Source organism: Astatotilapia calliptera, chromosome 18 (assembly GCF_900246225.1).
Source record: "Astatotilapia calliptera chromosome 18, fAstCal1.2, whole genome shotgun sequence".
NCBI lineage: Eukaryota > Metazoa > Chordata > Actinopteri > Cichliformes > Cichlidae > Astatotilapia > Astatotilapia calliptera.
Genome location: NC_039319.1, coordinates 35475394 through 35547482, shown reverse-complemented (window position 1 = coordinate 35547482; position 72089 = coordinate 35475394). Strand labels below are relative to the sequence as shown.

General features: G+C 42.1%; 2 protein-coding genes across 3 annotated transcripts; one reads left to right on the top strand and one right to left on the bottom strand.

Annotated features, from left to right (window-relative positions):
* The first annotated feature begins 19587 nt into the window (after positions 1–19587).
* On the top strand, positions 19588–23954 carry LOC113010539 (homeobox protein engrailed-1-B-like). The gene is made up of 2 exons (XM_026149641.1): positions 19588–20417; positions 22270–23954. Exons 1-2 carry the CDS (start codon positions 19952–19954, stop codon positions 22584–22586), a joined length of 783 nt encoding a protein of 260 aa, XP_026005426.1. The 5' UTR covers positions 19588–19951; the 3' UTR covers positions 22587–23954.
* Positions 23955–58228: 34274 nt separating this feature from the next.
* Positions 58229–71268, bottom strand: cnpy1 (canopy FGF signaling regulator 1). 2 transcript variants are annotated; one of them, XM_026150543.1, is made up of 6 exons: positions 71155–71268; positions 70104–70206; positions 69117–69232; positions 60395–60607; positions 58670–58769; positions 58229–58402 (listed from the first exon to the last, which is right to left on the bottom strand). In XM_026150543.1, the coding sequence occupies exons 1-6, from the start codon at positions 71251–71253 to the stop codon at positions 58362–58364; spliced, it is 672 nt and encodes a 223-aa protein (XP_026006328.1). In that variant the 5' UTR covers positions 71254–71268; the 3' UTR covers positions 58229–58361. The 2 variants fall into 2 exon arrangements, with proteins under 2 accessions (XP_026006328.1, XP_026006329.1); XM_026150544.1 differs by lacking the exon at positions 71155–71268 and adding an exon at positions 70773–71141.
* Between the last annotated feature and the right edge of the window lie 821 nt (positions 71269–72089).

The following is a 72089-nucleotide window of genomic DNA, read 5'->3' as shown; positions in this document are numbered from 1 at the left end:
TATGTGCAGGCGGGGCCGTGCGCGTGTCATCACACGTCATCTGCCTTAAAGGCGTGAATAAAGGTTTTGTGGAGCAGGGAAATTATTTTACTGCTATTGTTAAATAATTGTCATTATTACCATTGCATTAATAATATAATCTGGAGTTTATATTGCATTCAGATGTTGAAACAGTGTGTGTCTTTCAGAAAGACTAAGTTGCAGGCTGACAGGAAGTTGCAGGTTTGCAGAGTGTGCCTTTTGCAGAACTGAAACCGAAAGCAGAGTCTAAGTGTAGGTTATTTTGAGGAGCATTTGAGGACGAGACACAGACAGTAGGTGAAGAGGTGACACAAAGAGCATGTGAGGTCAACACATACACACACATTAGTTAGATTGATTTAGAGGAGAGAACGGAAAGTACCAAGCCATGAAAATAGAAGATGATTTTCTAGGTGAAAAGTCATTCTGGTGTTGATCTGATCTATGTATAAAATGTACCGGTGACGCATGAAGGGGCGTCAGTAAACAAACCCTGATGCTATAAAATATCTGTTCATGCTCTGATTAAGTTGAAGACTACTTCCTGTCTGCGTACAGAGTTGTCTTCCCACACGTGTGTAGTCATTAAAATCATTGTTTGACCAAAGACCTACTGGACCAAGAGTGGTTTGTACTCTCCCTCCTCAATTTTGAATCTTAACAGTTTCTTCAGCCAGGACACGCGAGGGCGTGATATCCCGTACTTATGTATGCACCTCGTTCCTCTCCTTCAGGGAACAGAAGTTATAGACATAACTATTCGTTCTAACAATATACTTTTCATGTTAGTACAAAATACATAATTATCACGTTCTTACAATATTAATATTATATTGTACAAACGTGATATTATATTTTTCAAACGTGAAAGGTATATTGCACGAACACTTTTCACGTTCTGTGTTTGTGCGTGTGCAGTGTGAGAGGCTGCGTTGAGGGGCGACAGGATTTCAAACAGGTTTGATTATCATGTGACCATACGATTGATGATTGGGAGCTGGTCGTGAGGTGGTAACTGCTTTTCGTTACCCCATGTATACTACATGATGCACACACGATTAAGGCAAAGCTCGGGCCGATCCCCAAAACGGTTGCGCGACTGAAAAATCGTCTCAAAATGGGCCAAAAATCACACAGTGTATGGCCAGTTTTTGGAGGCTAGCTCCAAACAAACATCTGCAGCTTAGTAGTGTATACAGCACTAGTTCAATCAATAGATCAAGTTTTGTAGTGACTATGAAATATATTGTAATTATCTGTTTCCTGTTTATCCTAGACAGGGCAAAAAAGGACTCCAAATTAAAAAAAAGATAAAAATGAAAGACTGGTGCATTGTGCAGTTTAGCACTGGTGGTACAGAAATAGTCCCTAGATCATGGATAAATGGGGAGAAATTGTCATGGCCTCCATATCCTCCGTGAGACACATTCAGGATCCACGACGCAGTAAAGAGGAGAGTTCATCCTGGTGCAACATGGCTCACCTATGCACCAGTCCGACTTCTAATAAGCCATGGTGGGTATCATCTGGATTGGTGTTGTATAAATGTAACAATAACAAGTTTTTCGTGTCCTAATTTATGTCTGGCCATACATTGTGTTTGTACTTCCAGACACATTTCACGAAGCAGAACGCAGTCTTCAGAAATATCTAAGTGAACACTGTGATATGTCTGACCTTCAGTCCGAAGCTGAAACTCAGACCAGTCATAAGAGAAAGCACAAGTAAAACTGTTTTTATTTCACAAACACATCTTTGATTGCTAAGAATTTATGATCTTGTCTTTTATACATATCTGTGGTGCTTGCATACTGCAATATCACCACATAATATAGTCCAAAAAGTGGAAGCTTGTAAACTTTTTATAAATGCAAAGCCGTGTACACTTGTGCACTTCAAAAAATTCCGTGTATACTGTACCTTCTTGCACATCTGTTTCCTGTGTGTGTTGTTATAAATCAAACTGTAACTTTAGGAAAAAATATTCCAAAAGCACATTTGTAATTACTTATGACCGTTTTCAACTTTTTTTCTTTAGACCAAATCCCCTGTACACATAGTGACTCAGAGGATGAGCAGCCCACAAAAAAATGGTTTCCCCAGGCCCCTCGAGTGAAAGTACCAGGTAATAAAATACTGTCTAGTGTCTTTGTACATATCTGTGTGTGACACAAGGAAACGTTTGACAAGTTGTCTGTATTCTTAAATACTTAAAAAAATATTATCTTTTTCTGTCAGACCTGACGAGAGCTGTTAACGAACTCCGTGAGGAGGTCAGAGCCATCCGCAATACCGGCTGCAATGAATCGGTAGATGCTGGGGTACTGCCTCTGGATTTGCCTTTGCACAACATTGAGGAGCTAAACAATGCAGAGCCAGCTCTTCAATCACAAGAGGCAAATAAGGCAATGGTAAGTATATAAAGGTTATGTACACTTTGTAACTATAAAGTGTAATAGCTGTCAGATGTGATTTAAATACATAACAACGGCCTGTTGATTAAACACACAAGCACTTGCATACACATTTAAGACATGAGACACGCTAATTCCATCTCTTAAAATGTGTCTATAGGTGAGACGCTTTGCCTTGATTGGAGCCTGACGCAGCAGTTAGGGGCAAACTCTATGTCCGAGTTTGTCTTTGCACAAGCAGTGCAGAAATGGCTCCGATACGCCCCAGATCGTTTGGGTGGTGCAGGACGCACATCATGCAAAAAATTACAAACTTCTGTGAATCATATAAACGTAAATAGGAAACTGTCTTTTAATAAAGTATTTAGCAAACGAAACATGCCTATTGACCTTTTTTTGTTTAGTTTTTTCTCTGTTACATCACATGCAATGCTTTCTTATTTTAGGATAATAATATTGACATGATACATTGTGAGACATTTGGTTTTTTTTTATAAAGGGTGTCCAATTTAAGGAATAAGTACAATTATGTGTTTAGGTGGTTTAAGTATTGATGGAAACATGCAGTAGTTTAGTATTGGTTAAAATACCTATAAAGAGAGGTAGATTTCCAGTCATGATTTAACTGTTGTTTTAATAAAAAGCAACTGTGCGAAAGAGGTGGAAAATCAACACCATAGCTCAACAGTGTTTCAATATCAGAATCTGACATTGTTTCAATGTCAGCAGTATTAGAAAATATAACGTTGAATCAACGTCAGGTTTCAACATTGATTCCACATCAAAACCTGACGTTGTTTCAACGTTAAAAAAGGGTGCAAGAGTGACGTTAGGTCAACGTCGCACTTCAACGTTGATTCAATGACACAGCCTGATATTGACTCAACATTGTTTCAATGTTTCCTTGCTATCTGGGTATTGACCAGACCTAATTCTTTTGAAAACCTTACATCTTTCCACAGGTCTCCACTTCATCAGACATCACCTAGACTCAGAGCTGGATGAGGCCAGCACAGACAGCGGCCTAACCGACGAAGATGATGGATCCATGGTGTCAGGAAAGCCAGAAGCAGGGGAGCTGGAGAGGTACCTTTCATGTCCATTCACTGGAGGTGTGGATCTATTGCATGGCGTTCCTCACATCAAGAAGCTGTTGATCAAAGTCAATACAGCTCTTCATGCATCTGGAGCTTGTGAAGGACTTCTCAGTCATGCTGGACTCCTGTTCACTGTTGCTGAAGCTTAACCATCACCTCACTGAGTGAAGAAAGGGCACATTTTTGCTAAATATGCAGAAATAGATGCACACTTATACAATTTATGGTAAACTGAGCTGCCTTGTATGTACATATGATGAAGATGCCTCGTTCTGTTTTCTCTGAGGCTGCTGTGCCATTTGGAGCAAAGACGAATATAAAGTTTACAGCATATCTTGTCACTGGAAATTGTTTGCACTGTTTATATATTTATATTATTTACTGCAGGTATTGGTGAAAAAAGCTTTATGTTGTGAAAAACTGAAATCTGGAAATTAGAATCATTGTGCCTTATTTTGTTGATGTTTTTACATATATTCCTGTTGAAAATAGTAAAATTTGTATATTTATTTATTTTTGTTTGTCTGGTAACATTTATTGAAAAAATAAATCGGACATTTCAAACAGTTACTCGCTACTTGAGTAGTCTTTTCACCAAGTACTTTTTTACTCTTACTTGAGTAACTTTGTTGACGACTACTTTTCACTTTTACTTGAGTAATAATATTTTAAAGTAATGCTACTCTTACTTGAGTACAATTTTTGGATACTCGACCCACCTCTGACACTAGTGTGTAAGGTAATGCCATCCAGGCTAAGTACAAATAACCTGTTTTATCTGAATTGAGAAGCAGGAAAGTAGAGGTCATATCTAGGTCTTTAAGACATTCTTCCGATTTAACAACTTGGTGTGTATTATCTGGGTTCATGGATAGAAAAAGCCAGGGATCATCTGCATAGCAGTGAAAATATATGCTATGCTTTCAAATGATACTGACTAGAGCAGAAGTTCCCAAAGTGTGGGGCCCGCCACCTAGGGGGGCGCAGAGCCATTGCAGGGGGGGCGCGGTATGAAAAGAAAAGACAAAAAGAATGCTTGGACACTGCTAGCATAACGGACAGGTTTTTGGGGCGCCCACACAAACGCAAAGCAGGAGATGAAGCGTCGCTGAATATGTTTCCAAACCAACTTCATTCTAAGCCAAAGACTAGAAAATATAATGAAGCAAATCTTCCCTTTGGCTTCACCTGCACAGGTGCCGAGGTCGGTCTCCCTGCAGGGTTGGTTTTCCCTTCGTCGGGAGCAGCGCTGGGCTGTTCAAATCACGGACAAACAGGATCCCACATTCGTGATTTTTATTTCACAAACACTTGTTGTAATGACTAACTACTCCTGACATTTTGGAGATGTTTGCTCTTTATACAGTAAAGTTACAGCGGGATACAAATAACATCAGGCTGATCCTGCCACGATTTGTTCCCTCGGTTCAAATCCCGGACAAACAGGATCCTACAGCTGTTTATGTTTTTGAACCTATTTTGCAGAGGGAGTGAAAAATGTATTGACAGCAATGTTGAATATTATTACACAGGAAAAAACAACTACAGTAAAATAATGACACCGTGACGCCTCTGCCTTTGTAAATGGAGGGACAGTAACTGCGTGTAAAACCTGCAGACAGTCAGATTAACAGTATTTTGTCTCTATCTGCCATTCTGCAATTCATCTCATGTAAACAATAATGTGGCCACAGCGTGACGTGATAAAAGGCGCATACCTTTGATGTTGTGTTACAAACTCCACACGTAAAGGCAAAAAATAAGTTTTAAAAAATCTCAGTTTTCTGTGATTTGAAACACGTTTACGTGGACGAAAGGTCCAAACACACAGAAACAGCTGCGTTTTTAAAAAAACCTGTGTGGGTGTTAACGCAGTGTAAAAGAGTTAGTAGTTTATTTTCTTACTACCTGTAATTTATTGCTGTTTACTTGTATTTGCTTAATTGTTTACTAAATGTTTGAGGTGTGAAATAAACCGCAGTGGAGCAAAATATGGGCGTGTGCGGTTGGAGGATGTGTTGTTTTCGTCAAACAAAGGGGGCCCTAGCAAAAAACGTTTGGGAACCACTGGACTACAGGAAGAGTGTATAATGTAAACAGAATTGGTCCTTACGTGGAATTCTGTGGAACTCCATAATTAACCTTAGTGTGTGTATAGGACTCATTTACATGGACAATTTGGAGTCAATTACACGTTTTCCTCCAGCGAAAACATGAAAACCACTGCTGTCAAAAAAAACAAAAAAAACAAGGCTCGTCTCGCATCTGTGATGATTCCTGAGACTTTTAGGAAAATATTCTGTGGACTTGTGAACTGTGGATAAAAGTTTAACTTTTTGGAAGGTTTAACTCAATTCAGTTCAATTCTAACATAGTGCCAAATCCCAACAACAGTTGCCTCAAGGCGCTTTACATTCCAAGGTAAAGACTATAAAATAATACAAAGAAGATCCAGCCATGACATGACCTCCTATAAACAAGTGTTTTAGTGACAGTGGGATGGAAAAACTCTCTTTTAACAGGAAGAAACATCCAGCTAGGACAATGTTCCGAAACACACCAGCAAGTCCACCTCTGAATGACTCCAAAATCCAAAATGAAGGTTCTGAAATGGCCTAGTCAAAGACTGACATGCTCTTGCATAACCTTTAACAGGCAGTCATGCTTGAGAACAATTACTTTTTCAAATAGGGCCAACTAGCTTATTTGCTTTTGTGTAATATAATATGAAAGAAAAATTTAAAAAAGAAATCAGCGAGGGGGCAAATAAATGATCATCATACTGTAATACCTTTAGTCCAACAGCTGCAGCTCTGGCTAGATTTTAACCAGACCCTGGCTGTTTTCCTAAATGTGCTTTAAACCCAGAAGTTTGTGTCATTTGTGTCTAAGAGTGCAGTTTAGGCAGAGAAGGTTTTGTAGCATCTAATTCTGTAGTATCGAATTTAATCTGATATGTTCCCAGTTTAAATCTAGTTGTAAAATTATTTAAAGAGTGTAGAGGTTGTTGATGACGATATGGGAACCTAAGCGCCAGATTTATTTATTTTCTAATTTTAATAATAAAATCACAAATTCTTGGCCAAATCTTAGAAAGAAGTGTGATTTGTAAGTCCTTCATCATGAGGACAATATTTCAGGCTCTTTATCATAATAAAAAGCCATAACGATTGCTGTGAAGTTAATGACCTAAAACTGAATATGAGATATATATGTTTCATTCCTCTTTGCAAATGTTCTCACTCAAGCATTCGTAACAACGTATGCATGTTTTGTTGTATGCCATTCTGGTGATCATATGATTTAAAAGTGGGTACACAGAGGACCATGTCAGTCAGCAGCTGACATGTTGAGAAGTGGGCCTGTACTCTGTCACAACCACCATTCGAAACCTTGTGCTTTCCTACTGAAGGATGTGTAATTCTGATTTTCCACGATGTCATTCCGTCTTCAGTTTGCTCCTCTGGTGATCAGTTACTTCATTCATTAGTAGGTGCCTGAGCAGCTGTCAAGTACAAACGCTCAAGTAGTTCAATTGGTTTGCAGACACACATGCTGCATGGTGGATCATGGATGCATCAGTGCTAAGAGACCTTGACAAACTGAGTCGCAACCAATTCAGGGCAATAATTAGAGGCAGCTACATTAATGATGTAGAATGTTGCCTTTTGACCTTGCTGCTACAAAATGTAGACATTACTTCAGACACACCGCCTGTCATTACACGATGCTGGTTTCAGGTTTTACTCCCACATGTCACCTTCAGTTCTGATCAAATTGAAACACAGCAGCAGGAACAGTGACCGGATGAGCCATTTGACAGCTGCATTATTGCTTATCACCTGATGATCATATACAGTCAAGCTCAGAGTTACTCTGGCAAATTTTATCTTGAAGTTACTTTTATTCAACCAGCAAGTTTTGTTTGTTTTTTTATACAGGAAATGACACAGGCATCTTCCAAAAGATAATAAGACAAGAAGCAACATTGTGTGAATTTCTTTTAGCTTTTATTTACATTTGAGCAAAAAGTGTCATGTCCAAAATTATTCATATTCTCAGTAATCGATAGAAATGCAAAAGTTCTCTGGAACATATTCAGGTTCTTCAGGATGTTGCAGCAAGGCTTTGGACTAAATCTTCTCAGTGCTCTCATGTCACACTGCTGCTGGTCCAGTTGTACTGTCTCCCCATTGAATTCATGAATAGTACAGCGCAATTCACTGTCATTTTAAAACAATACATAGAAGAGTATGGCCATTGTGATGGCTGGAGGTTGCATCAGATGATCAAGAACACTTCTCTCAACTCCATCATTCCTCACTGAGAATTTCTTTTCCTAACCAACAACTGTCTTCATCTAGAATAAATCAGAAACACAAATCCACTCAAGAGCGGTTAATGACCACGCTCCTGTCTCTTTTACGCTTAATGACAAACTTAAACAAAAATAATCCACCAGATGGCGTTTTAACACATCTCTGCGAAAGGACTTCAATCATTTTCAAGAGGGAGTAGACATAGATATAAGCTGTTTTCCAAATGCCTCCCCAATCTTATTCTGGGAAAGCTGTTTTAATGGGCAGGATCATTTTATGCTCATCCTACCAAAGAAGAAAGACACAGAATTTAAAAATATTTTGCAAGAGAAAATAAAATCACTAGAAATAATCTATGCAACCTGAACTTATTCTAAGTGATTTAGGAAAATGAGCTAATGGCACAATTTCTTCTACAGCACCTGAGACATGACAAATGTGAATACAATAGTACATCTTGTAAATATCTGGCAAACATGCAAAACGAAGAAAAAACTACATCCCAATAATCAAGGACTCAGCAGGGAAGCCTTGGCCTAATTCTACATGTATATACATATATATAGTATTGTATTTTGTATATGTAGAAGTGATATGTAGTTTTATATGAACTTAAACACCTCTTAAAAGATAAGAGGTATTCAAAGATATTGATCAGTACTACATTTCTTCCTACAATAACACAAGCTAGGATGTTAGATAAACCAATCTTTCTAGAACAACTATTTTGCACTCTTAATCAAACGTCAAATAACCGTGTAATTTTACGTCAAATATCATGGTTAAATAAATTGGCCTATCTCCCCCCACCACTCCCCTGCCAGTGGCGGACTCCCTCAGACATCGGTGCGTTGGTGGTTCTTTGTGTCCGGGGATGGGTGTCCAGGTACACACCGGCTCACTCCTTGGTGGTTGCTTATCGGGGCCTGGAGCCTGGGGCTCGCTCGGGCCACTTCGGAGGTGGGGTGCCCCCGGCCTCTCGGCCTGGGGCTCGGTCACTCAGGCACAGCTGGCTGAGCTCACGGGCGCGTCACTGCAACTCCCCCTGGCTTCTGCTCCGCGGCTGCTGAGTGAGCCCTCATCTGGGACTCTCCTCAGTTCTTTCTGGGACAGTGGCGCGGCTGCCCCTCTGTTGGTCTTCCTTGGTCTCTTGTGTTCTGGGGGCCTCTGGATGTCTGGAGTTTTGATCTCCTCCATACCTGCTTCATGCCCTGGAGGACGGGGCTGTGGCCCCCCCACACCCTTTAGCAGATCATTACATGAAGGAACCTTTTAAAAACAAGCGCGTCCATGCTCACAGGTGTACACACGGGTGATCACACCCACAAACTACACCCTTTTTGGCTCCTACCTCAAAGCACACTGTGTTCTGTTGATCTTATGTGCTGCACAATAATGTTTAATATTTAGTATTTACTGTCATATTCCCATATATCATTGTGATGTTGTTTATTCTATTACTCTTGTTCTCTTCTGCTTGTTTTCTTTTTTCTTTCTCAACAGGTGATCCAGGTGATTGATATATGCATTTTTTGTCTGCTTATTTAGTTGGTTTTTTGTTTTTGACCTTTATCCCCGTCCCTCTTCCCCACTGTTTTTCTTTCCCTCTTTCTTTCTCCCCTTCTTTTCCCCAGTCAAATCTGTCCCGTATTTAGCAGGTGAAAATAAAATGAAATAATTAAAAAAAAAAAAATTAAAAAAATAAAAGCACTGTTTTCCTGTGCTTTCTTTCCTGACCCTAACATTGAAGGTTATAGATTTGTTTTCAGAAGTCTTCACCTATTCAATAAACTGGTCAAAATTGACCAGTTTACCAGTTTGTATGAATGAGGGGGGTGTGGCAGCCATTTCAACAACCTACCACCTCCACACAGGAAACCTGAAATATTTAAGATTCCCCAATATTCACCTAGCTCAGCATGTGCATTTTCAAAAGGAAAGCTCTGCTGCTTAAACCAACTGAAAATTATTAAAACCTTTGGGTCAAACTCTCCATATCACTCTGTAGAAGGCCAGGCAATTATCTTGTATCCTTTCTCAGTATTTCCTAGCACTTCCTGGTTTCAAACCATTAATTTACCATTTGGAAAATTTTATTGAAAAAATAAAATTCTCCTCATAAAACTTCAAATTTCCAAAAACCCAAATCTCAAGGAAGTCTAGAAACACCAAAGATCATCTAGCTAATCAACTAACTGACTAACTTAACAGCCTTATTAAATGGTTGAGTAACACTCAGTCTGACTCATTCCGGTTGCAAACTGAATAAGTACTATGCCAAGACATACTTTTTTCAGACCTCCCATTTATCAGTCAGATGATTAAGAAACACTGCCCTTTTCACAGCATATCCGTAACGTCAGCTCTTGTCAGCATGTTGGAAAACATGACAGATTACCAACTCGACAGCTTCCCTGTCTTCACTCCCAAATTTGGAACGACTCAGACTTCACAATCATTAATAAAACATAAGACTTCACATATTGGAAAATCAAAGGAGTTGCACATCTTCTACGTGTTATTCAAAATAAAAAAATGTATTAATTTTCATAATATAATCCAGATTTTCGGCATGGATGCTTCACAATTTTGTCCTGTTTCCGGATAACAGTTCATTGTAATTTTGTGAGTGTTTTGGTGTTATTATAATTTAAGTTTAACCAGTTCAGTACTAACTGGTTAAACTTAAATTATAATAATAGTTCATTCTTACTATGTCTCTGAGCTTGCTTACAATGAGTTTAGTTTGTTGTCTATTAGGTTCCCCTTGTGTCTTTGTCCTCTGTGTCCCTCTCTGGCAGCAGACGGACACAGGCGGGAATCAAACTTGTGACTCTCCGCTCCAAAGGCATGTAGTCTTACCACTACCCCATCCAGCTGCTTTACCTATGGAATCTTCGATACCCAACATCCACATTGACGGCAAAACCACTAGTAGTTCCAACATTTGAAAGAAGGGACTGCTCTCACAGCTAGAGATTGACGAGGTACAACACGAATGCTACTGGCAAGGGGGAGCAAGGACACCAGGTCAGGGGGGAGATATCATCACCCCCACCCGAGATTGGGTACATAGCCCCAAGTGCGATAGGAGAAGGATCGTTGAGTGCGAGAGGAACTGACCTGAAAAATAGGATCATGGCCAAGCTTGAAACCTGGATCCCCCGTAGCCGGTTACCAAGATTACGTGAAGTACCCTCAGAAGGTCTGCTAGATGATGTTAATGCAGCACTACGGACAATACCTACAACCACGATTACCGACACTAACAAACTGATCTACAATACGGCAGCAGTGATCAGTGAGATGCTTGGCTACAAGTTGAACAGCCACAAGGAGCAGTACCCTCCATGGAGAAGGAGGCTAGAGGCTAAGATCAAGGTAGCACGGCGGGAGGTCAGACAACTTTTGGAGCTGCAGAAAGGTGCAACAAAGAAGGTGCCTAAGAAGTATAGCAAGCTGTCCATACCTGAGGCCTTGGAAACTGCCAAGCAACGACTCACAGCCTTGGCCAGCCGCTTGAAGAGGTACACCAGAGAGACCAAAGGCAGGAGAATAAACCAGCTGTTCTCCACAGAACCAGCAAAGGTGTACTCTCAGTGGCAAGGGAACAATAATAATAAGAGAACAGCACCACCAAGGCTGGAGACGGAGCAATACTGGAAGAGCATATGGGAGAAGGACGCAACCCATGACGACAATGCTCAGTGGCTAGATCTGAGGGCTGACCACAGCGACCTCCCTGAACAGGGTCCAGTACCATCACAGTGGCAGATATCCAAGAAAGGGTCTCCAGTATGAAGAGTTGGACAGCACCAGGGCCGACATGGTTCACGCCTACTGGCTAAAGAAGCTGACTGCACTCCACGAGCGTCTGGGAGCACGAATGAACCAGCTGCTAGTTAACGAGAGACACCGAGGTGGGGGAACCTAAAACTGGTTATAATGGCTCAGCATGGAGAAAAGAATAATAGCTCACATTCACTTCCATGGAGAGTTCCAGTAGATTTTCTTAATGTACAGGCTGTGATCAGCTGATCAGACGTACACAACTGGTTGAATGCAGTTGTTTTATGAGTTGCCCTGGAGATTTCCATCCTCTGTACTGACAGTACATTATTTATACTGTCTTTTTTCTAGATGGTATAAACTTGGTGGAATTCAGTCAGTGGATCTAAGTATCATCAAGTAAAATTCTGAGGGGGTTAGGCTAACCCTTATTGCAGCAAACTTTGATAAAAATGTGTACAAACCTAACAATTTTTTCACAATAATAAACAGATTGATTAATCCGCCTCAGTGTGCCCTAGGAAAAGCTGAAGGAGGTGGATCTGTACGGGCATCTATGCATAGAGTGCTGCTCCCACAATATATAGAATAAATGTAAATTGTTTTAAACATTGTTTTAAACACTGAACACTGGTGCTCCACAGGGGTGTGTACTGAGCCCTCTCCTGTACTCACTCTACACCTACGACTGCACAGCCACTAACAGCTCCAACATCATTGTGAAGTTTGCGGACGACACTACAGTGGTGGGTCTTATCACCAACGGTGATGAGACGGCTTACAGGGAGGAGGTCAGCGCCCTGACCCACTGGTGTCAAGACAACCATCTCACCCTCAACGTCGCAAAGACAAAGGAGTTGATAGTGGACTTCCGGAGGTGCAGAGAAGTACACACCCCCATCACCATCAACGGCGCTGCTGTGGAGAGAGTGAGCAGCTTCCGGTTCCTTGGAGTACATCTGGCTGAGGATCTTACATGGTCAGTACACACAAACAAAACAGTGAAGAAGGCGCAGCAGCGCCTCTTCTTTCTCAGGAGACTGAAAAGATTCGGCATGAGCCCCCGCATCCTCAGGACCTTCTATCACTGTGCCATTGAGAGCATCCTCACTGGATGCATCACCACCTGGTATGGCAACAGCACCGCCTACAACTGCAAAGCTCTCCAGCGAGTAGTGCGGTGCTCTGAACGGATAATTGGAGGTGAGCTTCCCTCCCTCCAAGACATCTACAGGAAGCGGTGCCTGAGGAAAGCGGGGAGGATCATCAAGGACTCCAGTCACCCCAGCCATAAACTGTTCAGACTGCTTCCATCAGGAAGGAGGTTCTGCAGCATCCGGTCCCGTACCAGCAGACTGAGAGACAGCTTCTTCCATCAGGCCATCAGACTGCTGAACACGTCATAGACACCTCAGCTTCACTACTGGAACTTCAACATTATGCACTCCACACTGTATATAAATGCCACTTGTTTTGCACATATTCAACTCTGTATATTTTATATATTTTATTATTATTATTATTATTATTATTTTATTTTATTTTTTTACTATTTAATTTGTAAAAATGTGTATATATACACACACACACACACACACACACACACACACACACACACGTAGGAAAATATTTAGTATACACATCCAGAAATGCATACACTATTATATATTGTACATATATTTATTAGTTTCAGGTTGGCCATTCTTGTATTTTGCTCGTTTGTGTTGTTGTGTTTGCACATCTCTGTTGCTTGTGGGGCTCGCACACAAGAATTTCACTCGCATGTGCTGTGCCAGTGTGCCTGCACATGTGATGTGACAATAAAAAGTGATTTGATTTGATTTGATTTGATTTGATTTGAAATGTTATTACTCTGTTTTCTTGCAGCGAGCTCAATGAGAACACTGATAGCAGTGTTACAAGTGAAGCTGTATCAGTTAAAGTGAAACTGGTGGCGTGTTACTGTGTAGCTGTATGGAAAGTCTTTCTGTGTGGAGTGAATCACTCTGTCACACACTGCCAGGGAGGTTTGTTTTTTCTTTCCCTTAATCATAAACAGCCTCATTTAGAAACTGCATTTTGTGTTTACTTGTGTTATCTTTGTCTAATATTTAAATTTGTTTGATGATCTGAAACATGCAAGTGTGACAAACATTCAAAAGAAGAAGAAATCAGGAAGGGGGCAAACACTTCTTCCCACCGCTGTACCTGTGTGAAGGAAATGTAGACCTGTCACATATCCATCCAGACCTCCTCTATCCACTTTGTATTCTCTGTAGATTAAATGTTGTCAGACCATAATGGAGAAACAGTACATTTTAATATAATGATGTTAATTGAAAAAGAGAAAATGACCTCTAAGATCCAAAGAGGAGAGAAAGAAGCAAGAGATTGTCTAATAGAAAACTTCCCCAGGGTTTTACAGAAAGTGGTACTTACTGCCACCTAGATTCAATCAGCAGAATCAGATTAAAGATATGGAGCAACACAGTTTTAATTAGGGCATTTTCAAGTATGATATTTTGTTGGAATAATAATTGCCTTTGAGTGATGTTTGGTAGAAAGCTGACAGAATGTGGACAGAAATGGTTGTTCGTCGGTCAAGGTCATATCACAAATGTGCAGCGGTTCTCTTTTTGTTCTTTCATTGTGAGGTAAATGTCTTGCATTAAAGCCTTCTGCTCCACTGTCATTAATAATTCAATTCCACTTTCAATTCAATTTTATTTATTTAAGTGGTCATGGCAGAGGACTGCCCCTCCCTGAGCCTGGCTCTGCTGGGGTTTCTTCCTGTTAAAAGCAAGTCTTTGCCCTCCCACTCTGCTGTTTTTGGGGTGGCTGTAGCTCAGAGTAAGTCGCCTACTAATCAGAAGGTTGGTGGTTCAATCCTGCCTGCTCCAGTCTCCATGGGCAAGATACTACCCCATGTTGCTCTCTGATGCATTCATTGGAGTGTGAATGCATGTGAATGTTGGATAGAAAAACATGCTTGTGTGAATGAGACAAGTTCTGTCTTGTCTTGAGTGGTCAGAAAGTGATCTAAGAACTACTCCATTTACCACTATCCCCAGCTGCGTGCTCTAGGGGAGTTTACTCTGTTATTGTAGGTCTTCAGCTTACAATATAAAACACCTTGAGGCAACTGTTTTTGTGATGTGGTGCTATGTAAATAAATTAGAATTGAACTGAAGAGTGACTAATGTCACTACACGTTAGTAAGTTTAATGAGGTTCCCTCTGCACTTCTGTGGTCATTTGCTAAAGTCTGAAGTCTTTTCTGTTCTACTCTGCTGCATAAGATAAGGAATATATGCGTGAGGAACTCTGGGTTCACACAGGCAAAACTTTCCCTTGTCCTTTAGAACACATTAACAATAGGTAGATGTTTCAGCTCATGCTTTTGTCCCTGGTTTGTGTCCTTCCGCAGAACTCAGTGTGTGCTGCATGCTTTTTCTTCTGCAGAGGAGCCCTTAAAATTAAAAGAGCAACAGAGCAAAACCATCCTTTGTCAGTCAGTACTGCTGTGAACTCATGCAGGACCAAGCAACTGTCTAAGATGCCAAGCTCCCTAGAGCTCAGGAGGCCCATCAGTCTGGCCTGTGGGCTTCTTTCACACTGGTTTTATCCATGGCACAATGATCAGGAGGATTAAAGTGGTAACTGATAGCAAAAAGCCTGCTCACAGCTTTTGAGGATGCTGTCAGAGGCCAAAGGGGAAGACAGAGCTAAGTAGAGCTGGACGAGCTGAGCAGAAGATGATGTCCAGGTATGGCTCTTATTCTTCCTTTAATAGGAAAATGATTATTACACTACGTGTTGTTCTGATGACTGCTGAGTCATTTGTATCAAACGCATTCTTGCCTCGCCTAAGTGCCTTTTAAATTGTGTTAGTATTTTATTCCACAATAAAAAGTGTGGTTTACAGGGAAACAGGGGCTTGAATTTCAACTAAAACTGTGTAAGTATGGTTGTCTGCATCCAGGACGCAGATAAATACAAACTGACTGAGCCATCAGAGGAAGATGCAGGCTTTTATTGAAAGCAGACCTCGTTGGGTAAATGCATTTAAAAAACAGATTTGACTTTTGAATGATTTTATTTCTGTGTTCTAAAAATACATAAATCCAGAATTATTTATGCTACCTTTGAGCTACATATACACTGTACTGAGGCCATAAGCAGTAGTTTGGGCATGTAGTTCAGATCTGCAGTGACAAAGAAACACTTGTGAATTGTATTTTCTTTTTTTGCCAAAGATCATCAGAATTCTACAACTTCCCACTCTAAGTGCAGTTTGCTACATTTAACAGCTCTGTGACCTGTCATCTGACACATGAACGGTTTGTCTGCTCTGTGGGGCTAACAAAAGTAAATCTCACAACATGGACTGTGCTTAAATCTCAGCAGCATCCTGGAAAGATTGAAGTTTTCACAGTGAGGAGTGCTTTTCAAAGCCCAGTGTGGCCAATTTAGCTTCACATCAGTTGGAGCAGTTGCTGAATTTGTTGATATGTTGTCCTTTCTTTTTTTAGTTGTGATGCATTTACTAATGTTAATATTCACGTCTCAGCTTTGCCTTTGTAAGTCTCATCTTCAGCGTTCAGTAAGGAGGAAGAATGGCCAGAGAGCTTCTGACGATGACTTGATGCTTTAATGGTTTATTTCATATTTGTTTAAAAATGGTTTTTGTCCAAAAATCAAAAAATCCACAATTCTGTGTGATCTGTGACAGATATCAGTGACATCATAATGCCCTGTATGTGCTAGACTGAAACAAAAGCTTTGAGCTTTTCTGCCTCGTGATGATGGAGGTCACAGTTCAGCCAGCTTTTTCATTCCCTACTAGCGATAAGTTAGAGTCAAAGTGTGAGTGATTATTGTAGCTCACCACCACCACCCTCCACCACCTACTTAAAAAAAAAGCGGCTAGGGAGGAATCGGAAGTGTCCTCTAACCTTAGAGCTCCCCTCGCTCCTTCCCCCCCTCCAGGAGGCTTTTGAAAAGGCAGACAAGAAGCTGATGGTCCTGGCTGACCTCTGCTTTGTCTTCTGGCTCATCTGGGCACAAATGCAGTTTCATAAAGCCTGCTGCTCAACCTTAAGAAATCCAAAAGCTGGGACAGATAATTATTGTAGAAATGTTGCTGCTCATCACTGAGATGGACCAGTTTAGCTGTTTTTTTATTTTTGATATCAGAGCTCTGATTCCCATACACTTATCAAAGTCCTTTAGCTGTTGCCTGGCATTAGCTTGTATCTTTTATTTAAAAAATCTGGGGCTGGGATATGTATCAAGGAGTCCTTGTACTCACCAACGGCAGATAAAGAATGAAGGGGAAAAAATAACACCACAAACTTTCTGCTCTAACACATGGCCACGGCATATTTTACAAGCATTCAATTTCCACCTGTGATCTAATATCACTCCAGGGAAAATTCCAAATAGTACATCATGACTTGGAGTTTGCAGGATTGTTATCCAATATTTTGTACATATACAAAACAGAGAGATATTCCAAATATTCCAGTTCAAATAACACCACCTATTATGAACTCAAAGCAAAAACAACTGATCAGTGTAAGATTGTGAAACGCATATGATTTTTACCTCTTTGCATGTTTATGTGTGAGGTCATCAGGGTGACGTCTTTAACTGATTCATTTCTGTATTCAAAAACATCTGTTTATGTTAACAAGACGCCGAATTTGTTCCAGGCGGCAACGAAAATATGATAACTCATAACTATCTACAGAAAACGGGTTGGTGCATTTTTAAAGGGAGCAGAAATGACATCAAAGGCACAGCCAAAGCCCTGCTACACTGTAACTCAGCCTGTTAACGTGTTTCAAACATGAAAACACAAAGTTAAAGAACAGAAACACAGCGACCTGCAGGTGTGTGTGTCTGTGTGTAAGACTAACCTCGTGTGACCAAAGCTAAAAGCCCAGCATGCTCTCCTCTCCGCCCAGCTAACCGAGGCCTCTGAATTCACTGACTGCTGCGTCACATCCCGCACTGAGTTTGTTTTTATTTCAACCGAAGGCAGAAAATTATTACTTGACTACTCAAGACCACTGCTTCACAAGACCTTTGAAGAAACCAGTACATAATTAAAAAATAATTCCTCACGTGTTGTAAAACTCCCACGGTGCACTTTTTGTTGTGTCAGTCCTGCTAAATATTCGAGCTGCGCGTGACTACAGCGCGTGTGCGTGTGTCCGCGCTCACATTTCTCGCTTTCATGATTTTCTTCTTCTATTGAAACTTTTCCTCATTGGATCACTTTCTCACTTCCACCTTATTTGCTCCTTTATTTTATTCAGCTACAATTTGTCTTTCATTCTGAACCAACTTTCGCACACTAGAAAATTCCTGTAGCAGTTGCTTTGTAATATGCTTACATTTATATCAGTGAAAACACAGACTCATCGGACTGTCAGAGATTATTGATGAATGATCGCAGCTGTAGTGCTGGCTTTACATCAGAACTCCGTGTGTTTGGTCATGTTTATGAAACTGGGAGCTCTTCTGCTGAATAGCACGTGGATATTAAAGTTAGTGACAATATGCATTGATGTATTTATATCAGTGTAAATTTTACAGGCTATATTCCACTACATTGTTGAAAATTTCAACAAAATGAGCCCCACAGGGCACAGAGACATGCGTCCCTGCACGACTTTGCGCGCATATTTACGCAGGATGGCAAAACAGAAAAGACTAATGGATGGGAACAGTAAAAAAAACAAAAAAACGCTTGGGAATATTTTTCCAAAGATTTGAAAAAACAAACAAACCCCAAACAACCTTTTTGGTTCCAGTTCAGTGAAAAACATCCCAACGATGAAAATACATCCCTATATTCTGTTTACTGTATCTTCACCCAGACGGGAGGAAGATCGGCCCTCAGGCCCCTTTAAACAATTTTATGCGGGGGTAAAGTACGCACCATGAACAAGAAACTATTATAAACACACACACACACACACACACACACACTTGAGGTATTAAAGCTTGCTGTAAAGGCCCATTTTATCATTAGTTAATTAATAATAATAATAATAATAATAATAATAATAATATCATTCAGGCAGTCAGAATGCGGACTGTCTCTCCGACCTCCAACACCGCCACAGCCCCACAGGCCTACCCAACCCCGACCCACGCTTTGGTCCCGGTAATCGGTGTTAAGCTGTTTGTGTTTAGGTGTTGATGCTAAACTTGTGCTGCATTCAGGCTCTGTGAGAGGAGCTGGAATGAGCCCGCGAGTCACCAAAACTTTGCGCGGCATTTCCATTACAGGTCATGGCAGTGAGCAGGCGGCCTTCAGCCGGTTAGGATTCTGTAGGATATTGCAAATGAATTATTTTTTCCAAGATGACAGCCAAAGAGGTGTGCTCATAACCTTATGAGAGCAAACAGCCAGCCCTGCTCATCACTATGTGTGAGCAGGAAACTAACCCAGTCAGTGGAAGCCTAGCCTCTCAATCCTTCGTGGAAATGGAGCTGCTGAGCTGCGTGTTTTCCATTGGGATGTTGGATGTGAATTGGTAGCGCCTGGAAGATCAAAGCTTTCGTTCTTCGTGTCTGTCCACGTTATCTGTTTGTCTTGTAGTTGTAATGAGATAATAAGGAGTTGTGTGGAACTGAAATAATGTCATCACCAATTTCTGAGTATTGTTTCTGCTAGTGTGACTCCAGAGGTCAAACGGAACCTTCAAACATTCAGAGAAGTGGAATTTTCCGCTGGAACCTGAATGCACCGTAAAGTGACTGAGTGGATTGGATTAATTTGCGCCTCCCGGGAATTCCGGAACCTCACATGACACCAACTCTCTGCCTCTATTGGTCGGAGGCACGTGTCTGAACGACCCGTAGTACGACGTCATCGCAGTGTCTCGCAGCCAATCAGAAATGAAAACCAAAAATCAGTAGTGAAAGTATTTGAGCGGCGTCTTGATGAGCGCACTTGGAGCTGCTGGAGCGTCAGTAATTGTGTGCAGGGAGCAAGAAAATCAAAAGAGTGATTTAACAAAGCAAACAAACGAAATGGAGTTTTATGAGATTCAAAGTGACGCAGGTGAGCTGCAGGTCGAGGAGTGAGGAGCACAAACTGAAGCATGTTTTTTTTTCCTTTGTCAAATTCCCCACAGGCGCGTTTGCACAGAAAACAATACAAACTACTGCGCCACGCTCCAACTCGCTCTTCTCACTGCAGCGACAAATATAGATATTAGCTGATAATAAAGTGATATTGGAGACACTACGCTGCGGAAGGGAGCAGGTGCTGAAGCTGCTCAGGCTTCATCAGAATGGAAGGAAATGCTCGCCGAGACCCAGAGCGCCCACGGGACTCCGGGGAGCAGTCCAACCGGGCCATCCTGCCCCTCTTGCAGCCACCTGGCAACCAACAGTCTCACAGGATCACTAACTTTTACATCGACAACATTTTGAGGCCGGACTTCGGCCTGAAGAGGAAGGATGGGGCTCCGGATCGGCAGGGAGACGCTCTTGGAGTGCTCATACAAAGAGAGGAGCTGACAGGGAGAAAGCCTCCCAAAAGTGCTAACCCTCGGCAGGGTGGAGCAGGAGGCAAAGAAGAGGAGAACCCAGGAGAGCATGAAGACCAGCATCCGGACATTGACGCCAGGAGGCCCGGCGATGTGGCGGCTAATGACTGCTGCCGCAGCCCTCAGGCCAGCACTGCCACAGCGGCCAAATCGATGCTGTGGCCAGCTTGGGTGTATTGTACTCGCTACTCGGACCGTCCGTCATCAGGTTAGTAAAAACATTCCTCATCCAGGTCTAATTCATGAAAAGCAAAAGAAGGAAAAGGCAGCTCCTCTTTGCAATTCAGAGTCACTTTAAAGGCTGAATTTCAGGAAGGAGCCAAAAAGCTGCTATTGCATCATTTTCTGAGCAGTGCCGAAGTAATGGCCTCTACCCCCACCTTCATATAATATACTCATCACTTGTAACAACTCATCATTAAATCGACACAACTGATGTTTGAGTAATAATTTCATACTTTAAACCTGAAATGACAGGAGCAGTCTGAGCAGATTTCACATGAATTTAGACGCATATTGGAAACTCGTTTCTATTCTGTACAGAATTCAATCTGAATGTAGCTTTAAAATAAAAACAAAATCCACGAAGCGGCTGGAAAGTGGTCTGAAAAAACGACGAAATTAAACATGAGTCGAAAGTAAAGTTAAATGATATTGAAGTGAAGTAAAACCAAGTTAACGCCATTGTTCCCCAGTCCTCTTTGTTAATATTCTATTAGCATATTTTTGACAATGGGGTAGTCTAAAAAGTGAAGGCTGTGTATCCAAAGTCCGTCGGTTCAATCTAAAAATGCTTAAGAACACAGTTCCAAAGTTAATTTTATTTTATTTTATTTCATCTCACTTGTAAAAAAAATAATAATAATAATAATAATAATGATGATGATAAGAAGAAGAAGAAGAAGAAACCCCACATCTGCGTAGTAAATGTTTGCAAATGGAGCATTTCCCTCACGTTATGGTGCATCGCGGTGAAGCCTGTTTCCAGCCTGTCCCTCTCTCTGGGAGTTTTTAGGGCTAAAGTGGAAGTTTGCAACGGGCTCGGCTCATTCAGCCAGCGGATGCGTGGAAACTTGGACTTTTCCTTTGTCACCATGTCAGCTGCTAAAACGATGCTACAGCACAGCAGCCGAGCACAGGAAGAGACCGTAGTCATGTATCGAAGACGCGTTTGGAAGAGTTTTTTTTTATTTTTATTTTTTATTCCTAACATTAATATTTATTTGTTTATTTATTTATTTATTTAAATCGATGAATCGAAAGAAAAAAGCGTTCATCGAGTTCATGAAAGGCTCCTGGCCGGAGAGCCCGCAGCCTCCCTCGCATGATTCCGTCCGCGCACCGGTCCGGTTACCTGAGCCCCGGCGCACGTTACAGCGTCCCGATGCGCGTGACCAGGTCAGAGTGCATGCAGGCCTTCAGCGCAGCTGCTTCATGTGCACCTGTACTGATGGGGAGTTCTGTACTGAGCAGGTACGCCTACTGTCTTTTACACTGAGTTCAATCATTTCTCATGGATGGTCCACCTGATCCCACCACGGCAGAAACACCTCAATGTCAGTGCAGAGACAAAAGAAAAGTACTTTTAAAAAATAGAGTTCCTATGCTACAGAGAGGGAAAGAGGCGCCCAACGCCCCCATCCCTCCTCATCTCCAAACCCCACCCCCATCTGCACCCTCTCCTCCTCAGCATTAAGCTGTGCTTAATGCCCAGTGTGGTCCATTGCATCCAGTTGGATGGAATTAAAGGTTGTGACCAATATGTCCTTTAAAATAAGATTAGACTTGCTAAAAACTAATCAACTAGATTAGCCCCAAGTCGCTGACTTTCTTCTTCAGTCCGAATCTAAACAGCTTTGTCAGGAGGTCACGTGAGTCCTGGCCGCGAGGATAAATTTGCCTAATTTGGCGCAAATGTGAACAGAGACGTTTTCCACTCATAACTGAGCCCGTTTCATTTTTGTAAATACAGCTGAGGTGTAAAAATGTGACGTGTGAAAAGTCCACGGTACTGACTCTAACCACTGGCTGTCATTTGTTTCACTCCCGCTGCACTTCAGGGCCCAGATCTCGCAAACCAAAGAAAGCGCCGACCCCGAGTAAAGAAGACAAACGGCCCCGGACGGCCTTCACCGCGGAGCAGCTCCAGCGGTTAAAAACAGAGTTCCAGAACAACCGCTACCTGACCGAACAACGGAGGCAGAGCCTGGCCCGGGACCTCGGTCTCAACGAGTCTCAGATCAAAATCTGGTTCCAGAACAAGCGTGCCAAAATCAAGAAGGCATCCGGGAATAAAAACTCTCTGGCGCTGCATCTCATGGCGCAGGGACTGTACAACCACTCGACAGCCAAGGACGCCAAGTCGGACAGCGACTAGAGGATGACAGTTGACTCTGAACATGCAATAAAATCACCAGCGTTCATATTTCTATTTCAATTACACACACACACACACACACACACACACACACACACACACACACACACACACACACACACACACACACACACCCCTCTCTGTTTGTGACAGAGATATTATGGCTGTATACTGTGTACTCAGGGCTGTAGATATGACGAGGCCCAGCTCAAGTCAAGATGGAGCCGCATTCATGTCACAGCCGGAATCTCCACCGTTTTCACTCGCTGCAGCCTGAAACCGCGACCAATGTGGCATTCAGGGTCCAACGGAAATATCTGCGGACATGGCGAACAATTAATACTAATGCTGCTCTGTTAAAATTGACCGAGAAGACATATAATAAATTCCAGTCTCATCGAAGTATGGGATAACATATCTTTAGGTAGAATAAAAATAAATAAACGACTTTAAGAACTACTTTTAAAACAGTTAAGTGTACTCCGCAGCTTGAATTAGTTTAAAGTCGCTGGTTCCTGGCAGACCTCTGTTACTGTGACCTGACTGCAGGCCGGGGATTCCACTCGATGGAAACCCGGAACAAACAGGGTCAAAGGTGTTCGGACAACAGCTGAGGAGCCATGTTCCTGGTTTAGTAGGTGTCAGCGTCATGTGACACATCCTACCTGCGTGCCTGCTACATCGTGCCCACAAGAGATTTCGAATCGTGGAATTAAAAATAAATAAAAACTAACAAACCATGTGTGACAGTGATCGCGCTGCAGTGTGGCCTAACTGCCCGCACAGAAAAAGCAGAGTGGATAGAACTTAGATATTGTGGGCCTGCAGAGGAGGAAAATGGCTCCAGCTGCAGCCGAAACCACGACGGGCTCGAGAGCAGGTGATCACGCGATCAAGCATCACGCGCACTGCAGCCCTGTCTGAAAACTCTGAGCTAATATCCAAAGATTTCTTTCTGTTGCATTCCGGGAACTGTGGCGTGGACAAACGGTCCGCTGTGTTCTCCCTGTCTTACTGTACTTTCTGACCACGGGGCTCATTTCTGCAGCGCCTCTTGCTTCCTCTTTGTTCTTGCTGTGTCATGCCGCTGGACTGTATTGAATGTTGACCTGCGGGTCTGCTTGTTGTAGTGGAAGCAGCCCTGTGCGGCCTTCAGGTGCCGCACTGCGCCCGGATGCGGAATGTGAGACCTCACGGTATGTCTGGAGTTAAAGGTGTGCTTTAAATCTGGTGACCAGTGTTTAGCAGCAAAATTGCTCTCAGATATCTGCCAGTAGATGCGCACACAACTTAACACAACCGGCTTTGAATTTTCTGATTTTAGCTATTATTATTATTATTATTATTATTATTATTATTATTATTATTATTATTATTATTATTATTATTATTATTATTATTATTATTCTTTTAACTTTCTCCCGAAAGCCAACGACATTTCGAAAAATAAACTATCGCCTTAAAAAGCCAGTAGACCATAGCTAAAATTTCCATTCATATCAAACCGCATCATCCTGAGGCCTCCAGGCAACCCGAGAATGTTCAAGAACACTTCCTGTTGTTGTTAACGAAGATACTTTGTACTCTTATTTTAAATGCAATAAACATCCACCCGCGCGCAGGTGTTTACATAACTTATTTTTCCTGCAATCATTTTTCTGTTTGAACACGTTTGCCGGCTCCGAACCAAATCGTATTGTTACGATGCAGTGAATGTTTGGACTTCTTTATTTTATGTTAAAGCCTCAGTCATGTTTTCTGGGATTGAGTTAGGCACCTGGAAACGTTTCTGCCTTAAAGTATTACGGTGTTAAGAGAGCGGCTGTTTTCTATATGGCAAATGGGACTTTTTGAAATCGATATTTTTAAAGATGAAATATTAGTGTTTTCCCCTCTCATCCGAGGTTCTCTTTTATATACAACGTGTAAATAATTTATATTATAATGGTGTCATTGTAAATAAACGACAACAATGCAGACTTGACTTTTAAGATATTTTTATTTCACAACACGAAATTCATCAAAAAGACAAAAGAAGAAAAAAAAGGAAAAAAGTAACTTTAAAAAAATGAAATGTGTTGATACTGATTAGGATGACATCATGAGAGCGCAACAGGGAGGACACCTGCGGTCTGCACACAAAGTTACGCGCTCAACACGTCTGCACCTCTACTCAAAACCCAGGTGTTCATTTCGTAAAATGTTTGCATTTTACCGTAATCTGCTCCACTTACTGCACAGGTCCTGTTCAGGCTGTGAAGTTCAGCCACAGCATGTCAGATACAATCATCGCCAAAAGCTCTTTATCACAATTTCGATTTTAGCTGATAGTTGTGGTCCACTTTTATTACAAAGAGCATTAAAAAAGAAAGCTAATCTGAAGAAGTTACTTTTCTGTTCCTTTAAAATGTATCTACAGGTGTTTTCCATACATTTCCAAAGGGCATCTTTAAAAAAAAACCTTCTAAACCTCCTAAAAGTGTATTATTTTAATTTTGAGTTTGTTGACCCGATGATTGCAAGCTTTTCACACAGCAGCCCTCAGTAGAATGACATTTAAGGCCATGGGCTAGGGTCCGGATAAAAATTAAGAGGGCAGAGGGGTATCTTCATCATGGAGAGATTTAATATTTGTAAATTTATTTGAGACTTTTATTTTAAAATAAAAAACAGTTCCATATTTGACATAACCCATATGGAGCACGTCAATGTAGTTGGAAAGAAACTATCCATGATTATTAACCTAGGCATTTTTGGGATACAAAATTGGCCCATGTGACAGAACAGTTTCAAAAACTCTCATCTCCAATCACATCATTGGTGTAGTAGTCCTTATGGCTTTAAACTGATGGAAATCATGAACACACCCAAGAAACTATTCATCGCACACATATAATTTTATTTACAGACACACACACACATAAAGAAATCATTTACACTCAGTTTCCGTATTTCAGTTGTGACCACGTGTGACAGAATGCAACACAGTGTGTTCACCATGAGCACAATTTCAAATTCCCTCAGCTGCAGTTTGGGCAGGAACCGAGACATGCAGTCACTTCCAAAAGCCTCACCCTATATGGTGCCTGACAACACTAACAGCGACATATCTGCCAGGCTTGCACCCAAAACTCCTTAATGTGGGAAAATCTGAACCAGATTAGTTGACCGTCTTTATTCTTTGATCTTCAGGACCGCTGCATAGCTGCATCTACATGGTTTCCCTCACATTTTCATTATAATGTTTAATTCAGGATCATTTGCAATTTGCACACCAACACTACTTGAAATTCAATTTGAAACAAGAGCAGAAGAGACTGACAAGAGACAGACGAATGATATGAGAATAAAAAGGTCATTATTTCAGCTAAAACTAGAAACCATCTATAGAGTGCAATATCCAGCAAATCATTCAGTTATAGATTGTCCTTTTGCAAGACACACGTTGAAAAATAAGCCAGTCTCAAATAAGGAGCGTAATTCTGAATAATAACTGTTGTTAATTTGACTTTTCATTCACAAGAAAATGCTTCCAGAGATTATTCATTTCAATCCACATCTAAGTATTATGTATCAGTACAAACCAAGCGTTCCTGTGTTGTACAAATTAGGGTAAACCAGTAGAAAAGCAACAGCCAAAATTATCTGCAAATTCAGAGCCCAAAGAGTACCCTGAGCATCACTGAAATCTTACAAACACGTTTATGTCTGAGGGCAGTTTACCTGAACATCGGTGCATGGTAAGAAAAATCAAACAGAAGCAAAATGAAATGTGGAGAGCAGAGGGAGATCCATTAACCAAAAGCCAGAGATTTGTCTGAGGCGCGTTCACTGGCAGCAGCAGCAACAGCGACCTGGGGTTTCTGAATGGCTGCAGAAGCCTTCATCTGCATTTCCTTTCTTAGCTGGCTTGTATGTGGAAGTAACGCCCAACGGTCTCTGACTTGATGAGCAGAGCTAGTCTTGACTTGGGGGTGGGGGGTGGGGGGGGGGATGGGGTGGGGGGGGGGGCTTGTTGTGAGTTGGGTTTTGATGCAAAGTCTGGGGATGTCAGTCAAAAGGAGCTGGGGGTGCAGGAGGTTGAGGGTTGGGAGCATATTGGCCATAGAACCAAAATGCTTCTGGTGTCCATGCAAAAAGCAGCAGGTGGCAAAGGTGTAGCCAGGACATCTTTGCAGGGACACTAACATGTTTTTATCATATCTTTGATCATGTATTCTTATTTATATGTGATTAAACACAATGAGTTTAACTTTCCATTTTAAATTGTAGCTTGGTTATGTTAAGGCACCAAAAGCACTTGGCTGGGTTTAGGGACAGATGACTTTTTTCACACCTCGGCAGGTAACACTGGACCCTCTATTGGACCATGCTGGGAGATTTTAGAGCTTAAGGGTTTTTTATCCTGAGCTTAGATTGTGTTTCTATATTAACAGGGTGATGAGATGCATGAATACAAAAACATTTGAATACAAAAACTCGTAAAAACATCAATTCTACAAACTATAAATTGCAGCTATTCTCATGCTGTCATCCTGTGGGTGTTAGACTGTGTCAGAGGTGGCAACAATCCTTCACTCCAGCTTGTTAATCAACCAACAACCCAGACAGAGTTTTAATTCGTCACCCTCCAACCACTCGCAGCAGATGGCTGCCACTTCCTGAGGTTTCTTCCTGTTAAAAGGGAGTTTTTCTTTCTCACTGTGGCCTAGAGCTTGCTCAAAGGGGGTTGTTTGATTGTTGGGATTTTCTCTGTATTATTGCAGAGGGTATCCTACAATATAAAGCTCCTTGAGGTGACTAATGTTGTAACACTGTATAAATACAACTAAAACAAAGCCGCGTCATATAACGTGCGGAGGGCGGTGAAAGAGGCGAAGCAGTGCTACGGGAGGAAACTAGAGTCACAACTCCAACAGAGTGACTCTAGGAGCCTGCTTCTCTCAATGACTATCGCCCTGTAGCCCTCACCTCAGTAGTGATGAAGTGCTTTGAACGCCTGGTCAGAGACTTCATCATTTCACTACCAGACACACTGGACCCACTACAGTTCGCTTACCGTCCAAATCGTTCCACAGACGATGCCATCTCTCATCTCCTCCACACATCACTCACTCACTTGGACACTAGAAGGGGGAATTATGTTAAAATGCTCTTCATAGACTACAGCTCTGCATTTAACACCATAATTCCCTCCACACTCACCACCAAGCTGGAGCATCTGGGACTCAGCTCATCTATGTGTCAGTGGATCTCCAACTTCCTAACTGGCAGACCACAGGCAGTAAGGATGGGCGGACATGTCTCAGCCTCCACCACTCTCAGCACTGGAGCCCCCCAGGGGTGTGTTCTGAGCCCCCTGCTGTACTCTTTGTACACATATGACTGTGTGGCCACTACCAGCTCCACCACCATCATCAAGTTTGCTGACGACACCGTCGTGGTGGGCCTGATCTCTGATAACAACGAGACGGCCTACCTGAAGGAGATTAGGAATCTGGAGAACTGGTGCCAGAGGAACAACCTCCTTCTAAACGTCAGTAAGACAAAGGAGCTGATAGTGGACTTCAGCACTAAGCAGGAGAGGAACTACCAGACCCCCGTCATCAACGAGTGCCCAGTGGAGAGAGTGGACAGCTTCAAATACCTCGGAGTTCACATCACGCAGGACCTGTCATGGTCCTGTCACATCAACACCGTGGTGAAAAAGGCCCGACAGCGTCTCTACCACCTCAGACGCTTGAGAGACTTCCAACTGCCCTCCAAGGTGCTCAGGAACTTTTACTCGTGCACCATAGAGAGCATCCTGACGGGAAACATCTCAACCTGGTTCGGGAACAGCACCATGCAGGACAGACGAGCTCTACAGAGGGTTGTGCGGTCAGCTGAGCGCACCATCCGCTCCGAGCTCCCTGACCTGCACTCAATCTACAGCAGGCGGTGCTGGACCAAGGCCAGGAAGATCGTGAAGGACCTCAGCCATCCCAACAACAGACTGTTCTCTCTGCTGAGGTCAGGAAAGCGATTCCGCTCCCTGAAGACCAACACAGAGAGACTGAGGAGGAGCTTCTTCCCGCAGGCGATACGGTCTCTCAATCACACCACCACACAGTACTGACCCACACATACAGTTCTTACACACACACTGGACTTTCTGGACTTTGGTTTTGCACAACACTGGTCACTATATTCTATATTCTTGCTGTTATTGTGTATATATTTATTTATATTTATATTTCTTCATACATTCTTATATAGTTCTATATTGTGTATTTTGTTGTACAGTTATTTTATTTTCAACTTTAATTTATATATTTATCTTTATCTTATTCTTCCCAGTTAAATTTACCCTTCATTCTAATTTGTGTTGTACAGTTATTTCATTTTTAACCTTAATTTATATTTTATTCCTTCCTAGTTAAATTTACCCTTTTTAATTTTTCATATTTATTTCCTATCTTATTCATAGCCTTTTCCTTTTTTGTTTTCTTTAGGTCACGAGCAGTTGTCCAAGCATTTCACTACATATCGTACTGTGTATGACTGTGTACGTGACAAATAAAATTTGAATTTGAATTTGAAAACTGAACTGAATTCATTTGAAAACCTGACTTTTCACCTTTCCATGCTTTGATTTGTTGTTTTTTAATCTTTCTGGCCTTTAAGCACAGTTTCTATGTGAATTCTCAAACTTTTTATCTGATTTTCTGCTCAGTTCAGATAAAATTATTATAACGAGTGCTTAAATTGACAGCATCAAACATGCATTTAATCTGTTATTAGACTCGCGTGCTTTCTCTCAAAATATAAATGAGCCCACCCACCATTCGATTTACACTCTGGTGCTCGACATACGGCAAAGAAACTGAACATTTAAGCATTTAGAACCTTAAGGTCACTACTGAATTGAATTGAATTGAGAAAATGAAAAATACATTTCATTCCAGTAGTTGTCTTTCCCAAAGTGTTGTAACTAAGTTTAAGGATATAGTTCCTTCACTGTTATCTTCTTCAATGCCATATCCCAACACTGTGCAGAGAAGCCACCTAAACTCAATTCCCACAAAGGTTATCTTGTTAATAGTTCATAGTCAGTGCATTTCTCACATCGCTTGACCTTGGACACTTGGACTCCGCTGAAAAAGACAACGTCAAATCAGAAGTACTTAACTCCCTAGTATAACTTACAATTGTGCAAATTAAAGCCGGCCACTGAAATAGATCTTCACTTAGCCTTGAAAAAGAGTTTGTTGCTCTACAAAAAAGCCCTCTGTAAAGGTAGGACACCTTATTATTTGTTATTAACTGGAAAAAAAAGATCGACCCCAGATTTCATGTCAGCGCTGTAGCCAGACCGACAAAGTTAGAGCTCTGACAAAAAAACTGTAACCATTATTTGAGAAATTATTCATAACCATCTCACAGACGAACAGCTGCTTTAGTTCTTCTGACATTTATTTCGACTCTATTCCTACAAGGCTGCTCAAAGTTCTGCTATAAATGAATGCCTAAATCTTAAATATGATCGATCCCTATTAATGTACCACAAGCCTTCCAGCTGGCAGTGATTAAACCATTACTTAAAAAGCCATCACTTGACCCAAGTGTCTACATGACACTCACTAATTACTTAAAATGCAGAAATTTCTGTAGTAATTTCTTAATGACATAAAGGCCCGGGGCTTTCATTAAAAACAAACAAACAAAGTAAACAAGAGTACTATACTGTAGTCATAGAGAACACAGGCCAGTATTTCACTTCAGTATATTAAACCATATTAAAATATTTTGTTATGTTCTTTATGTTTTTAAAAAAATAGAAAACAGTGTTATGAATGCCACTGAATGGTTGTTCTCCTTTTAGATCATTTTTGTTGCTCTTTCAGTTTACATAAAAATTGCAGTGTGTAACACTGAAATGCCATTATGTTACCATGCTACTCATTTGTGAACAATTAGTTCAGCTTTATAAAACAAGTGGTTTTAAAGTATTGTTTGACTGTCATTTTGGGCAAATATTTCATTTTGGTAATTGCTTTGATTTACTGGTCTATGTATTATTTTAGAGTCTATATTATTGTATGGTCTACAACATAAAGCAACTGTTGTTGTGATTTGATGCTATATAAATAAAACTGAATTAGACTGAATTGAATTTGCATTGTTTGTCATTTTTGATCTTCATTATGTAAATTTCTGTTGGAATTTAAGATGTTATGCTCCATTGATTCATCCTGATTTGTTAATATATTTTGTTGTTGTAAAGTGTTGTTACATGCCGTAAACTGGTGTGTACTGGGCCACCATGTGGTGCTGAAATAAGCAAGCTATTCTGAGAGACAAAAACCACATTTTTGCTTCTGAATCAACTTTCAAGTTCAACTCTCTTCTTTGGTAGCCTGGCACAAAAGTTTTTGCTGATGATTGCGATCCCCCTACAGTTGGAGCACACACCCCTTCTTGAGCATTTGTTTAACTGCATCAGTGACCTAACCCCCAGTGATAGGCAAGGGTCCCCCTCATCCCCAGGATCCGCTTCCATTATGGAAGGCGTGACAGTAGGATTAAGGAGGTCTTCAGTGTATTCCTTCCACCTCCTGGCTATATCCAAAGTTGAGGTCAGCAGCATTCCATCCCCACTGAATATAGTCTCCCTGCTCCTGAGTCGTCCGAGGCTTTCCAGAATCGCTTTGTCTAATAAGGGGATGAGCAGACCATACTTTCTGCAGAAGTATGGTCATGAAACAATGGTTCTCCGTCATGGACAGCCCATCATACACACTCCACTGAGGCAGCAGAGCTAGTTCTCCCTCAGACTAATGTGTACCTGCTGCCGTAAAGAATGCTTCAGGAATTCATTCAAACCATTCTTGGTGAAACTTTACAATAACACTTCCTGTGAACACACCTTAGTCAGGCATAATATTCTACACATATATTTCTATATTATACCGTGTTGCAACTGTTTTTCTTAAATTTATAGTATACATATTATTAATTAATTCAATTTGCATTATTCTCTTGCACAAGGTCAGTCTTAATTTAAGTATCTCAGGGAGATGGGAGCGGGAATTTAACAGACGGATTGGTGCTGCGGCTGCAACAATGTGGACGCTGTACATGGTGAAGAGATAGCAGAGCTTAAAGGGAAACTCTCGATTTACATCTATATCCGGGGTAGATGTAAGTCGGGTGGGGATCTGAACCCCACCCTGTATGCTAAATGAAAAGGGAAAGTTTTAAGCCCTATCCTAAAAGCAGAGAGGGTGTCTGTCTTTTGAATCCAAGCTGGAAGCTGGTTCCACAGAAGAGGAACCCGAAAGCTGAAGGCTCACCTGCTATTCTACTTTTGAATATCCAAGGAACCACGAGTGAACCAACAGTCTAAGAGCGAAGTGCTCTACTCGGGTGATATGGTACTACGAGGATTTTAAGATGAGATGAAACCAGGTTGGGTTGAGCCAGGACTCTGCAGTCTATTTACACCTACAGGCCAGTGGACACTCTTTCAGTGATGAGGATGTAACATCCTGGACAGGGAGGAACGCTGGTCTGAGCGCGGAGTCAAGGAGGCCATTTACGTGAAAAGGGAAAGACCATCTCTGAATCGAGGAGGGGGCCTAAGGGTACATCTTTCACCATCTTACAATGCTGTGATTGCAGCCATTCCCCAACTCTCTGTAAATGCTACTCATAGCCATTGATCAGTGATCGTGATGCTTTTCATAATGATCATGTGTCAGGGCTCTGTGTGCGGGCAGGTGGAGATGTGGATCCAAGTGCAGGACTCAGAGACGTAAATGTAACTGAAAACTTCAGCTTTATTGCTGGCACCAAACATGAAACCACTAACTGGAACACACAGGCAGGATCTGAGGGGACAACGCGACACTGAGCAAAGGCAACACAGGGCTAATATACACAGGGAGGTAATCAGGGAATGGAAGACAGGAGGGAGACACAGCTGGGAGAGATCAGGGCTGACGAGACAGGGAGAGCGAAGCTGGACACACTAACATAAGACACAGACCTTCACAATAAAACAGGAAACCACACTTTACCAAGACCTGGGCTAGACAGAAAGGCGGACTTGACACTGAACAAAACCTACTAATACAATAATAAACACAGTATCACAAAGTAAACAGCATTTGACTCATAATCCAGAGAAATACCATGAACAGAAGAACTAATCCCTCACCAAGAATAAGACATAATCATAATCAAAGCACCAGAGAATAAGAAATAATCATATAATCATGAAACTGGCCTCACGGCTCATTGTTAGTGAGTGGTGCTTGTTTCAGTCATCATTCAAATTTCTCCCACTGAAAATGCTACGTCCAGATAAATGGAATCAACTTTTTGGGATTTCCTTACCTCGCAGCAAAACCTTTCTGGCACAACTTCACCTGCTTCCAAGGTGCATGGAGAGGATGAAAGAATTCACAAAGCAGGAACTCCAGCAACACTTGAGGGAAGATGAACAACTTTAATAATTGACCAACGCGTTTCAGCTTGTGGCCTTCATCAGGGTCATGATTTCCCTACCTGGAAGATTGAGCATGCATAAACACACTTATCTGTGGTATTGCTGAACTGAGGTCTAGCAGGACACATATGGAGATGAGTTCACTGAACAAAATTAACTCCATTCAATAGATATGATTGAAACCACTGCAGCACAGTACCTGTAACAGTAACTGCACGCTCTAATCACTAAAATAAAATTTTATGGTCAACAGAATCTGCAGTAGGAGGTCTAGGAGGACCAGCACGGAGATGAGTTTGTGCTGGTCTTAATCTTTTTATGTCAGAGTCATAAGAAGATCATTTGTAATCGTCACTAAAGCTGTTTTTGTACTGTGCTTAGTTCTGAAACTTCACTGAAACTCTTCAAATAAACCTGCACATGATTAGTTAGCTACTTTTGCAAGAAATGTTTAGAAAAAACTAAGGTTGGAGATCGGTCATTAATTAGCTAAGCCAGCTGGGTCATGTGATTTTTTTTAAAGTAGTGGTTTAACTCCTGCCAGCTTGAAGGCCTGTGGTACAAGGTCCATTAATAGGGATGGGTCGATCATATTTAGGACTTCTCTCAGAAGCAACAACTGGAGAAAAAGAGTCTTAAATAATTTATTTGTGAAGAAAGTTATTACAAAGTTATTACTGGGCTACTCACCAGCTTGGCTCTGGAGGCAGTCACACTTTCCCCCTATCCCTTATCTTTCCTGCTTGGCTTCTCATGTCTATTGTATAGTCTCGCTTATTCTCTAACCCTAAGAGAGTCTCCCAGACTTGTTCTCTAAAAACCTAAAGAAGAATTATGGATTTGATCAACTAGTCCCTTAACGAAACTGACAACTCCTGGGCTTGGGAGAGCCCGACTGTCCTGCGGAGATGTTTGCTGCTGGATACTCGATGGTCGGTTGCGTCGTGTGTCTGGCGACACTCTCGATGGAGGACATTGAATGAGATCTACCAATTAGGTAGATAACAGAGTTCTGGCTGATTGAAGCTGGCTTGGACCTGGCTTATCGAAGAACAAGAAGCAGCTACAGCTGTTCAAAATCCCACAAGGCTGGCCAACATGATAGACGATGGGCAGGGCTGTGAGTACTCAGACTGTGTTTTTTGGAACACCATATGGATACGGTCTTGGAGAAGCTCCTGGCTCTGTAATATGGATAAGACCTTGAAGAAGAACAACGGGAATTGAGAGACCTGTGACCAGTGACGGACATTAGACCAACTGTAAAATTGGAAGCAGTTTGTTCGCACTAACCAAAACAACTATCATTTTTATCTCATGCGGCCCCCCTGGCGCCAGCTGGATGCTCAAGGCAAAAGTTGACGGGAATAACAATTCTCCTTTAGATAACAAGACTGTGACTCTCTTCCCCCTCCTTCAAGGCCACCCGAGTCGACCGAAGATTGTTGACTTTTGCTTAACCGGGTGAAGTGACACTTTATCTCGGTTGAACACGGAACACACACACATACGCATGTACACTGACACAGACCTACACTCACTTTTCTGTTCTCAAACTGATCTTCCTGTTGGAGCTCAGTCTGGGGGGAGTTCTTTTTTCTCCTCGTCTTTCCTCCTGTTGTGCATATACCTCTCTGACCTGTCTACCCCATGTGATGTTGTGTAATGTATGTATGGTCGGAAGGGTAAGATGGCGCTGGCAAAGGTAGGCAGCCTTAACCCAATTTCCTTCGGGGTCAACCTTCAGGATCAATAAAGTTTTATTGAATTGAACTGAATAGTTAACGTTAGCTCAACAGAATTCTGACTTTTTGTCAGCCTGGCAAAAAGAGAGTTAAATTAGTGAGATGCCACTGAAAATGTCATAGACCAGGGCCTCTGCCAGATGTCCCCAGCACATTCTCACTATATGTTTGGGTCTATGTGTTAACAGACCTCTCTGCATTGAATCATATCTGTTATTAATCTCTGTCTCTCTTCCACAGCATGTCTTTTATCCTGTCTTCCTTCTCTCATCCCAACCAGTCGCAGCAGATGGCCCCGCCCCTCCCTGAGCCTGGTTCTGTCGGAGGTTTCTTCCTGTTAAAAGTTAAAAGGGAGTTTTTCCTTCCCACTGTTGCCAAAGTGCTTGTTCATAGAGGGTCATATGATTGTTGGTTTTTCCTCTGCATGTATTATTGTAGGGTCAACCTTACAATATAAAGCACCTTGAGGCGACTGTTGTTGTGATTTGGTGCTTTATAAATAAACAAAATTGGACTGAATTGAATTGGTACACAAGGCCTGTCTAGCATTTTCATCTGCCACCTGATCCAAATCACCACCAGGTGGTGATCAGCTGACAGCTCTGCTCCTCGCCTTTCACAGGCTCAGATCTGATGATACAGGTACAAAATCAGTTGGTTGAATACCAAACATGGTGTTTTATGGACAAACTGGTGTTTTATGGTTAGCACAAAAGTCCAAAAACAAAACACCAGTTGGGCTCAGATTGGGCACATCGTTTTTCAAAATCACACCCCCCTCTAATAATAACAACAAGTGCTTGTTGAGTTATATTTGACTAAATCTGGCTAAAAGAAACATAGATATATCAAGAGAAAAATAATGTGTAAAAAATATGAATCTTATTTATCCCCTTATCATAAACCTAACCCCTCCAACAGGCAGAGCCAAAGGGCAGACTGAAAGGAAAAGTACATGTCACAAAGTCTTGATGTCCCCTGTGTCTTTGTCACACAAAGGAGCACTCATCCAGTGCCCCTTCCCCCACTGAGTAATTTAGCCATAGTTCTCTAAACGTTTCCTACTCAAACTTGGAATATGGAATGACGGGGATGGGGGCTTTGGGCGGAAATATAATTACGGCTGCTTAAAGATAGTAAAGGCTGAGAATGGGGGATGACATCAGACTAATTTCACACTCAGGCCTCGGATGGTCAGGCCAAGCCTGGGCCTCGCCGTGCTACACTGATCAAAGCCTGCTGCAGCTGCCCCAGAAGCCAAAGAGAGAGAGAGAGCGAGAGAAGGTCTTAAATATGCTAATCTCCAGGACAAATATATTTTAATCTTGTTAGAATACAAGTTAATGCTGCAGCTCAGTGACCAAACCTTATGCTATAAGAGTAAGGATGTAGAAATCACACTTTGTCTTAAAGGCGTTTTCTTTTCAACAAGTTGTATTCATACAAGTACCCCCCCATGCTTTTAACATTCACACACTCTGATGGATGCACAGAGAATAACTTGGGGTTAGTATCTCGCCTTAGGATATTCAGCATAGCAGACTAGAGTAGCCAGGATTCGAACCACCAAACTTCTGATTAGTGATGTCCTGCTCTACCTCCTAAGCATCAGCCACCGCAGAGAGAGGTGCAGGTCAGTACGGAGAAACTCCACAATCCAGCCTAACCAGGGGTTACTTATGACTGGAGATGGTAGATGAAACTGGGGAGTAGGAGGCGTAAGCAGAGTTAGTACTCCCAGCCAAATACACATGCACATGTTGAAAGGAGAAAGGAGTGAAAGGAGAGGAGGACAGAAAGAAGGCAGAGAGGAGCATGGCAGATGTCATCATAACAAAAGTAAAAGATGGGCAATAAATATGTCAAGTAATCAATCAGGCTATGAACCATCAACATGTGATTGTGAAAAATATGTTACAAAACTCCCTGTGAACCAGGGAGAGGGTATATACACAGATCACTTAACCCTTTTGTAATCAGAACGTTGAGCTACTCTGATCACTTGCATGTCTTCACCCATCCACTGCCTTTTCATTTTGGTAACTATACTCTAAAAGCACTGAAAAATACTATTCATCCTGGAACTGCATTTGACTTTACCTGACGTGAAACAAACACACAACTGCTATTTTCCTTTAAAGATACCGACTTTGGTAGACTTGCTTTAGCTAGTAGCAAACTTTAAAACAGACTGAGATGGCAAGGAGAGGTGTGGAGGATTTGGGGCATCTGAGGTTAGACTACAGCCACACTAATAAGTTCTACAACACTTATTAGAAATGAAAACGATCTTCATCATTATAGCATCAACAAGTTCAGAAATAATCACTGCACCCATAAACTCATATCACACGGTCAGTTACATACGCTGCTGTGTCTCCTCTGCAGTAGTGAGGTTATAAGACTTTGCAAAGACTGAGATCTTGTAGGAACTGCAAGTAGATCATTTTACTTTTGAGATGACTTCCTTATCAGAGGAAAAAACATTGTTGAACATAGGAACAGAAAAGGAAATAGAAGGAGCATGTGTTCTCAGCCTTCCTGGTGCGTGTTTGTTCTACAAGAACAAAGTAATGGAAGTAGGGAAAACATCACAAGCATTTCTTGAGGGAATAAGAAACAAACCCAGTGGTTGGTGACCGTGTTCACTTGATTGAACTTGACTGAACAGTGGGCTGTGAGGCCCCCCTCACAGCCCACTGTTCACCAGTGCTAGTTTCAATCATTATGCAAATGTGCTGTTTATAAGGTTGGAAACCTGCAGTCAGCTGAGACTGAAGAAGTCACCTGGATGCATGAGGAAACATTTGTCCCACTGAAAACATTAGTTCAGATGAACAGAATCAACTTTTTGGGATTTCCTTACCTGGATGATTGATCATGCGTCAAGACAAGGTGGAGCAAGTGTGGAAACAAACTGTACATAAAAGACGGAAGTAGCAGCTTGTACACTTGCCTGTTGTAGACTACAGTTTTGCATCCTTGAGTATGAAGTATTTTTTTTCCCGTTGTTGTCTTACATCAGGGGTGCCCAATCCCGGTCCTCGAGAGCTACTATCCTGCAGCTTTTAGATGCATCCCTACTCCGACACAGCTGAATCAAATGGTTTGATCTCTTCAGCATGCCATCATGTTTGGCAAAGGCCTGATAACAAGCCATTCATTTGATTCAGGTGTGTGGGAACAAGGATGCATCTAAAAGCTGCAGGACGGTAGCTCTCGAGGACCGGGATTGGGCACCCCTGTCTTACATTTTCCGTCCAGGCTGCTGAGGGATGTGTGGATCTGAATGAGAGGCCTACAACACTGTTAATCACAAAGTAGCCAGGCTCAAAATAATCCCCTTTGTTTTAAATTCACCCTGAAAGGAATCATTTAAAAAATGAACACCTGTATTGAACAGCTGTATTCAGGAAGGCAACAGATAAATGATCAAACTACTAATTCAGTTTTCTTCACACGTTTCCATAGAAAAGATCCAATTGTGAAGCAGTACCGAATAAAAAGAATAACAACATCAAGTTGCACTCAAGGGTGTGGCATGGATGGCAATTGAGCTTCCATTTAGCTTAGCTTGACTTTTTTTTAAATTGTTTTTTCTTGCATATCTCAGCATACTGGACTGTCACAACAGCAGTCGCCTCAAGGCACTTTATATTGTAAGGTAGAACCTACAATAATATATACAGAGAAAAACCCCAAAAATCATATGACCCCCTATTAAGCACTTTGGCGACAGTGGGAAGGAAAAACTCTCTTTTAAAAGGAAGATATCGCTGGCAGAGCCAGGAGGGAGGAGTGGCCATCTGAGTCCACTGTCAGAGGCCATAAGAAGATCATTTGTAACCTTCACTAAAGCTGTTTCTGTGCTGTGATGAGCTCTGAAACCTGACTGAAACTTCAAATAAGCCTCTGCAGATGCTCTGTTAGTTGTTTGACAACTACTCTTTCAAGGATTTTTTAGGTAAAAGGGAGGTTACAGCTTGTCCTATAATTAGCTAAGACTGCTGGATCAAGTGATGGATTTTTAAGTAAAGGTTTAATTCCTGCCAGCTTGAAGGTTTGTGGTACATAGACGATTATTGGAGATAGGTTGATCATATTTAAGATTAAAGCATTAATAAATGGCAGGACTTCTTTGAGCAGTCTTGTGGTTTGTTTGGAGATAGTAATTACTGAAGTTAACTCAGAAAGCTCAATTGGAGAAAGAGACTAAATAAATATCAATGTAGACCATGTTACATCTGTGAGATTTTTCTATAGTGTTCTCTTTTCTCATTCTTTGTGATTTTTTATGTTTAAGTGTTTTTTTGCTGGTTTTTAGTTTGTTTTTTTGTCTGTTTGGGAGCTGGCACAGTCTCTATGGAGATGGGGTTTTTTTTGGGGGGGGGGGGGTATCAGGAGGAGAGACGCTGCCGAGAGGCGTGTAAGACTCAACTCTGTTTCCTGGTCCCAACTCTGGATAGTCATATTGTAGCGAACCCCCCCAAATGAAGGATGACACTTTACTGATGACGTTTTGAAGGTTTAATGGCAGTAAACCATCAATCTCACCGTAAGAGCTCGGGATGTATACATAGAAACAGCGTGTAAGCAACATAATCCACACTCTTACAATCGTAAACCTTATAACATGAAGTTCGTTTCAACGTAACATTTAACAAATGTAGCGACTGTCACAAAAACATCTAAACGTCTCCTTATTTACATCATAACCATACCTTGTGCCTCCATCAAGGGGGCTGCTAATGACAAAAGAAATCACCATAGGCTCCGTTAAGCCATCACTTTTCTAAACTCCCGCGACTGCTGCTGAAAACTGCGCCAAAACAGTTTTTCAGGAGATCGTCCCATCAAAATAAAAGCTTCTACACACGGACAGGAAGTTGGTAGTAGAAAACAGGAATGAGTGCCAAAATAAGGTGCAAGGAAAGGCATTCAGGGTTATTTACACTCCCACCAAAATTACGAATAATCGGTTTACATAAGAACCAAAATGAATAATTTTCCCAAACAAAATAACCCATGTAGGAGTTACCTTAGGAACTTTCTAACAACAATACAAGTTTTTGTACTGGACGCTCAACAACTGATAGTTTAGTAGAGCGTTGACCTTTATTATTGAGTCTCTTTTCTCCAAGTGAGATCTTTACCCTTCGCACAAGTCCATCTTTTCCACTGACAGTCTCTACAACTCTTGCAAGTCTCCATTCCCCTCTGGGTGCCAGTTCATCCATTTCCAACACAACATCACCTACTTTTAGATTCCTCTTTGGTGAGTGCTACTTTTGCCTTGAAATGATGTTGTGAATGTATTCTCGTCTCCAGCGGCTCCAGAACTGCTCTGCAAGGAACTGCACGCGGCGCCACCTCTTCTTGCTGTACAGGTCCTCATTTGAAAAGGCACCAGGTGGGGGTAACGGTGCATTGGATTTCATGTGCAGCAGATGATTGGGCGTGAGCGGTTCTAGGCTGTTGGGGCTGTTCAAGTTATCTATAGTCAGGGGTCTGGTATTGACTATAGCCATGGCTTCGTAGAATAACGTCCGTAATGAAGCATCATTGAGTCTGTCATGAGCCAGTGACAGAGTGGTATTCAGCACACTTCTGACAGTCTTTATCTGACGTTCCCACACTCCCCCTGCATGACTTGCATGGGGTGCGTTCATCACAAAGTCACATTGTTTTTCAGTCAAGTATGTATTTAGTCTCTGAGTGTCTAGCTCATTTAAAGCTGCTTTAAACTCATTCTGAGCACCAACAAAGTTCGTTCCCTGGTCACATTGGATGTGTCGAACTGCACCTCTGATTGAAATGAAACATCTTACTGCATTAATAAATGCATCAGTAGACAAGTCCTCTAAGAACTCGATGTGAATGGCACGAGAACAAAAGCAAGTAAATAAGAGTCCATACCGTTTGTGTTGTTTTCTTCCCTCTGTTGTCACAAATGGACCAAAACAGTCCACCGCAGTGTGTGAAGGGAGGAGAGGGCTCTAAGCGATGTGGAGGTAGGTCACTCATCCTCTGACCCTCTGGAGCTTTGCGGAGTCTGCGGCAGATCACACATTGTCGGATGAATGAGGCAACTGTTTTACTCATCCCAGGAATCCAGTAGCCACTGGATCTGATTTCATTTATGGTGAATCCCTTTCCTTGGTGTTTTACTTTGTCATGACAGTGAGATATTATGAGTTTGGCTGCACAATGTTCTTTTGGGATCACGATCGGGTGTTTGAAGGTGTCACTCGTTGCATGCTGGAGTCTCCCTCCCACCTTGAGGAGACCATCTGTATCCATGAAAATGTCCAGTTTAAACAGTTTGTTATGATGTGGGAGCTGTTCTCCTTTCTTCAGCTGTTTTATTTCCTGTTCGTACGCTTGAATTTGTACATGTCGAATGATCACAAGTTCAGCATTTTTCTGCTCACTCACTGTAGCTGATGCATTTGACTTGATGTGTCTAGCCCTTCTTATGAGACGTGCTACAGCCTTAATTGCTTTGGACCAGGAGGAGAACTTACTTAGACATTCAGCAAGACTTACAGTGCCTGTGACTTTGGTTAACATTGTCTGTACTTTTCTGACTTCTGGATCTCCTATGGTCAGATCCAGCTCGACAGGTTGTACTGTGGGCAGTTCATTTTTCCACAAAAAGGAGGGGCCAGTGAACCAGATAGACTTATTTAACTCATTGACAGTTATGGTAAAAATGGTAAATGGCCTGTATTTATATAGTGCTTTTACTAGTCCCTAAGGACCCCAAAGCGCTTTACACATCCAGTCATCCACCCATTCACACACACATTCACACACTGGTGATGGCAAGCTACATTGTAGCCACAGCCACCCTGGGGCGCACTGACAGAGGCGAGGCTGCCGGACACTGGCGCCACCGGGCCCTCAGTTACACCTCTCGAAGCACCGTCAGCTGGATTCAGTTCTGATGGCACGTAAAACCACTGCTGAGGGCTTGTACTTTCCCTGATCCTCTGAACCCTGTTAGCTACAAAGGTGTGGAAACGACGTGCATCATTGTTTATGTAGCCCAGCACCACCTTTGAATCAGTCCAGAAGTACTCCTTTGCACCATAACACAGTTCTTCCCGTAACATGTTGCTGACTGAGACTGAAACTACAGCTGCTGTTAGTTCAAGTCTGGGGATTGTGGTCAGTTTAGTTGGAGAAACTCGAGCCTTTGCTATTACCAGAGAGCAGTGAACTTCACCTTTAGCGTTCTTTGTCCTCAGATAGCTACATTGTCCATAACCACTTGAGCTTGCATCCGAAAAGTGGTGCAACTCTATTTCTTTAGTTTCACCAAAGTTAGCAGGCAGGTAACAGCGAGGTATGTTTAGCTTGTCTAGATTTACAAAGTCACTTTGCCAACTCACCCACCTTGGCTTGAGTGCATTTGGTATGGGGTCGTCCCACCCGACACCATGCTGACACATTTCTTGCAAGATTTTCTTTCCATTCAGCACATATGGCGCTAAAAATCCAAGTGGGTCGTAGATTGACGCGACAGTGGATAGAATACCTCTGCGTGTGGCTGGCTGGACTTTCAGTGTGTTGTCAAATTTGAAACGGTCCTTTTCAATGCTCCACTGGATGCCTAGTGCTCTTTCTTGTGGCATGTCTTTGAATGTCAAGTCTCTTATGTTAATGTTTACAGCACACTCTGATGCAGGTATACTTTGCAAAACAGTGTGATTGTCAGAAACAAACTTGTGGAGACGCAGGTTACCTTTGAGGCAGATTTCTCTGGCTTCTTGTGCCAACTGCATTGCTTCTTTCACTGTGTTTGTGCTCGTAACTCCATCGTCGACATAAAAGTCTTTCTCAATGAACTGTGAACCTGCTGGGTGCGAGTGGCAGTGCTCTTTGGCTAAGTACTTCAGTCCATAATTTGCACAGCCTGGAGATGACCAAAAAGGTGTACCTTCATTCTGTATGTTTGAGGTTGTGTGCTTGTATCACCGTTTTTCCACCAGAGGAAACGTAGATAGTCCCGGTCCCTCTCACTGACGTGGAACTGGTGGAACATCTTTTCTATATCGCACATTAAGGCAATAGGATGTTGCCGGAATCTCAAGAGAATGCCAGTCAGATTGTTTATTAAGTCCGGCCCTTGGAGGAGATGATCATTGAGACTTGTTCCATTGTGTTTGGCTGAACAGTCAAATACGACACGCAGTTTTGTGGGCTTTTTGGGGTGGTAAATCCCATGATGGGGGATGTACCATTGTTCACCTTGTGTTCCTTCGTTGTGTACCTCTTCCACGTCTCCTCTTTCAATTATGTCATTCATGTATGCAACATAATCATTTTTGTAGTTCTCATCCTTGTTCAACCTTCTCCTTAAGTGTTCCAGTCTGATCTCTGCAAGCCTTTTGTTGTCTGGTAAGTTTGGCCTTTGCTTGAATGGAAGAGGCATCTCACAGTATCCTTGTTCATTTTTCTTTATCCCTTCCTTAAGTTTTTCCAGAAAAACGACATCCTCTTGTGAGACCGTTTTGTCACATGCCTTTGTGTCCTTGAAATCTAATTCAAGAACATTGATCATGTCCATTGGTGTTACAGCAGGCATTTCCTTTACCATGACCCTATGGCACAGACTTGTTTCAGTTTCATTTGACTCTGATGAGCCACCAACAATGCTCCACCCTAGGTCTGTCTGTATGGCAAATGGCTCATTGTCTTTTCCGAGTAGAACCTGTTTTGGAGCTAGAGTTCTGGGACAGTTAAATCCAATGAGTAGTCCAACATCACAACTCAGGAGAGGGGGTATCTGATCAGCGATCTCTGACAGATGGGGCCATTGCCTTGCAGTTTCATTTGTGGGTATGTTGTCATAGTTAAATGGGATGTAGTCCTTTGTGTAGGAGGGTGGAAGGTCAATGTGAACATCTGAATTATAACCTCTCACACGTAACCCTGCTACTCTCTGACTTTTGACTGTCATGTGAACTCCCAGCATCGTGGTTAGTTTTAGCTTAACTGGATGGGATGCTGCTTCTAACTGGTTAGTTATCTCCTCACTGACAAATGTGTTGTCACTTTGTGTGTCTAATAAAGCGTACACAAGCTGCTCTTTAGATGGACTCTGAGTAGTGGAAACCCACACAGGAACAATCATGGAGGTACTACCTGATTGACCCACCTTAGTAACATTCAGAGCTGTGGCTGCCATGGTATCATTTTCTGTGGTTGAAGCGACGTTTGTAGAGCTCTGAGGCCTTTCATTTGCCATGTGACTCTCATTGTGCAAACAGGTGGGGTGTCGTCCTTTGCAAGTGTCACATTTGTGGCGATGACAACAGTCTCTGGCATTGTGGCTCACCTTTAAGCACCCATAGCACAGTTTATTTTCCTTCACAGATGTCCGTTTGTGGTCTAGTGACTTCTCTGAGAAGCTTGGGCACTTTGACAACTGATGACTTTCATCTTTGCAGAACATGCAGGCCACCTTTAACCTTGTGTCATTTGACTTAGTTTTTTCTCCTTGTACTGTGGCTTGTGTAGTGAAGACTTGAGTCACAGATCTGTTTGGTTTGGTCTCCCTTACGTATCTTTTCTCCAAGGATGAGCTGCTTGAATAGAGTGCATATGAAGAAGTCACAGGATTACATGCAATTTCTGCCTCGAGTGCTACAAACTCTGCAAAATCCTTGTAAGAGGGAAAATCTTTGCCTTTCATGAGAGCAACTGTGACTTGACGGTTCCAACGCGTTGCAAGCCATTCTGGAATCTTTTGCAATAACTTTTGGTTTTCCTCACAGTCACTTAGTATCTCTAAGCCCTTTACATGTGGTGTTGCTTGCAGACAGGTTGTGAGAAAATCAGAAAAGGCCCGTAGACCTTCTGCATCTTTTGAGTGGATTTTAGGCCACTTTGACAGTTTGTCTCTGAATGCCTTTTGAACAACAAATGGCTGACCGTAGCGTTGGTCAAGTCTTTTCCATGCATCTTTGTATGCCTCTTCATCACTGCGGTAGAACGTGGCCTCAAGACACTTAAGAGCAGGACCAGTGATATACCTTTTTAACAAATGCAGTTTTTCAGCTGGAGATATACCTTTGTGGCCCACCAGTGAGATGAAGGAAGCCTTCCATTCGATGTAGGTGATGGGATCTCCGCTGAACACGATGGGCACAGGCACTGGAATTCTGCTTACTGCTATGCTGTCTTGAATAGCTTTAGCCAGCTGCAATACGTCTGTGGGAGGCGATGGAGTGACAATTTGTGAGTGCAGTTGTTGTAGAGGATTATTGACAGGGATGGATGCATATTGTTCCACATGTGGGTGATATGAACCTGTAGAGAGCTCTGAGGCTGGTTGTGCAAAGCTTTGGTTGATAACAGACATCCCATTGCTCTGTAACATTAACTGACTGTCCATATCAACTTTAAACTCTTTGTCATAAATCTCTAATTTTGCACGTGCTGCTTGCCTTTCCTTTTCTGCTTGTAAACGCTCTAGTTCAGACCTTTGTGCATCCAATTCCCTCCTGTGTTTCTCTTCCATTTCTCTTATTTTTTGTTTTTGTTTTATTTCCTCTTGTGTGATTTTATACTGAGCTTCTTTTGCAGCTAATTCTGCAGCAGCATCGATTCTTTTGGCTGCAATGCTTGCTTCAGATTGGTAACTTGACTGTGATGCAGTACCAAATATGGACTTAGCATGTTCATAAGCTAAGAGCTGATGGAGGCGCTGCCTTTCTCTATCTGCATCATACTCATCTATAGCTGCTAAACGCTCAGATATGATTTTCATAATGTCCTTTGTCACTGATTCACAAGAGTCCATTTTGCGCCTTATGACATGGGATGGTTCATTACGCTCTCTATATTCACTGTATGTTTTTGTCATATCATTTACTGTCCTTTCAATATCATCAGCCATTTCTGCTAACCGTGAATCTGATAAATCACTTTTCAGGTCTTCTCTGTATACTCTGACCTGGCCTTTCCAATGTTCATAAATGGTTAGCAGTTTCTTCTCTCTTTTATTCTGTTCATCCCTTTGATATAAGAGCATTTTCTCTGTGGGCGCACTGGGCCGTTCTGACCGCCTTGGGAACGTTTCATTAGCTGTTTCATCAGCTTCGCATGTCAATTCCTTTCGTTGTTCCTTTTCGTTTAACTGACCTCCTTCTATATTTTCCATTTTGAGAGCAATTGCTTGTTACCGGACCGCTGCTGTAGCTTGCTGCTCCGTGCCGTGCCGTTCCGATCGCAGGAAGCTCTCTCTCTCGCTGCTCCCGGAGGCAAGCTCTTACTGCTCCCGGAGGTAAGCTCTTACTGTAGCGAACCCCCCCGAATGAAGGATGACACTTTACTGATGACGTTTTGAAGGTTTAATGGCAGTAAACCATCAATCTCACCGTAAGAGCTGGGGATGTATACATAGAAACAGCGTGTAAGCAACATAATCCACACTCTTACAATCGTAAACCTTATAACATGAAGTTCGTTTCAACGTAACATTTAACAAATGTAGCGACTGTCACAAAAACATCTAAACGTCTCCTTATTTACATCATAACCATACCTTGTGCCTCTATCAAGGGGGCTGCTAATGACAAAAGAAATCACCATAGGCTCCATTAAGCCATCACTTTTCTAAACTCCCGCGACTGCTGCTGAAAACTGCGCCAAAAACAGTTTTTCAGGAGATCGTCCCATCAAAATAAAAGCTTCTACACACGGACAGGAAGTTGGTAGTAGAAAACAGGAATGAGTGCCAAAATAAGGTGCAAGGAAAGTCATTCAGGGTTATTTACACTCCCTTTGGGGGTTTAATAAATTTGTCCATATTTCTAGAAATGAGAGCTGCTCCATCCAAAGTGGGATGGATGCCGTCTCTCCTAACAAGACCAGGTTTCCTTCAGAAGGTTTGCCAATTATCTATGAAGCCCACATCGTTTCTGGGACACCACTCAGACAGCCAGCAATTTAAGGAGAACATGCGGCTAAACATGTCACTCCTGGTCTGATTGGGGAGGGGACCAGAGAAAACTACAGAGTCCGATATTGTTTTGGCAAAGTTACACAATGATTTAATATTGATTTTGATCCCTATCAGGTGTGTATGGGCTCAAGTTGTGGTCATAAATATTTTGTACTTGTAAATAGGGATGGGTACCGGTATCGTTCTGACATAAACGGTAGTGACCAGACCGAAAAGCAGCGCACATTTCGGTGCTTTATTTCAGTGCTTTTTTTCCTGAGATGTCATACACTTTGGATTCTAGCCAATCATTTTACCTTTCCAAGGATAGTAGGCGGGCCCAGGTACGTACGTTCTTTTAGAGCAGAGCGACAGATTAAAAATGCCCAAGGCGAAGCGGTCAAAGTCTGTCTGTACTTCACAGCAAAAGATGCAAACTCAGCAGCCTGCAACAAGTGCTTTAAGCTGATACTGTGATACTGTGCAAAGGAGGTAACACCTCAAATCTGATGAAACACCTGGCAACGCATAGCGTTTTTTTAAAAGCCGAGAAATGCGCCGTATTTGATAGCTTGCTGCGAGACCTCACACCGAGCACATCTACTGCGGGTGTGGTGCCTGTTATCGGACCCGGAGTTAGCAACATCCCCCAAGAACCCGAAGAGGAGAGTCCTGATGCAGCAGCAGCCGTTCTTCTCTGCGTGAGTAGCTTAATGTTGTTCCAGTGTAATTTACGTTGAGTAGGCTAACCCTTGAGGACTCTGAGGAAGAACCACCTGTCCTCAGACATCCTGGTGAACTTCTATCGTTGCACCATCGAGAGCATCCTGACCAACTGTATAACAGTCTGGTACGGGAACCGCTCTGTCTCGGACCGGAAGGCGTTGCAGAGGGTCGTGAAAACTGCCCAGCGCATCGCCAGAGCACCACTTCCTGCCATAAAAGACATCTACAGGAAGCGGTGTCTGAAAAGGGCTGGGAAAATCATCAGAGACCCCAGTCACCCATCACATGGACTCTTCACCCCCCTGCCCTCTGGGAGGCGCTACAGGAGCCTCTGGACTAAGACCACCAGGTACCGGAACAACTGTACCCTCAAACACAATAATAACATGGACTGAACCACCACTCACAACCACTAGCACTTTATAGCCTCTGTAGAAACTATCTACACCCTCACTTATCTTAACTGCACTACTGTATAGCTCTGTGTAAATAATCATTCTGTACATTCGATAATTTTTAATCCTACAACTGTTTACAACTTGCATAGTTCCCATTTCTGTATAGCTGTATATCTCAGAATCTGTAAAGTTATTTATTTCATATTCTGTATAGTTTTTCATATTTATATCCTGTTCATAGCCGGTACATAGCTTGTACTCACTACAGCCTGTACATACTTATAGTTATAGAATATTCACAACATACTTCATACCGTGTACATTATAACATACCATAATAGACCCATTTCTGTAATATACTCACATATCTATATTATTGCTAATATATATTGTAATATATCTATATCACTAAAGCACTTCTGGATGGATGCAAACTGCATTTCGTTGCTCTGTACCTGTGCATGTGCAATGACAATAAAGTTGAATTCTATTCTATTCTATTCTATTCTATTCTATTCTAACCACGTTATTACATTAATGCATGTAAGGTGAACTAGCAAACATCATCATAGCTACATGCGGCTGTCTTCTTGTTTGATAGAGTGATACCATATATACCCTAAAAAGGCTAACATTGTTATCTTTTTACAAAAAAAACAGCTAAGCATGAGAGGTTTTAGGACAAAGTTTGTGTTTTCCATTGTTTAAGCACCGGTTCCAACCAAAGGAGGTATGTTGTATCAACAGAAAAGGCTGACTTGGTTATCATTTTGCTGAAAAAAAGAGACTGCTAAAAATAAAAACATAAGATGTTTTTGGACAAAGTGTGTGTTCTCCATTCTTTAAGCACCGGTTCGAGCACCGTTTAAGCACCGGCACCGTTTCAAAAGTACCGGTTTGGCACCGGTATCGGATAAAATACCGATCCCTACTTGTAAATCACACTGCATAGGTGTGAACTGAGTTTTGTAACCTTGTAAACCAAAATATCTGAAAATGTTATGTTTGTGCATCTGTAGAAGAGAATTTGTGCTTGTGTAAAAAAGACTTTGTAAGAAATATTTACACAAGTTACAAACTTTTTTTGTAACTCATCTGGCCTGGTCACAGATACAAAGCAAAAATTTGTAATGTAAAACTCCCTCACTTCCCTCGCTTGCAATTTTACTTCCTTTCAGCTGATTGGTCAATGTCATGGCAATCACAAACGTAACAATCCAATCAGAGAACAGATGGGTTTGGCTGTCGGATGGGTGCTTTACTGAGCTTCTGGTCCTGGAAGGCTTAAGGCCCTTTCACATTGGACGCAGTGTGTGCCAGCGTTTTCCCTCCACGAAGGAAAACATTCTGTGCGTGTGCGAGTTCGGTGAATTTTTTGTTACAGGTTTATGCGCTTGTACAGGGACCTGCACAGACTCAACGGCTCTGTGGACCTCGGGGGTGAAAGCAGTGTTGTGGAAATGACACACTCTTCACTTGCGCAACATCTCTAAAATTAGAAATATCCTGTCTCAGAGTGACGCTGAAAAACTAGTTCATGCATTTATTACTTCCAGGCTGGACGACTGTAATTCATTATTATCAGGAAGTCCAAAAAACTCCCTGAAAAGCCTTCAGCTAATCCAAAATGCTGCAGCAAGAGTACTGACAGGGACTAGAAAGAGAGAGCAGATTTCTCCTGTTTTGGCTTCCTGTTAAATCCAGAATTCAATTCAAAATCCTGCTCCTCACATACCCGTGGCGACCGTGGCTCAGGGGGTTGGGAATCGCATCTGTAACCGGAAGGTCGCCGGTTCGATCCCTGGGCTCTCTGTCCTGGTCGTTGTGTCCCTGGGCAAGACACTTTACCCTACTTGCCTACTGGTGTTGGCCAGAGGGGCCGATGGCGCGATATGGCAGCCTCGCTTCTGTCAGTCTGCCCCAGGGCAGCTGTGGCTACAACTGTAGCTTGCCTCCACCAGTGTATGAATGTGAGAGTGAATGAATAGTGGTATTGTAAAGCGCTTTGGGTGCCTTGAAAAGCGCTATATAAATCCAATCCATTATTAAGGTCTTAAATAATCAGGCCCCATCTTATCTTAATGACCTTGTAGTACCATATCATCCTATTAGAGCACTTCGCTCTCGCTCTGCAGGCCTACTTGTTGTTCCTAGAGTATTTAAAAGTAGAATGGGAGGCAGAGCCTTCAGTTTTCAGGCCCCTCTTCTGTGGAACCAGCTTCCAGTTTGGATTCAGGAGACAGACACTATCTCTACTTTCAAGATTAGGCTTCAAACTTTCCTTTTTGCTAAAGCATATAGTTAGGGCTGGACCAGGTGACCCTGAATCCTCTCTTAGTTATGCTGCAATAGACGTAGGCTGCCGGGGGATTCCCATGATGCATTGAGTTTTTCCTTTCCAGTCACCTTTCTCACTCACTGTGTGTTAACAGACCTCTCTGCATTGAATCATATCTGTTATTAACCTCTGCCTGGCTAGCTTTGGGTTTTTCAAGGGTGCGAAGCCGAGTCTCTAATTCAGTGATCCTGGCTGCAAATAGGCTACATTTATTCCAAATATGTGACCACAGTGCACACGTCTAATGTTGCTCACAGTGGTCCAAGGGACGCTCAGGGAGTTTGTGTGTTCGCTCAGACACATGAAACATTAGAGGGAACATTGGTGAAGAGGCCATGCCTAAAGACACAGTGAGTGAATACTGTGACTATAGATTAGCGAGTGAATAGACAAAGAGTGTGCTTCGGATGAAGCACGTGAAGATTAAACTATGACATAAGAAGTTATCTGCAAGTTTTAATTAAATTGCTATGCAGATGAGCTACACAAAAACACCACTGTGTGCTGGAACAGGCACAGGAAGTGATCCTCTACTGCAGAGACAGCAAACACTAAGTGACAGCGCCACAAACAAGAAGCCGACTCCTTAAAAAAAACCAACAAGACACACCTAGCAATGAGTCTACGTAAATACAAGGATGCTGGTCCTTCCATTGCTAGGCCTCCTGGGACTGTGGACTGTCCAGTGGACTGTCCCAGCCTTCTCTGGACAAAAGCGAGATGGACACCACTAATCTGAAGCACAGTCTAGGTGAGTGCTAATGTGAAGGAAATGGAGGGCGGCCTGTCCACCTGGTCTTGTGAAGCCGTTATGTTGCAAGATATGGTGTGAGAAATGAAAAAGGAACTACAGGATCTAAAGGGCAAATGTAAAGACATGGAGGGGGGGCTTTAGGGGGGTAACGTAAGGATCCTGGGTGTTCCTGGGAGACCTGGCTCCAGCTCCCACACATCGGTTACTTAATTACATGCCAGGATACTCTGGCCCCAGGCTCTCTTTGAGGCCTGGGACTAAGCAATACTGGCAGCAAACCCCGGGTCGTTGTTGCCAAGCTGCATTACTATCAAGAATGTGTGGAAATCCAGTGCTACATACGCAGCCAGGGCCCACTTCACTTCAACGGAGATTTATCATTTTCCCTGACTGTACCACGAGTGTGGCAAGCCCGGGCAGCATTTACAGAAGTTAGGAGACGTCTACATGGCTGACGAGGGGTTTGATATTCTCCTTCTACTCCCTCCCAGCTCGACTTCGCATCACGCACATAGGGGAAGATAAAAAATTTACGGATCCTGATAAGACTGTGACTTACGTGAAGATGAAAATTACTCCAGTCTCCGATGAGTAACTTTAACACTAGAACATTTGTGTTTACATGCTCCAGGTTAAATTTTTTTAAATCATATTTCTTATATCCTTGAGATATAATGAATTTGCCTCACAGCCAGAACCAAGATGGCACCTGTGTGCACGGCGAGCCATCTTTTTGGGTCCTGTCTGCTGGGTGTTATCTTTCCTTTTCTATGTTGCCCTGATGGCTCTGCTTTATTCATCTATGATCGCCAAACTCTTTTGAACCTTGGGCCACTAAAACCCAGAACGCTTGATTTAGAAAGCAAGCCAGAAAATCGTCCTACACTTCTGGCGGACATTCCTGATTGCCTACGTCGCCTACCATTTACCCTTCCTCCCAGGAAGCGCTCAAGAAGATGGGGAAATGAGGTGGCATCCTGGTACGCATCAAGGCTTACCTGAGTGAAGAAACATCGTACTCTTACAGATGTGCTACCATCTTTTCGTGCTGTCTGGGACCAGTCCAGTCTGGCAGTTGGCATCGCTGGATCTGGGCTGTTAGACCTCCTGCTCCCTCGGACCTGCCGGCGAAGCCTCCACCTGTCTGGCGATTGGTGCAGTTCTACAGAGGTGGCGTGAATCTCAGTAACCTTCGTCTGCTGGGACGTGCTCCTGTTAGCAACACTTTGATCACACTTCGGATGGCCCTGCTAAACACCAGGTCAAACAAAACTTTTATCCTAAATGACTTTTTTTTATCTCGTCAGGACTGGATTTTATATTCCTGACTGAAACTTGGCTTCAACCCAGTGAGTTTTTTTCTTTCTCAGAACTCCTTCCCCCCAAATCGTTCACTTTTTAGCTCTCCGCAGACCACTGGTAGAGGTGCAGGGCTAGCTTCAGTATTTAAAAATTATTTTCGCTGGCGGCAACTGCCACCTGTTTCGTATCCTAGCTTTGAGGTGCAGCTTTTGGAACTGAACTGCACTCCATCAGCTGTCTGCACTGCGGTGTATCGTCCACCGAAATGCGTTAAGGATTTTAATCTCGATTTTGCTGACTTATTGGGGAGTCTTATGTTAGGATATGACCGTGTTTTAATTGTTGGTGATTTTAACATCCATGTATGCTGTGAGACTGGACCACTAGTAAAGGACTTCCTTGCCCTTATTGACACTTTTATTGTCACTCAGTGGGTGAGTGATCCAACTCACAAAAAAGGTCATCCAGTCGATCTGGTGTTGTCATATGGTCTAGATGTTTGTATCCGGTCGTAAAGTCTGACGTCACTAGCCGTGTCTGGGCTCAAACTCCGCTGCAGGTCCATATATCAAACGATCACTATGGCATTACTGAGAGTTGAAAAACTGTTTAAAGTCTTTCATCTTTAATAAAATGATCAGCGTTCTGCTCTACCAGGTGTAACAATTGAGTTTAACATCCAGGCATCCATGAAAACGGAATTTATGACATTTAACGGAGTTAGAAGTTAGCAGGAAGTTAGCTCGCTAGCTTCTATCTAAATACAATATAGCATGTCCTGACTGCGGGGTTTTGGAAACAAATTAAAACGTACAGCTCTGTTATCACTTCCAGCATAATTGAAGACAGAAAACTAAACAGCAGTGACGTTTGTAGGGTTACTGAAGTTTGGCTAGCTGGTATATAATGATGTGCTACGTGACCGCTAGCGACACAGCTATGTTAGCATAATATAAACAAGCTAACTTTTTTTCCACTCGATAAAAATTAACGTGAGTGTTCTCGGTGGACAGGAACAAATGTAATAGCATGGCAGGATGCTGTAAAAGGACCAAACTTCAGCCAGGAGAACAACTGAGATAATCCATCCACAATACGAGGTTAGTCATTCATATACTGCTGCATGGGCTGGGCTGTAGTTACATCCTAAGGTTTTAAAAACTGAGCTTAAATAAATGATTAGCGGTAATAAAAGCCGAGGGAGGTCAACAGGGATCACTGACTGTTTTAGGAGCTTTTTGAGATCAAATAGAAGAAAATACAAAACATTAAACATGTTAACAACACAAAAGCCATATTAAACGCAGACTACTTTAGACCCGGAAGTAGGATTCGTCACGTCATCACTTAACGATCGGATTACGGAAATCAAGGATTGTGGGATATCAGATCATTTCCCAGTTATGTTTAATGTTGCAGTGTGTAATGTGGAGTTGGACAGCGAGCGACCTGTGCGTCAGATGCGAACAATTCAGTGACCACTGCTCACTTTCCCCCCACTTTTACTAACTCGCTCCTCTATGATGCCAACCCTAGTGCGGAACTATCAGTTGAACTAGCTAACCTTTTTAACTCAATATGCTCCAACATCCTTGACTCTGTTGCTCCACTAAGGACTAAACACACCAAATCTTCACGTCAACCTTGGCTGAATGAAAACACCCGCGCTCTCAGACACGAATATCGATGTGCAGAGAGAAAATGGAAAAAAGACCAGCTCCAGGTGTCTTTGGGCATCCTGCGTGACTGCTTAACAAATAATCAGAAAACTGTTAAAGCTGCAAAATCTGCTTTCCTATCCGGTGTAATTTCTACCAACAATCACAAGGCCCGAGTTCTTTTGAATATTTTTAATTCTGTGATTAACCCCTGAGCCAATGTTCCTAGTGAGGCTTCCTTTGCACTGTGTGAAAACTTTTTAAAACACTTCATTGAAAAAATTTAAGGTCTCCAAATTCACAGCAGTGTTCGACCTAGATCCACCCTCTAAATGCTCAGCTGTTTTTCAGCAGTTCGAGCCTGTGACATTTTCTGCCTTAAAGGAAGTAATTGATCGCTTAAGACTGTCTAATTCCCCTCAGGATATTCTTCCTTCTTGCCTTTTCAAGGAAGCTCTTCACATTATTGGGCCTAGTATTTTATTTTTATTAAATGCTTCCTTGTCATCAGGTTGTGTACCAGCTGTTTTCAAACATGCTGTTGTGCAAACCAAAAAATCTGGATGTCCACAATTTTGGAAAAAGTTGTTTTCAAGCAACTTCAGATCTTTTTAGACACTCGTGGCATTTGTGTAGAGTTGCAGTCTGGTTTTAAGTCGCGTCACAGTACTGAGACGGCGCTTTTAAGAGTTTTTAATGATCTTCTTTTAACCGTCGACTCAGGTTGTTCTGTGGTTTTAGTCCTTTTAGATTTGACACAGTTGATAACAACATTCTTTTATCAAGACTTGAACACGTTGTTGGTCTTAAAGGCTCAGTTTTTTCATGGTTTAAATCATATTTATCAGAGAGGTCTGTAAGAGCCAATTAAATGTTAATTTTATTGGTACTGGTAAAATGATTAGAGGAGAAATATACATGTTTGATGTTAAGAATATAATTTCTAGTTAATTTCAAAATACTGTTTTGTTAAAGGTATAGAATATAGAAGTGCGACATTCTAATGCACTTTTTAGTATTTTGGGCTTCCGGCACACTGTAATTACATAGTTGGGGAGTCGGATAAGCTGGAAGCAAAACAGTTTTTTGACCGAGTCTTGCCATGTAAATTAAAAATTTCAATAAACATCTTTTTTGCAAGAAAAGTACCTGGACTTGCTCGCGTTTCAAATGCATGTTGCCAGACTGACTCCTAAAGGTGGTAAAGAAGAGTGAAATAGAGACGGAGTGCCGCCACTACAAGGTCTTTTTCTGTTACTATTGGCCAATAACTCCTCTTCCTCTGCCCCGATGTGTTGTGGTGTGCCACAGGGGTCTGTTTGGGTCCAACTCTGTTCTCCTTATACATGCTACCTTTGGGATCTATTTTTAGGAAATACAACATCTCCTTTCATTGTTTCCTCCAAGAGACCTAGAAACACTTATTCAGGCTTTCATCACCTCTACTCACCACTACTGCAACTCTCTATTTGGGTCTTCACACTCATCTATCTCTCCATCGCTTGCAGTTAGTCCAAAATGCTGCTGCATGGGTGTTAGAATGTATGAACACATCACTCCAGTTTTAGCAAATTTGCACTGGCTCCCTGTCAAATATCATATTAATTTAAGATTAATTCATTTACTTTTAAAGTTTTAAACAATGTGGCGCCCAGTTATTTAAGCAAACTCCTCAACATGTATGACCCCAAAAGAGCACTGAGATCATCTAACCAGATGCTCTTAGCACAACCGAGGTCGCGATTGAAGCATAGAATTGAATATATGAACATGCATATACTAATGTGGCTGAGTGGGCGCTCTGGTATATTCTCGCCACCACATTTCTTTTTGATGGGTATTGTAATCACCATGTTCCTATAGGTGAAAGGGGTTGGAATTATTTTCTCAGACCTTTATATACATTATGATGGTGTTTCCGTTATGTGGCAGATTAAATGTATGCATTGATTTTCAGGTGATACAGACTATGGCCTGTGTAAGCAACATTGAAACGTTTAATGGTTTGTCAGTAAATTTTGTGAGCTGGAATGTTAAGTCCATCAACCAACCAGTGAAATTTAAAAAAGTGATCACAGATCTGAAACAGCTGAGAGCAGACATTCAACTTTCCAGGAGACCCAGATATGTCCGCCTACATGTAGGCAAGTATTCCGGTCCAGTTATTGGTACAGAGGAAGAGGGTTTGCTATCATGATTAGTAACAATATACAGTTCGGTGTCTAGTGTACAGGCCGATTCAGCTGAGCGATGTGTGTTTGCTGCTGGAAAACTATATTTGTTCCAGTGATATTAGCATGCTTCTATGCACCTAATTGGGATGATCTTGCATTTTCCAACAATTTTTTCTCTTGTCTGCCAAATCTGTCAACCATTAATCTTATAAATGTGGTGATGCAAATTGTTTTTACTCATCTTTGATCAGAGTGCTCTCGGGAGGGCATCCCTGTCAAAATCCACACAAGCCATTCATTTATATCTTGAAACATATGGAGTGGCCGGTGTGTGGCATTTCCGTAACATCTTCAAGAGCACACTCGTTCGTCTCCCCAGTCCAAATAACACATTCACATATTACTTTTTTCTAGACAAAAGAATTCTAGATTAGCCTAAGGAGCTTGGAAAGGAAAGGCATTTGGACTTCTTTAAGTTGCTTGAAGATGTTTCAACTCTCAACGGAGAAGCTTCTTCAGTTCTAAGGTCAAATGGTGGTCCATTAGGGCAGCAGTCCCCAACCCCCGGGCCTCGGACCGGTACCGGTCCGTGAGTCGTTTGGTACCGGGCCGCGAGAGTTGAGGCTCAGGTGTGAAATGTATAGTTTTCAGGGTTTTTATTGGTTTTCAGCGTTATTTTGTTATCATTTTTATCATTAACTCGGTTTTCCTGGGTCTTTTCACGTGTGTTATGAATAAATCGTCTTTTTTTCGGTACCGGTACTAGTTTTATTTTGTTGTATTTATCCGCGACACCTTAAAGGCCGGTCCGTGAAAATATTGTCGGGCATAAACCGGTCCGTGGCACAAAAAAGGTTGGAGACTGCTGCATTAGGGGGTCTATTTTCCCTCTTGGGGGGGGGGGGACGACACTCCCATAAGGCTTAAATCTGCTGGGAGGAGGAAAAAAAAAAAACAGGAGTCGGCGAAGATGTAATAAAAGGAGTACAAATAGAAATGCATAATGTATCCCCAACTGCTGCACCTGTGGGGAAAATAACCATACAGTACCTGCAACACAAAAATTTGAAAATGGACATATACATAAATCAACAATCTTGTTGTGGGGTGTGTGAGGGACAGACGGACCCCTGCTGCCAGACCTCTGCAGTCCCAGAGACGACCTGCATCCACCTGCAAGGCATACAGGGAAAGGAGACTATAGCCAAGCACTCACACCAACTAATGGAATAGATCAGTGGGGACCAGAGAGGAACAAATTCATCCAGTAGGTTTTCTGAGGAGGCAGACAAGTACATTTTTATGTTAATACATCAACAGTTTTTTGATTTCCAGTTCATGAGGATAGTTTTCTTAGCGATGCATAATGAAGTAAAGATACTATATACCCATTCCCTGAAGACCCAGCCCCCAGTGCTCAGGAGAGGCGCAGGTCACACTTAATGACAGCCCAGTAATGCATTATATATAATAACCATCAGCACTTGTTCGGTCTCCTTTTTATTGCGAACCCAACCAAGCTACAGAATCGGCACAAAGCAGCGTCAGTATAACGCACTCTCTGGTTCCCCTGCATGCGGCCGCCTTTAGCATATCAATGCAAAGTTTTCAACCAATCAGCTGCTGTTAAGTCTGGTCCAATCAGATAACAGATGCTTGAGTTGTGGCTCGGGTCTGTCCACCTGCTAGTCTTTGTGAAAAGATACAGCAATTTGAAAGCTGCATGTTCACACTGACACAATACATTTAGCTTCTGTGAACATTTAGAGTCAGCACTATCATCCAGCAGTCTACAATTCCACACTAACAGATTTATCTCCCATGGATGTTTATGGTGTGTGCAAAGGAAGGAAATAATGTGTATTTTTTTTCTATAAAAAAAAACAAAGAAATCCAAATGTTTTTCCTGGACTTGGTGATAAAGCCAGACTGTGACAGAGAGCAGAAAAGAGTTTTGCCAGATAAACTGATCAGCTGACTAACTGTGGAGACCACTATCTTAACTTTTGATATGTGGAACTCGCACCAACAAACAGTTACTGTAGGTCTGGTTAATATACTGTGGTGTGAGCAGCATGCAGAGACAAAAATGAACACTGTGCTTTCTCAACATTTGGTTTTTATTTACTTAAAATAGTCTCAGTTGTTTGTCAAACATTTTTTATCAAAACCCTTTTCTCAGAAATGTGTGTCAAAGCTGGTCTCTCCTCGCTGCACCGAAAATCCAGTGTGATGCTACAATTCCTCGTTAGCACGGCTGCTGTCTTCACAGTAGTCTGAAAGGAAAAGCATGACGACAAACACATCAGTGTTTATGTTCCACAACCCGAAAATGTGCCACCATCTAAAGACACAAATAGCTAACACTGACCTACACTGAGGCTACTGAGCTGTGCTGACACTGGCCTCTGCTGTTACTGAATGCTGTGGACGCCAAACCCGAGCAGCTTCCACAGCTGTGTGTGTGTGTGTGTGTGTGTGTGTGTGTGTGTGTGTGTGTGTGTGAGCTCTGTGAGAGTGCGCGTGTGAAGCATAGCTGCTACCTGAGACTCTGCTGCACAGCTCCTCGTGCACGTTCTCCTGCCTGTCCCGGCTCAGCACAGAGATGATTTCTTCCTCCAACTCCTCCACCAGCGTTTCACACTGAGACACAGACGCAGCAAACACTGGTCAAAGTGTGCTTCGACCATACATGCACAACACACATCTTTCACACACTGTGGGCACGCCATTTGCATGGCGGCGGCGGCCACGTTTCTCTCCTGTTTATCGAACCGCTCATCCATTTCGAAGACTCTGTGAAAGCACCCTTCCTCGCTTTTTATGAATTCGACTTCTGCTCCAGCTGCTTTTTCTTTAGCGAGGAACATGGTGGTGAATAAAAAGTACAAAAGTGGCTGTGATGCGAGTCCGAAGCTGTTTATTAAAGCAGCAGCTTTCAGTGGGAGCTGGCTCACCCAATCACACTCGTGATGCAATCCAACTTCAGAATAAACCACAAACTTTTCCCCGTGTCTGTTGTTTCATCTGTCCTATTAATTCCTTCAGACCCCTCGGTCACGTGAAGCCGCCATGGTGCGTCGTGGTGAAGCTCACAGCTGTTCAGTCTACACGTCACTAAATCCAATCATGGCTCACTGACCGGGTTTTCTGCAGTGACTGGTGATATCAAGTACTTTCTCAAATTGAAGGCAGGTGAAATGGCTGGCACAACCAACTGGCCACACTACAAACGCATGACAAATTAAAGGAAAACCCTGAATCACTGACCCCTACAGTGAAGAGCTCCGTTGGCTCCATTATGCTACAGGGGGCCATTTGTATCAAAAGAAGGGTCACTGCTACGTAGACACACTTGTTCTATGTGACACAGCGTCTTTGAACGGTTTAAAGAATATGAAAATTGATTTCGGAACAATGTCAGACATAAAAGAGTAATATACTTGTATTTATTTAGCTGTTTTCTAGTTTTACTGACATCATGCTCCACCACCACCATCAAAAAACCCCAAAAGGCGATATCTAATTCTGTTCCAACGTCTACTGCAAGAATAAATGGCGAGGAGCTCTGACGCTGATGTGGCAGGTCGCCACGTTATTGTTCTGGGTTTTTCTTTCATTTCTCATCTGTCTGTAGCTCAAGTAGTGTGTTTTAAACAGACTATTTTTTCTGCATAGGAGCAATTATTTTAAATAACATGAAATATACATCTACATAAAAGTATCCATATACGAAAATGCCTAGAATAAAATGCATACTTTTGTTAATTTTGACAATGTGAGCTTAACAAACCGATTAATAATTAATTTACTAAAATAAATAAAAATATAAAAGGAATTTCAATAATAGCATTACTGCAACTATCCGATTTTCTAGTCTAACATTTTGTCCCAACTGATAGATTGATGAAAATAGCAAACGTGTATTTAGATTACACATCTAAGTAACTGTATGACTACCTTGTAATGCTTCTGCTATACAAAACGTGTTGTTTTCGATTGGACGGCGCTGGAAACCGACTGATGCAGGGTTGTCATAATCACCGCCTCCAATTTTAAATGTACATCTTCATTTATTGAACAACTTGTTTCAAAATTAGCAACTCTGAGAATTTTCTTTGTTTTTTGATTCTTAATACATAGCAATGGATGAAATTGGCCTGGAAATGCTTCCAATGCTTCTGTACATGATCCTGAACTAGGCTGCAGTTCTAACTATACTATAGTTCTACTTAAAAACATTGTTTTCAGTGCATGTTTCCACTCACTGCGAATTTGATGTCATTGGACGCCTCTGGCCCATCAAACTGGAAGTTCTTAAAGTCGGGGAAGTCGTCGGTGGAAGCACTGCTTCTGGGAGCAAACCTCCTGTACTGCTTGTGCTGGGTGATGGGATCCACATAGAGTGCATAGTCACTCATACTGTTGCACACGCTGTCCAGAAGCTCGCTGAGGTGAGTCTCCGAGCGAGCGAATGGGACCTGGCAAATCAAACCAAAGAGAGAGGAGGGAATCATCATGTTGGACTGGCATGTTCCAGCACGGCTTCTTCTTGGACCGTGTAGCCATTGTCTCATGTTTCCAATACCCGATTGCCACGTTGAAACGTCTAAGAACTCGTGCCGGATAGACCAAAACAGCACAGCTGCATCATGGCAAAAAAGAAAAGACTCTGGGTTGGCCTAGTGTTAGCTGTGTTACACCACAGGCCTCAGGGTGGGTCAGTGGGGTGGCCTCTTGTTTCCGCTGTGTTTTCTCCATCAACGCTGAAATACCTCACCCTCCAACTTTGACTTTTAACCTGCATGAATACCCTCCCCAACCCTCCATCCAAACTCAGCTATGCTCTTCCACCACCCATCCCTTTCAAGACAAATCAACAGGGCGGTGGTGTCTAGACGGGTCAAGACAGGTGCTGTGCTCTGCTCCCTCCATCCCCGGAAGGATATTGGGTGACAGGGGTGACGCCCAGGGGTGAAGATGCAAGGATAGGGCACTGAAAAGGGTGAAGTAGGGGAGGGGTGGGTTTCAGTGTTTGTTATACCTCGAACTAGCAAAAAGAGGGGTTGGGATCCAGAGAAGGGTGGGGTCGTAGGAGGAGGAGATGGGAGAAGCAGAAGGCCTCAACAGAAGCCAAGTGCAGGGTAAACGGCTCATCTCCTCGGCCCCCACCCTGCCTCTGCGCTGTCTTTTGGCCCATTCAGCCCCTCCATCCTCTGACGATCAAAGGAGGAAATCTTCCTTGTTTTCTTTGGTCAAAGAGTGGCAGGACGGAGGTTGGGGGTGGGGGACAGTTTGGGTGGTGAGAGAACACAGAGGAAGAAGGGAGCGTTTTTGAGCCTCTTGCAGATGAACTGGATCTTATAATGATAGATAAATTATACTCTCAGCCTTTGTTTCTTCTTCTGTTTCTCTAACCAGCCATACTGATCACACACACACACACACACACACACACACACACACTTTGAGATGTGATGATGTGACAAAGGACTGCTCTGCCATCTGTCTTTCATCAAATCTTTGCCTCTTCCTGCTCAGCAAACTGAAATTTTGGGTAGTAGAGCAAAACCAGCCAGCGATTCCTCTGACAATTAGAACCACCTGAGCTCTCCGACGCTGCATTAATCCTTGCAGAAGACCCTGAGCCTGACAACACTGTTAGGGTTGCTAACAGTGTGCTGAGGAAGAAGGAAGAAAGTTGGCTGGTCGACAGAAGGTGTTACAGCACAGGGCTAAAGGTTGGAAGGGCCAGGCACTAGGGGATGTAGGTCATGTAGAGCAGTGGCGATGAGGCTCGCCTATCAATCAAAACTTGCTTGTGGTGACTTTGGCATCAGTGCTGTCATTTCTTTCACTCAATGACTGAATTTTTTGTTTATTGGATTAAAACTTGGTCAATTAATTGATGCTGGTCACACTTTTCCTAGAACCATGTTGACATATTTAAATACCTTGGTTTTTTTCCCACCAAGCTTTTAAAAAGCTAATTTGAGAATGTGCAGAAGCCGCCACTGTTTTAATGATTTTGAAGAACACATGATCTGTTTTCACAAAATCATCTTTACCTGAAGCTTGCTAGGTTCGTTTTTTATTACACTCTAATATCCATGCCAATTTGACGGAAGGCTTATAATAATAATATAAACGACAAGTCATAGTTTATATTTGCATATTTCAGTTAGTCATTTCTCATCATTGTTTAAAGTCCCAGCTTCAGCAGTCAGATTAAGGTTTAGTTGGTAGGTTTGACCGCAGCCTGTATTTAGTGAGTCATTACTGAACGGCAGCTTAAGTGCTACTGAAGGCACATTCAGTAGAAACAATACTCATATATAGCATCATCTGTTGAAGCTGTTGCACAAATGTAATACTTTGGAGTTTGACTTAAAAACAGTACATGTTTGACAATGCAACATTCACAGGTTTAATTAACTGATTCATTGCAGAAATAATTGATAATACATGTTCCTGTATTGTCATCATGTCAGTCATATCTTTCTTTTTATATATATGATTATATGAGAATGAAACTGAATATAAAACTAAATCCTCAATCTCATCCAAACAGCATGAAAAAAGAGAAGAAAAGGGCTGCTCTCCCCGGCCCTACAATAAAACCATGTCAATCCATGGGCTTGGGTCTAAGTCATTATCATGCCATGCTACAAAATGGTTTGGAATTAAAGCCCTTCCTTGCCAGTTGCAGCCGTGTGAAAGGGAGCTGTCAGTCACAGTGTTGTTTGAAGAATGGGGTGGGGGGTGGTGGCTGAGGTGGTAGTGGGGTGTGACTGGTTGGCCCAGAGAATAGGCTTCTCAGGGAAGCTATCCTCCATTCAATTCCCATTGGACAGGGAGCCATTATTGCACCACTGTGGACAGGGGCCTTTCAATGTCATTGTTCTGGCCAATGAAGACCCATAAATTAACAATAATAATAATGATAATAAACAATAAAATAACAATAATAATGTCACATTGGCAGCAAGTGGAAGGAGAACCTAAAATGTATTTTTGACCTTTATATATCATTTAAATCCCAAATTTTCTAATAGCAGTCGTTGATAAAGGTCTAACAGTAATAATATTACTTCATTATGATAGAGTAGTAAAGCTAATAGTAACCAGCTGGTCATTCTGAATGGAAATGCTATGCGTCTTTATAGGAGCTCTAAATCATAAACCAGGGCTTCTTGATGTCAGCAGTTTGGAAGATAGTGGCGAGCAGAGGACTGAAACACTGTTTGGCGGTAAAGCTTCTTCACTCTTGTCAGAAGTCAGGTGAGAAGACTTTCTCAACAGTACGCTAAGCTCCACAAGCTCCTTCTTTTTCTGTGGTGTAAAGGACCATATTATAGGCCAAACCGGAGATACTACAAGAGTAAGACATGGCACTGATGAACATAAACAAAACTGGCAAAAGCAAAGAATATGACAGAAGCACCTAGTGAGTGTTTAAATCTGATGGGCGGATTGATACTTAATATCATTGTTCTTGTGCCACAACTTTGCTTAGAGTTTAGCCCGTGGAGAAAAGCTTCATCCCACGGTTCTGCTTACATCCACAAGAGGTCCTTTTTCCTCCTCGTCCCTATCATGTGTTTGTGCACACGCCGGGAAAGCCTTGGTCACATTACTTTAGCATCTAGCTAGCTCTACTGAGGAGCAAGCATAACTAGAGTTATTGTTTTAACAGTTGAAAACTGCAGATTTAAAGCTTCCTTGTATCATTTTACTTCATGCCAGACTGTTTTTAACTGGATGTGTCGCACGATATTTTGCTCAAGTTATCTGGGTACTTCATATTGTATTGAAAATAAGTGGTAAAAAATCTTTTGTCTTTGAAATATTTAAATCCAGAATAAAATAATATTCTATGTATTTTAACAGAGGAGTGGAGGCATTTTACAGGCTGTTGTGTTCATGGTCAGGTAAGTTTAGTCATTCCTTAGTTTGTTACAGTGGTAAATGTGAGTATTTCAAAGCACTCAAATGGTCCTTTCTCACTGTAATTGTGCTCTCATAGTGCTTTTAAATTTAGGCTGATAATGCTGTTTATTCTCATTAGCCAGATTTTAAAAAAACTAGCCAGAGGTTAGAAAACTTGGTTAGAAAGTCTCGTGATGCTCCAGTTTCTCTGATTTATTTCTAAGTGATTCTTAGAAATCAGAAAGAAGTCCAGTGTATTTAACCTTTCAGCATCTGATCAGATCTGGTTTATCATATTTCATCTCTAGTGACAGCTGACTTTTGATATGCCACGATGAAATACATCAAATGCTGGCCTAGTGATGATCTCATAAAATCCACTAAAGCAATCATGAAGACTTGAACTAGGGAAAATCTGGCTGTTCACATGTTGTGTTTTTGACCTTCTACACTGTCCAAACTTCAAACATACATCTACGAGCACCTCTAAACAGGGTCAGAACCTCAGAAGATGGACTAGACAGGCAATCAACTCTGACAGGAGGGAATTAGACTCACTAACTTTACTATTTCATTGTAGATGCTCTAAATTGCTATTGACCAAATTATTAATATGGGCTTGGTTGTTACTACAATAACAATTATTATTGTACAACGATTAATTTTACCTATAGTTGTAAAAGTAAGTCAGTAGAATTCAGCTGAGGGGGCACAGTCATCCTTTTGGATGGGCCTGGGCCCCAAAGGCCGTTCACAATGCTAACGCTGCCTCTGGAGCTCACAGAAGAACATGTCCTGTCCACAGACTGATGAATGTAGCCACCACAGTGTTCCCCACTGGCTTTAGAATTCACGTTAAGGCTTCAACATTCGCCATGTTGTCGCTGTTGTTGTGTTTTTAAGAGCCAAAAGATACCATATTTATATAATAAGCAGGAGCGCCAAGTTAGCTACTAATGTTGCCAAGTTAGAAGGTGTATTATGTGCTGCACAGGTGCAACAGCGGTTGGGGTGAGGGGAGGAAGACAAAAGAGACCTGAGACATGACAAGTTGAATAATGAAATACTAGTCTCATACATCAATAACGGTGTGAAGTGGGAAACTTCAAACATGCTTTTTATGCTGTTTAGCAGGTCAAGTTAACGTGGAATTTTATTGGGACTGACTGACTTTTGGAAGTCCCAAAACTTGGCACTCCAACAATGGGTTCATTTTGTTGCCCTGAGGGTTGTCGCTGTTTTTTTTAATGCCGTGTGCAGTAAGAGTCTCAGACATGAGACTGATATCAACCAAATCAAACAGTAAGCAAAGAAAGGAAATTTGTTTGGAAGTTAGACTATTCCTTTAAGAAACCTCCAAGGAAAAATAAAAGATCCTTGTTGGATTAAAAAAAAAATGACTGTCACCTCACTGAGTCACATTTCTAGACCATGATATTATGTGTCATTGTGTCAGCATGCTATTGTGCATCCTCTCATTCTCAATGCATGACTTCCCACCGTTCACTATGAGATCAACCCGCTCCAACTAAGTTCAATGTCTTTGGAAGCCTTAAATGTGGCATTGTTGTGGCAGGCAGGTTTAACTTTTGTGGCACAGAGCAGCCCCATACTCCCAGGAAGTCCTACTGTGACAAGGCCAAAGAGCAGAGACTTAAAACCTGCAAATCCTCCTCACTGATGGCATCTAAGCTGTGACATCCCTCCCTCTCTGATTCACACTAGGTCAAAAGCTGCTGAAAAGAAGGGAGCCGGGAGGGCATGGGATCAAGGTTTGGCTTCTTATGTGGCTCAATAACATCTGATTGACCAGATAATACAACAGGTAGAGGAAAGTGTCAGCTCAGAGTAGAGCAGGAGCTCACTGCTGGAGGAAGCTCATTCTCCCTGCTGGGTGACTGGAATGCTGTTTTCTAACTCTAATCAGGATACATGTAAATGCTTAGAGGATAGTTTGGACTTTGTTTTGAGGAAAATTATGCAGTAAAACTTGATGACTTATGTCGTCACACAGAACATCTAATGGCTACACTGAGCTAGTAATATCAGTGTTGAAAACAGTTGTCATAAGGCAAGATCTGTGATTCTGAATTTGCCTGTAGGTGTCGACGCCTACGTGCACACACTGATCGGTGCAGTTATCGTGATAGTGATAGTCACAACAAACGCTAAAGCTCCAGAAATCAATAGTATAGCTGTAAACCTCATGATTTTCTGGCCTCTGAGCAACAGGAAATGTCATAGTTCCAGGGGGGGGGGGGGGGGGGGGGGGGGGGGGGGGGGGGGGGGGGTGACCTCATTACAGCAGGACAATAGCCTGGATCAATCTTCTGCGCTCACACAGTGTCATGCACACAGCCACAGTAACAACAAAGATCAATCGACTCCTCCATGAAAAGACCGCATCTGTTAATCACAGCATCTATGTAGAAATGGCTCCTTGTACCCCGATTGCACTGTTAAAATGTACATGATGTTCAGTCAGTCTTTGAAAAAAATCAAAGGCAAATAAGAGCCTCGGGTCGGATGGGATTACAGGAAGACTGCTGAAGAATGCATAGCAACTTGGTCATGTGTTTTATGACACATTTATCATGTCTTGTGTGCAGAAATGAGTCCCTAAACTGTGGAAGTAGTCTATTGTGTTCCCTATGGCTACATACAGTATACCCAAACTGTTTAATACACTCAAACCAGCAGCTCTGATTTCACTGGCTAAACAGGAAGGACAAATGGACTAGGCGGGGTGATCGAGATGGAAAGGATGTGCAGCAGCTTAGAGTGCTTAACGTGGAGATGTGCTAGCAAGTGCAGAGAGTTTGGTGAGAGTGTGTTGAGAATTAACTGATCTCTCCGAGTTAACTTCAGCAACTACCAAACCATCAACGTGTCTTTAGGACCCATTCCTACAAAACTGTTCAAAGAAGTCCAACTATTTATTTATGCTTCAATTTCTATTTTAATCAACTCTCTCTATTAATGGGCAATGTACCACAGACCTTCTAGCTCGCAGTAATTAAACTGCTACTTGAAAAGCCATCAGTTAAACCAAGGGGTCTTAGTCTAAGGAGCTTGGAAAGAAAAGCGTCTGGACTTACTTAAGTTACTTCTTAACTTAAGAAGTAACTTAAGTAACTTAAAAAGTCCAGACGCTTTTCTTTCCAAGCTCCTTAAACTACGATGACCTGGATGACCGAGAACCTTCACAGACAAGGGGTCTTAGCTAATTATAGACCAATCACCAGCCTTCCTTTTATCCCAAGATTTCCCGAGATTTCTTGATGCTTACTCTGAACTAGGGCTGCTCGATTATGGCAAAAATGATAATCACGATTATTTTCACTGAAATTGAGATCTCGATTCTTTGGCGATATTTATTTAACAATAACAATGTATTGAATAATGACTTTAAAGATTGTCAAAAAATAATATAAAATAGTGTGCAAATACTGATAACAGTGCAAATGTTTGCAATATAAAAAATAAATGAAAAATGTAAACATCTATGTTTAGTGAACTTTGCAGTGTTGCTCTGTGGTGCAGCTACGACACCGTAGCAAAGTTTACACACTGTGTCCACTTGATCCACGTCTGACTGAACCCATAATGTTTCCACACCACTGAAGGTTTTTTACCTCTTTTCAACCAACAGCAGTCACTCTCCTCTCCAAATAACTTCTGCTTAGCTTTCCGAGCTTCCCTCGGGTCCTCTTAATCAGCGGTCCCCAACCCCCGGGCCTCAGACCGGTACCGGTGCGTGAGTCGTTTGGTTCGTTGAGGCTCAGGTGTGAAATGTATAGTTTTCAGGGTTTTTATCGGTTTTCAGCGTTATTTTGTTATCGTTTTTATCGTTTACTCTGTTTTCCTGGGTCTTTCCACGTGTGTTATGAATAAATTTTCTTTTTTCGGTACCGGTACTAGTTTTATTTTGTTGTATTTATCCGCGACACCTTAAAGGCCGGTCCGTGAAAATATTGTCGGGCATAAACCGGTCCGTGGCGCAAAAAAAGGTTGGAGACCGCTGCTCTTAATTGTTGTGACACGTGTTCGAAATGCAGAGAGGTGCGCTCGATTTGCCACACAGAGCAGCGCGAGAGTAAAGCACGAGGGAGGGGCTAATAATCGGCTCAGTCATTTTTAATGATCGTTGAAAGCCCAGATTGTAATCGTGATTAAAATTTGATTAATTGAGCAGCCCTACTCTGAACTGCATTGCCTTGGCCTCCAGTAACACTGTGAGGAACCTTAGAGTTTTTTAAACAAATGTGTAGGAAATTCAAAACATTTTGTCTTAGAGTGACGCTAAAAAACTAGTTTATGCATCTATTCGAGGGTGGACTATTGTAACTCAATGTTATCAGGCTGTCCTAAAAACTCCTTGAAAAGCCTTCAGTTGATCCAAAATGCTCCACTTAGAGCTGGAAAACGTCATTCCTAGAAAAAGAAAGCAAATTTCACCGGTAATGGCTTCCCTTCATTGGCCTGTTAAACCCAGAACTTTAAAATTCTTCTCGCATACAAGGTCTTGAATAATGAAGACGAGAGAGAACACTTCACTCTCAGACATGTGGTTCATAGGATATTTAGAAATAGAATGGAAGGCAGAGCCTTAAGACCCCTCTTTGGTGGATTCGGGAGACAGACACTGATTAAGCTTCAAACTTTAACTTTTTAAGAATATAGTCAGGGATGGATCAGGTGACCCAGAGTCCTCCCTCAGTTATGCTGCAATAGACCCAGGCTGCTGAGGGCCTGCCATGATGCACTGTGATTCACCTGCACTCACTGTGTGTTTACACACCACTCTGTATTTAATCTTTAGTTGTTACTGGTTTCTGCAACTCTTAAAAAGTGTATCTTTGTCCTGTCGTCCCCCATCAACCCCAATCAGTCACGACAGATGGCTGCCCCTCCCTGAGCCTGGTTCTCCTGGAGGTTTCTTCCTGTTAAAACTTTGATCCTCCTTCCCACTTTTTACTCATAGGGGGGTCACCGATGAGGAAGCATCTGTTGGGGCTTTGGCAAGTGAGTGGTGTGTGTGTAAACACTGGCGTAAAGTACCTTTTTGTCTTTCATGGTTCCATCAGGGTTGAGTCTAAAGCTGCCGACATTGATGGTTTTCTTTGGGTCCACCTGACTGATTGAGTGGTTCAGTTCATCCACGATTGCCTTGCATGCTGGGAAACAGAGGTAAACCTCAGTGATGGAAACAATACAAGCAACAGCTCACAGCCTGGAATTTAGTGAACATCAGTACGTAAGTAACATGAAAAATCATCCAGAATTCAGTCTCATACTGATGTTTGTGGAAGTGCTACAAGGTCAAAATGCTATGGATGGGAATTGATTCCCGATTTGATTCCCTTATCGATTATCACTGGCTCCACCAGCATCTCTAAGCAGCATATCAACAACATTACATTCATGCAAATTAATTACATGCTGTGGGTCATATGTTTGTGCATGTTGTAAGTATTTCTCCTCATTTTTGCATTTATTGTGCACAACACACTGTGCAAGATAAGAAAGACGGGACAGGAGAGGAAGAAGAGAGGTTAGATTAAAAGATGAGGATTGATGAGGTTTTTAAATCAGATATTGGGTCTGTACATGTGGAATCGCACCGTCCCTTTTCTTTAGATTCAAGCTGAGTATAATACGAATTTTTAAAAAAGTTTTACAGTTTGTATTCCCATCTACTGATATTATTTTATCATATAAATATTGCATGAGGTTCAGTTAGCTTTGCAGGAAAATAGAAATATCCTCCAAAGAGCTACTTTTCACTTTATTACTTTGAGTACATTTCTGAGCCTGCAGTTTTTATGTTTACTTTAGTAAAGAAGTTGAATCAGCACTTCAACTTTACTGAAGTATTTTTTAACAGTAGTATTTGTACTTGTACTTAAGCACAGAATGTCTGTACTTTTGCCAACTCTGGAGTTACTTGGTGAGATGCTTTTGCATTGCAGTTCAGTTGTGGTTTTCCTTAAAATAGCAGCAATATTCTTTGAGACAGAAAGCTTCTGTCAGATCTGCATGACTTACCAGAACAGTAGAGCACCTTGTCCCTCTTCCCCTGGCTGCTGCCAGTAAAGACAGAGAGCACCATCACCATCATCTGAATAACCCATGCAGTCATCTTGATAGCCTAATAGTACAGAAAGGCATATACAGTAAAAACTAAAATCAAATTTCAGTATACTACACCTAAGTAACAGAGTCTTAAAGTGTGAAGACATTTCAAAAAACACAACATATTGTGTATTAAAAAAAAAACCAAACCACATACAATTTAAATGCAAATCATATTTTCAGTAAGTTTAGTGTGCTTATACATTATTGAAGTGTTATTTTACCTCCACGTGTACACAACTGAAACTGAGACCTGAAACCTTAAAGAGGGGAGCACTTTGGGAACTTTACGGAGGGATCAACAAGTGCTTTTCCTAAAACGTCACCTGTAGTTGTTCAGTATGGTCACTTGCGGAAAAGGCAAGCATAAATCCGATCAAACTGTACTTGAAACGAACTATTTATGGACTTAGCGAATGCCGAATTGTAGGCTCATACAAGTAAAATATTAACAATATTTTCAACGCGTTCTCACCGCTGGGATTTTGATCGCCATACGAGACTTGTCTTAAGATTTCACATTTGTTTACGAGGTACGGTCCACGTCGGGAATAGTGAGGGAGCGCTGGTAGCTTGTCTTACCTTGCGAGGAAAGCGAGCTATAGCAGCTAACAGCGGACGTGGAGCCGACTGGACTCGATGCAGCAGCGCTGTTACTACAATAATGACATGTCCTCAGCTCATTTGTCTGTACATGCCTATCTCTGCTTCACTTACTGACAGGTAACAGCACTGACACATACAGTACAACAGTTAGCTTTCCGGGTGTGCCTTTCAAAGTAAAAGGGCATTGCCCTAAAAATATTCGATATTTAACTATTGTGCGGGAATTGCGGTAGTAAAGTTCACACACAAAATAATAATAATAAAAAATAAGTCGGAATCTTTGTCTCGAAATAATTATTCAGTATATCTTTATCATAACAAAAATCATGCGTCAATCTTAAAAGCACACTCGGCCTACTTCTCTTAGTACACCTAGTTCCGGCTCGCTTGTCGTCTTGACGTGCTCGGCTCTGGTGTAGCCACGTTCAGTCGGGCATAGAGGTGGACAGCCAATCATATTCCAAACTCAAAGAGCATGGACCAATCAAACTGACGCAGCGTCTACAGGCGCTGACTCCTGGACGCTTTGGTAGAATGTGGAAATCGGACTTCAGTGTGCTGATGACTTTAGACCACAGTGGTGACTTGTGAATTCATACAAAAATAAATAAACAGTACTGCAATAAATTCAACTACATTCATTTACGCCAAACATAAACCATCTCCTGTTACAGTCAGTTAAAACTAAATGTAATTTAAATAGAATATATTCAACTGTTCAGAAGATATTTACGTGCATGTGACTTTCGAGCTTTCGACTGCAGTGCTATAGAAAATATACCACCACAGTGATATGCTGTGGCCGTAAATACTAATGGATCTGACTGAAGAGCTCCTTCTCCTTCTCTAAACATAACAGCTCAGCTCCATGCTGAGGTTAATCAAGCAACGCATTGTAATTCACTTCCCACCTGTGCATGCGTGAGAGAGCGAGACTAAGAGCCAGGTGGTGTCTTTACGGGGGGATCTGACCTGGTTTTCCTGCTGCTAATTGAATCTTATCTTTAACATCAAAGTCTCGATTGGACAGGTAGATGTAAATGTTCACAATACAGTATGGCATGCAGTGGTGATTAAAAGCTGTCTGCTATTGCTAAAAAGGTCAAATATAGTCAAGATATTTGTCAGTGTGCTGCTTAGTATGCTTGCAGAGGCATCGTGTTCTCAGATTGTACAGCCATACATCCGTCTGCACATCTTAATGTTTTAATTTTTAATGTTTAAATGCCGAAAAGATGCTTCAAATAATGTTTCTGCAAGGTTAAAAGTTTAGCACTGGAGGTGCCAAATGTG

Excerpts from the sequence above, each read along its gene's own strand:
- LOC113010539 (XM_026149641.1), top strand. The coding sequence starts at position 19,952 with ATGGAAGGAAATGCTCGCCGAGACCCAGAGCGCCCACGGGACTCCGGG. Across the intron at positions 20,418-22,269 it reads CTCGGACCGTCCGTCATCAG|GGCCCAGATCTCGCAAACCA; the intron begins GTTAGTAAAAAC and ends GCTGCACTTCAG.
- cnpy1 (XM_026150543.1), bottom strand. The coding sequence starts at position 71,253 with ATGATTGGCTGTCCACCTCTATGCCCGACTGAACGTGGCTACACCAGA. Across the intron at positions 70,207-71,154 it reads AACTAGGTGTACTAAGAGAA|GCTATCAAGATGACTGCATG; the intron begins GTAGGCCGAGTG and ends CTGTACTATTAG. Across the intron at positions 69,233-70,103 it reads CAAGGTGCTCTACTGTTCTG|CATGCAAGGCAATCGTGGAT; the intron begins GTAAGTCATGCA and ends TCTGTTTCCCAG.